At 39.0% G+C, this 72,089-nt stretch overlaps 3 long non-coding RNA genes and 1 pseudogene across 3 annotated transcripts; 1 reads left to right on the plus strand and 3 right to left on the minus strand.

The window, feature by feature from the left end:
• Positions 1–14,037: 14,037 nt before the first annotated feature.
• LOC133737435 (putative glucose-6-phosphate 1-epimerase) lies at positions 14,038–18,566 on the minus strand (annotated as a pseudogene).
• A 7,693-nt stretch (positions 18,567–26,259) lies between these two features.
• On the minus strand, positions 26,260–30,108 carry LOC133739163 (uncharacterized). The gene is made up of 5 exons (XR_009860468.1): positions 28,381–30,108; positions 28,228–28,252; positions 28,107–28,157; positions 27,092–27,174; positions 26,260–26,405 (listed from the first exon to the last, which is right to left on the minus strand). It is a non-coding gene; the product is annotated as an uncharacterized LOC133739163 (long non-coding RNA).
• Positions 30,109–33,176: 3,068 nt separating this feature from the next.
• Positions 33,177–35,971, minus strand: LOC133739164 (uncharacterized). Its single transcript, XR_009860469.1, has 5 exons — positions 35,420–35,971; positions 35,267–35,291; positions 35,146–35,196; positions 34,131–34,213; positions 33,177–33,444 (listed from the first exon to the last, which is right to left on the minus strand). It is a non-coding gene; the product is annotated as an uncharacterized LOC133739164 (long non-coding RNA).
• Positions 35,972–64,869: 28,898 nt separating this feature from the next.
• Positions 64,870–65,476, plus strand: LOC133736744 (uncharacterized). Its single transcript, XR_009859693.1, has 3 exons — positions 64,870–64,961; positions 65,197–65,277; positions 65,387–65,476. It is a non-coding gene; the product is annotated as an uncharacterized LOC133736744 (long non-coding RNA).
• The last annotated feature ends 6,613 nt before the right edge of the window (positions 65,477–72,089 follow it).

Below are 72,089 nucleotides of genomic sequence, written 5' to 3' on the forward strand. Positions count from 1 at the left end.
TTATTAATTATTCAAAACTAGAATGGATCATGCAAATAAGGAAGAAATGGGTCAGGGTGAATGATGACTCATTTAATTTTGGAATTTTTGGGGTAGGTTTATGTGGCAGCCGTGCTAGAAAGCACTTGTGGACTTGCTCTAATGTCACCATATACTCTTCCCATAAACAAAGTATATCTAGAGCTAGACTGTCTAAGGCCCAAATTAGCACAGCTTATGTTGTGTACAAAACTGCTTAACTTATAAGTTAAGTAGCAAAAAATGTTTTGGCAAAATATAATAAAAATATTAATTCAAAAGTTAGCCCAACTTACGTTGTATTAAAGGATGCTTAACAAAAATATATCTAGAGCTAAACTGTCCAAGACCCAGATTAGCACCTAGAGCTAGACTATGTAAGGCCCAAATTAGCACAATTTATGTTGCGTAAAAAGCTGTTTAACTTATAAGTTCAGTAGGAAAAAACATTTTGGTAAAATGTAATAAAGAAGCTTGTGGGTTTAGTGTCCTTTTAGGGAAATTTTTTTTTGGACCCTCAACTTATGGAAAATTTTTTAAGGACTATTGTCCTTATGGAGAACGTCTTCCATGCTCCGAGCTTCCCATGCTCGTCTTGTCTGGGGCCACACACGTGAGCTGCACGTGTCAATTAATTAAGGGGAAATGTATATGGGAAAGGCATAGACGGTGTCCGGTTCCATCAAGAGGTAGAAAGAAAAGGGTGGGTAAAATTTCAAAGTTCATTGGTCAATTCAATCCTAGCAAAATGCAAAAGCAGCACCAGACCCAATCTGAACAAGATTCGAATTATTGAGCAAGGAATTTCCAAAGCAATAACCAGTTTCCCAATCCCCCAAAAGCACAATCGAAGTTTACTCCGGTGAAATAGATCGGCAAGTTTCGGGATTCTGGGTCTGAGTCGACTGCGACGAGTCTGGGTCGTTGTCTTACTCGAGGTCTTTTTCAGTCTGACGGACCTGCCATGGCCTGGGCGAGTTACGCCGACCGAGTCTGGTCTAATCTGAAGCTTAATTAGTGGACGGTCTATGCCAAAGGGATTGAGATCTAGTCTGACTCGAGTTTCGTCGCAATTGCATGCTTCCAATTTATCTCATTGCAATCGAATCCTTGATCGGAAGCAGCAAAAATGACAATTCGCATTCACGGCAACATTTTAACCTGAGATTTAAAGTTTGTGAACTTGTACTGCGAACTCGATGGAAAACTGCATATGAACTTGGCAGCAATTCTCAGAATTTTTTTTTCTTCTGAAGAGCAAAAAAAAAAAAAAAAAAAACTCATGGGCCTAGGCATTTGCTTTGGACTTGGCTTATTTTTTTTTTTTTTTGTTATTTTAGTTATTATTATCTGTTTTTTTTAAGGGTCATTTTAGTTATTAGTGTATGTATTTTTAATTTTAATGAATTATTTTTTGATAATTTATTTAATTAATAGTATTTGTGATCTCAAAGTTATCCGTTATTATTCTAAATAGACTACACTAGTGACATAATAAAAAGAAAAAGAATTGAAAAAATGTGTGAAATTAATTTCTCTAAGAGGTTGAAGTAAAAAATTTCTAGATTTTGTACATGTATAACAAAGCCGAAGCTAGTGCTTATAAGAAATGGTCATAAAAAGCATCCTCATAGTATTTGAGATAGAATTGGAAATTGTGGTTTATTGTTAGTTGTATTAAAATCATTGTGTGGCTGACTGAGTGGAACGGGTTTGAAACGAAGTCGAAAGCCAATACTATTTGTATTATGAGCGTAGAATATTGCCTTAGTCTCATTCAATGGTCAAATTTATCGATTTCTAATTTTGATTTGTTGGATTGCAAAAAATCCTTATATGCCTACTAATTTGGTGTAACTTATTTATTAGTTATATGAAGAAGTATACCTTTCATAACCAACAAGGTGGAGGAAATAGAATTTATCAAAATCAACCGTTGGATGTCATCTTGACGAGAAGAAATGATTGTGGTCAAAATTTCAGCTATTTTCGTCGTTGTTTGGGTATCGATCTACTAGGTCAACCCTAAACCTTAAATATTACAAAAAAATTAATATGCACATAACCGCTCATTCACAAATTCTTTTTCCGAGTTGTCAGTTCTCATACTCTCGTGGGCATAAGCTATATCAACTAATGTAAAAAAAATTTAAAGTTTATTTCCTCGTGATTCAGCTCCCCTTATAGAAGTAGAAGCATATAAAAGGTTGACCGCTTTAGTTAATGTCGAAATGATGGCGGATCGAGTTAATTTTTTTACAACAATACATGATAATACGCTGTAAATAGATTGGTAATGTCAAATTTATCAATTTTCAATTTCAATTATTAGGATCGCACAAAATCCTTATATGTCTACTAATGTGATCTAACTTTGTTTATTAGTTGTATCAAATAATATACATTCCATGACGAATAATGTGGAGGAAATAGACTTTATCAAAATCGACCGTTTGATGTTATCATGATAAGAAGATATGATTATGGTCAAAATTTCATGTATTTTCGTCATCAATTGGGTCTCGATCTACTAGGTCAACCCTGAAACCCTAAATACCACATAAAACTAATATGCTCATAACTGATCACTCACAACTTCTTTTTTCGATCTGTCAGCTCTCACACTCTCATGGCTGTGACCTATATCAATTAATGTAAAAATTTCAGAAAGTTTATCTACTCGTAAGCTCCCCTTAGAGAGTTATAAGTGTATTAAGTGGTTGACCGCTTTATTTGACATCTAAATGATGGTAGATCGGGTTAATTTTTTTACACAGTACCTATTAATACGCTATAAATAGATGGGTAATGTCAAATTTATCGATTTCCAATTTCGATTGTTTAGATCGCACGAAATCCTTATATGCCTACTAATGCGGTTTAACTTGTTTATTAGTTGTATTGAAAAATATACCTTCCATGAGGAACAATGTGGAGGAAATAGACTATATCAAAATCGACCATTGGATGCATCATGATAAGATCATATAATCATGGTCAAAATTTCAGTTATTTTTCGAAGTTGTTTGGGTCTCGATCTACTAGGTCAACCCTAAACCCTAAATACCACATAAAACTAATATGCTCATAACCGCTCACTCGCAACTTCTTTTTTTTATATGTCAGCTCTCACACTCTCGTGGCTATGACCTATATCAACTAATGTAAAAATTTTAGAAAGTTTATCTACTCGTGGTAAATCTCCCCTTAGGGAGTTATAAGTGTCTTAAGTAGTTGACTGCTTTATTTGACATCTAAATGATGGCGGATCAGGTTAATTTTTTTAGACAATACCTATTAATATGCTATAAATAGATGGGTAATGTCATATTTATCGATTTCCAGTTTCGATTGTATAGATCGCACCAAATCCTTATATGCCTACTAATGTGGTTTAACTTGTTTATTAGTTGTATTGAAAAATATATCTTCCATGAGGAACAATGTGGAGGAAATAGACTTTATCAAAATCGGCCGTTAGATGTCATCATGATAAGAAGATATAATTATGGTCAAAATTTCAGCTATTTTCGAAGTTGTTTGGGTCTCGATCTACTAGGTCAACCCTAAATATCACATAGAACTAATATGCTCATAACCGCTCACTCGCAACTTCTTTTTTCGATCTATCAGCTCTCACACTCTCGTGGCTATGACCTATATCAACTAATGTAAAAATTTCAGAAAGTTTATCTGCTCGTGGTTAAGCTCCCCTAGTTGTAATTGTATAAGTGGTTAACCGCTTTATTTGACATCTAAATGACGGCGGATCGGGTTAATTTTTTACACAATACTTACTAATATTGTTTAAATAGATGGGTAATGTCAAATTTATTGATTTTAAATTTCAATTTTTTGTACCGAACAAAATCCTTATATGCCTACTAATGTGGTATAACTTGTTTATTAGTTATAAGAAATAATATGCCTTCCATAACCAACAAGGTGGAGGAAATAAAATTTATCAAAATCAACCGATGTTATCAAGACAAGAAAAAATGGCTATGGTCAAAGACCCGATCTCTTAGGTCAACCGAGAAAGCCTTTATAACTATTCTTATTAACTACACACTTCAAAGGGCAAAACCATCAATGGATAAAAGACTTGGAAAAACGACCATTGGATATGAGAATTACATTATTTTAGGTTTACAGTCCAAAATTGATCCAATTTTGTATATGTTTTGATCTCGATCCCCTAGTTCAACCAAATAAGACTTTATAAACCTATTTTATTAACTACACCCTCCAAAGGCAAGACCGTCAACGGAAACAAGTCTTGGGACATCGACCGTTGGATGTGAAAATTACATTATTTTAGACTTTTGGTCCAAAATTGATCAAATTTAATCTATATTTCAACCCCCATCCCTTAAGTCAACCAAATAAGGTTTTATAACCCTATTTTATTAACTAGACTCTTCAAAGGGTAAGATCATCAACGAAAATAAGTTTTGGGACACCGACCGTTGGATGTGAAAGTTACATTATTTTAAACTTCCAATTTGAAATTGATTCAATTTCATCGAAATTCCCGATCCTCTAAGTCAACGAATCATATTATATAAGAATTACACTTTACCAAATAACAAGCTGAATAAAAAACAGTACTTCTAAAAAAAAAAAAAAAAAATTGAAAAACACTAGTACGTGGCTCGAACCTTGAAAAGCCAGCACACAACTACGTGGCCTCACCACTCTGTCAACCCCTATCACCCTTCATTCATTACTTGAACATAAATTCCTCGTTCTCGTTAACTGATCGGAAAAACGATATCCGATCAAACCAGAAACCTGGGCTTGACTGTCTCTGCCTTACATCCTCCAGACCCTCGAATGGAGTTCTCAAATCTCACCATGGAATCGACAGTGAAGTACGACCTGGTGTTGAAATTCATAGGCTGGACTGGATCTAGAGGTTAGGTAACCCAAGTCCGAGTCAAGTTTCTCGACGACCGGAACTGGTTTATCTTTAGTTGGTAATAGTTGTAGACGCGGAAGCCGGAGTCGGTGGTGGTGGAGAAGCAAGTGTGGTCCTGGCTGAAAGTGAGGTGGAGGAGGGTGGTGGGGGATTGGGTCGGGTTTGGGCCTGTGGTTGCGGTATATTGAACAATGAGGTCGAGTACTCGACTTCCCAGCTGCATTGTATGGGTTTGATTTATAATGAAAGATCAAATTTTGATTTGGAATTTTGATATTTGGTAGATTTGGGGCATGAGCTTGAATGATGGTTTTTGTTATCGATCTTGATGTGATTGAATTGGGGACCCTGGGTTTTTGTTAGTTATGGCGTATGGGTTTTGGGAGTGAATTTGTGGATGATAATCATGTAAAGTCAGAACCAGTGTCCCGTGGTGTTGATGCTGATGATGGGGATGGTGTTGAGATTAGGAACAATGATGGCTCCTGTGCTAATAGGATTGGAAATGGACCTAGAAGATCATTCAAACAGCTCGAGCGATCCCGATAGCAGCTCAGAGAATCACCGGAGCCCATGGCAGGAGATCATTCAAACATATGTTGATAAAAAAAAGCTAGGGAGCATCGATCTTTGTTTTTTTATATTCTCTCTCCCTTTTGTGGTTCTCTCTTTTTACTTATTCCAAATTCGATTTGCTGGTCAAATATTGAAGAGGGAATTGAATTTGGTGTGGAAAGTCAAGATCAGAATGATTCAGTCCGTCAAATCCCAGCTAAATTCTGCAGGGGACGGTGAAAAAGAGTTTTCTGGGTTGAGGAGCATGGTGAATGATGAACACCCGGGGTTCCTCTCCTACACAACTAGATCCACTTCTAAAAAGTGATAAACGATCCAGCCTCTCAGGTAGAACTCCACTCAGTTTGCGTAAAACTTAATTCACCCCAGCTAGCCACCCTCAATCTGGACGATTGTTAACTGAGATTTTACTAAGAGAAAAAGAGTAAAATGATCATGGTGATTTCTTGAACCGAAAACGAGCTAGCAGGTCAGCCGGTTTATATAAGTGAGTGGTCAGAATTGTGAGAACATATCTGATGGTTAGAAAGTGTGGTGATGTGCCCGAGCACTTCATGCTCTGAGCATGGAAGAACTTTCGGTCCTTATGGGTCAAAGGACCCTAATTATCCAAGGAAGACATGGCCCAGAGAAAATGATGGCTCATTAATGTCATGTTAATTTTGGAATTTTTTGGGTAGGTCAATATGTGGCAACCGCGCTAGAAAGCACTTTACTCTAATGTCATTATATATTCTGGGAGCGGCTGGAATACGCCCTACGTACGCTGCGCCCTCGTGGGACCAGACTCTGTGGGCTATTCATGTCCACATGTTTTGAGAATGAAGGTCACAGAAGTAATTCCCCAGATAACGACCGTTATCAGTAAAAAAATACTCCGTTACGGTAAACAATCGCCCACAAGAAGACAGAGCGGAGAAGGAACCACATGTACAAGTGTCCAACCCATTTTCGATTTCTCTGGGTACTGAGAATCAATCCTCTGCTTTCAAGTTTGATTGTTTGAACCTTTATGCAGAATAAATACAGTGGAGAATTGGAGATATAAAGATAGAGAGCTTCAGCCATAGCCAATTCCTCTGTAATCGATCAGCAACTTCTCAAAACCACAAGCCCAGTTTCAAAAGCAATTCTCTCTTTCTGGGTCCAAACAAGGATCGTCATTGAAGCCTTTCAAATGTTTGAGATGCTCCAGTGACTCTGCTTTGAAACAAAACTGTGTTGCAAACAAAGGAGGAGACCAAAAAAGCCAAAAGATTCCATTTTTCTTGAAAACCCAGATACATGGGGCGTCCCTAGCAGGCATTTTTGTTAATGGATGGTGCGGGAGATGTGTCAATTCCAAACTCCAAAGTGGGATTTAAGACTCTCTTTAGGCGGCCAAAATTTGGATGCCATAGCATCGGCTGGAGTTAATGGTCTCATGGACTCTGTTGAAGTTGGTCTGGGTTGTGGAAGTGACGCAGCTCTATTTATCTTCATTGCAAAAAGTAGTAAACAAGGACTCAAAGAAACCCATTGACCAAAACATGTGGGAAGTTCAATCGGATTGGTACTCCTCGACTCGCCTGAACATCAGGACTCAGGAGGAATTTCCGGTAAAATATTCACTGCTGACTTTAGTTAAATGAAGGAATGTTAAACCATCCACAAGCATTGACGTGATGGTGAGGGCACGTTGTTTTTGTGGTGGCTTTCCCAGGTTCGAGCCACGTATCAGTTGTTTTATTTGGGTAATTGGGTTTGGCTTTTCGAGTTTTCGGCACACTTTTTTATCTGCAAAAAGTGCCATTAATTTTGTTTGTTTAACTGATTTGTTTTTCTTTTTTACCAGATTTTGTAAAAATTATAATAAACTAACACTACTTAAACTATACTAAAATGTGTAATTATTATTATAATAAAAAATTATGCATGTTAATTTCAATAGTGGAGATGAACGTTTTAGAGAAGGAAAAAAAAAAAAGACTAAAGAAATAGAGTGTCGCCGGATTACATTCCGTGTGGCGCCATAGTAGGAAAGTTGTGGGAAGGGGCTATCACACTCTCGTGGGTAGGAGCTGTATCAAATAATGTAAAAATTTCAGGAATTTTATCTCCTCAATGGTCGGCTCTCTTAGGGAAGTAGAAGCTTTTAAAGGGTTGACCGGTTTATTTCATGTCAAAATGACAACGGATTGGGTTAATTTTTTTACACAATGCCTACTAATACACTATAAATAGATGGGTAATATCAAATTTATCGATTTTCAATTTCGATTTTTTGGATTGCACAAAATTTTTATATGTCTACTAATGTGGTATAACTAGCTTATTAGTTGTAATGAAAAGTATACCTTCCATGAGCAACAATGTGTACAAAATAGACTTTATCAAAATCGACCGTAGCATGTTATCATAACAAGAAGAAATGGTTATGGTCAAAATTTCAGCTATTTTCGTCGTCGTTTGGGTCTCGATCTAGTAGGTCAACCCAAAACCTTAAATACAACATAAAACTAATATGCTTATAACCGCTCACTCGCAACTTATTTTTTCGATCTGTCAGCTCTCACGCTCTCGTGGGTAGGAGCAATATCAAATAATATAAAAAGTTAGGGAATTTTATCTCATCAAGGGTCGGCTCCCCTTAGGGAAATAGAAGCTTTTAAATGGTTGACCGGTTTATTTCATGTCAAAATGATGGCGGATTGGGTTAATTTTTTTACACAATGCCTACTAATACACTATAAATATATGGGTAATATCAAATTTATCGATTTTCAATTTCGATTTTTTGGATTGCACAAAATTCTTACAAGTCTACTAATGTGGTATAACTAGCTTATTAGTTGTAATGAAAAGTATACATTCCATGAGCAACAATGTGTAGGAAATAGATTTTTATCAAAATCGACCGTAGGATGTCATCACGATAAGAATAAATGGTTATGGTCAAAATTTCAGCTATTTTCATCGTCGTTTGGGTCTTGATCTAGTAGGTCAACCCTAAACCTTAAATACCACATAAAACCACTATACTCATAACCGCTCACTCGTAACTTATTTTTTCGATCTGTCAGCTCTCACGCTTTTGTGAGTAGGAGCTATATCAAATAATGTAAAAATTTAGGGAATTTTATCTCATCAAGGGTCGGCTCCCCTTAGGGAAGTAGACGCTTTTAAAGGGTTGACCGGTTTATTTCATGTCGAAATGACGGCGAATTGGGTTAATTTTTTTACACAATACCTATTAATACGCTATAAATATATGGGTAATATAAAATTTATCAATTTTTAATTTCAAGTTTTTAGATCGCACAAAATTCTTATATGTCTACTAAAGTAGTATAACTAGTTTAGTAGTTGTAATTAAAAGTATACCTTCCATGAGCAACAATGTGTAGGAAATAGATTTTATCAAAATCGACCGTAGGATGTTATCATGATAAGAATAAATGGTTATGGTCAAAATTTCAGCTATTTTTGTCGTTATTTGGTTCTCGATCTACTAGGTCAACCCTAAACCTAAAAGACCACATAAAACTAAAATGCTCATGACCACTTACTCACAACTTATTTTTTCAATCTGTCAGCTCTCACACTCTCGTGGGTATAATTTATATAACTTAATATAAAAGTTTCGGAAAGTTTATCTCTTCATAATTTAGCTCCCCTTCGGGAAGTAGAAGTGTATAGAGGGTTGACCGCTTTATTTAACGGTGAAATGAAGACGGATCGGGTTAATTTTTTTACACAGTACCTAATAATATATTATAAATAGATGGATAATGTCAAACTGATCAATTTTCCATTTCGATTATTTAGATCGCACAAAATGCTTACATGCCCACTAATGTTTACTTATTAGTTACGTGTAGAAGTATACCTTCCATGACAAACAAGGTGGATGAAATATAATTTATCAAATTCGACCGTTAGATATGATCATGACATAAAGAAATGGTTATGGTCAAAATTTCAATTCTTTTCGTCGTAATTTGGGTCTCGATCTACGTGGTCAACCTTAAACCCTAAATACACATAAAACTAAAATGCTCATTACCGCTCACTCGCAACTTATTTTTTCGATCTGTCAGCTCTTACACTCTCGTGGGTATGAGCTATATAACCTAATGTTAAAAGTTTGGAAAATTTATCTCTTCGTGATTAAGCTCCCCTTAGGGAAGTAGAAGCATAAAAAGGGTTGACCACTTTATTTGTTGTCGAAATGACGACAGATTGGGTTAATTTTTTTACACAGTACCTAATAAAATATTATAAATAGATGGATAATGTCAAACTGATCGATTTTCTATTTCGATTATTTAGATCGCACAAAATGCTTACATGCCTACTAATGTAGTTTAACTTTATTTATTAGTTATATGTAGAAGTATACCTTCAATGACAAACAAGGTGGATGAAATATAATTTATCAAATTCGACCGTTAGATATGATCATGGCATAAAGAAATGGTTATGGTCAAAATTTTAATTTTTTTCGTCCTAGTTTGGGTCTCGATCTACGTGATCAACCTTAAACCCTAAATACACAAAAAAACTAAAATGCTCATTACCGCTCACTCGCAACTTATTTTTTCGATCTGTCAGCTCTTATACTCTCGTGGGTATGAGCTATATAACCTAATGGAAAAATTTTGGAAAATTTATCTCTTCGTGATCAAGCTCCCATTAGGGAAATAGAAGCATATAAAGGGTTGACCGCTTTATTTAATGTCGAAATGACGACAGATCGGGTTAATTTTTTTACACAGTACCTAATAATATATTATAAATAGATAGATAATGTCAAACTGATCGATTTCCAATTTCGATTATTTAGATCGCACAAACTGCTTACATGCCCACTAATGTAGTTGACTTATTTATTAGTTACATTCCTCTAAAGGCAACCCCATAAAGATATAAGACTTTGGGGAAACCAACCATTGGATGCAATGGTTAAGATATCTTATGCTCATTTTTCAATATATTATCCGCTTTCGACTTCGTCTCAATAACGATCCACTCGGTCAATTACAATGTCTTCATTATTACTAACACTAAAACACAATTTAGAGAAAAGAAAGGGACTATGGAAACTCATTTTTTCTATAATACTTTCAAAGGACAAATGCAATCACGACGAAAAAAATAGGCATATTTTTCCATATTGTGTGCAATTCAAAGAAAAACTGAAACTAAAATCAATAAATTTGAAATCACCCATGTGTTTATTTTGTAGTAATAGATATTATGTAAAAAAATGACCCAGTCCCCCGTCGTTTTTCACATTGTTTAAAGCGATCAACCCTATAAACAAAATACTTCCCTAAGAGAGCCAAATCACAACGGAATAAATGTGCCAGATTTTTGGATTGCACAAAATCGTTGTAGCTTACTAATGTTGTCTAACATGTTTATTGTAGGGAAAAATATACATTCCAAAATGAACAAGATGGAGGAAATATAATTCGGCAAATTCGACCACTGGATGTGATCAAGACGGGGAAATATGGCTATGGTAAGAAATTTACATGTTTTCGTCATTGTTTCGGTCTCGATCCACGTGGTCAACCCTAAACTCTAAATACTCATCAAACTAAAATACTCGTAACCATTCTCTCACAACTTTTTTTCTCGATCTATCAGCGCTCACACTCTCGTGGAGACAAGGTGTATCAACACATGTAAGAAATTCGGGAAGTTTATCTCCCAGTTTTTCGGCTCCCCTTAGGGAAACATAAGAATATAAGAGGTTGACCCCTTTGACCAGTATGAAAACGACGGCCGACCGAGTTAATTTTTTTACACGGTACCTACTTATACATGTTAAATACATGGATAATGTCAAATTTATCGATTTTTCAATTTTGGGTTGCGGATCACTATAAATACCTATGTGCCTACTAGTGTTGTATAACTTGTATATTGCTTATATAGTGATGTGGATTTTTCAAAAAGAAAAGGAGAAGGAAATTGTGTCAGACTAACCGTTGGATGAGATGATTGAAATATTTTATGTTTAATGTAAAAAAATCAATCAATTTCATCATAATTTCGACTTCGATCCCTATGGTCAACCGATGACACCTTAATAACACTATTTATTAATTACATTCCTCTAAGGGCAACCCCATAAAGACATTAGAGTTTGGGAAAACCGACCGTTGGATGCAATTGTTGAGATATTTTATGCTCATTTTCAAAATATTATTCCGTTTCGACTTCGTTTCAACAATTATCCACTCGATCAACTACAATATCTTCATTAACCCTAAACACTAGAACACAATTTGTCAATTCATCATTAATACTATAAGAGCACTTTTCATGACAATTTCTCATATGGTATACCTCTCACTATGCCAAAAAATGCTTCAGACGACAGATCATATATGTCGTCTGATGAAGTAAAAATCTGTTGTCTAAGTGGCTGCCGTCTCTAAGCCATTCAGACGACAGATATTCTCCGTCGTTTCTAAGCTACTCAGACGACAGATTCAGTTTAAGTTCTGTCGTCTGAAGTACCTAATATTGAAGAATCGGAGTCTATCTGTCGTCTGAAACACCATACCACTACATATTAATGTTGTTGGAAATTCACTTCATCAACGGATTCAAAAAATAACTGTCGATGTAGTTAATGTAAGATGACGGAGTTTTTGTTGTTTCTATCGTTTGAATGGCTTAGAAACAACATATCAACACCTACTTCTGTTGTCTGAGAGCCATTTGAACTCTACTTTTCTGTTGTTTCAACGTGGTAAAAACAACATATCAATCACCTACTTCTGTTGTCTGAGAGCTCTTTGAACTCTACTTTTCTGTTGTTTGAATTTGGTAGAAACAACATATCAATCACCTACTTCTGTTGTCTGAGAGCTATTTGAACTCTGCTTTTATGTTGTTTGAACTTGGTAGAAACAACAGATGATCATTTGTTTATGTTGTTTCTATTTTCTTGATACAACATAAATTGTGAAACCTGCATATATCTGTTGCCTTTCAACCATTTCAACATCATTCATTTACAATCATCAAAACCATAAAATTGGACTAAAATCAGCATTCAAAATGATGCCTACATTTCATTGCATCAACATCATCCAAAATACAATCCATAGTTCCAACTCTAAACCTAGTCAACAATTACATAATGATCGAGAGAACCAAAAAACCATCTTATCTCGATCATTTACCTAATATTGCACCAAGTCAAAAACCTATAAGGTAAAGAAAGAGTAGCTAGGCAGAGCAACTGCATGCATAATTTAGGTTCATCAACACCAGCTGAACTGAATATAAACCTCGGCTATTTTCTCCACCAGCTCAGACTCTTTGGTGACGATCTCTTTCAGAGTTGAACACTTTCCAGCAATTAACTTGATGACCCATCGCCTGCCAATGCATAACCATAATAAGGGACTTGCTTAACACCAAATCTGAACACTCTTAAATACGAAACTATAAGTATCATACTGGTAAACATGTGTGTTGATGTGTATGTGTGAAGTAATGCAGCTAGTTGAGGAGAAAAGGTCTGCGCTACATGTCTTCTTTAAGTCAATAATGTGATTGTACTGGTGGTAGCCATAATGCATAACCAGCCATACTGGTGAATGTTTTGAATGCATATAAAATAGACGTTGTCAAACATGTTACCTGTGAATGTTTTGAATGCATATAAAATAGACGTTGTCAAACAAGCTTTACAAGATAATTAAGCTTTACAAGTTAGTTATTTGCCGGGATCTTCCTCGATCTATTTCACGTACCAATTACTCTAGTGTTGTTGCAAGCCTCCTCTAACGGAAAGTCAGAAATCTTCAGGTCTTTCTTCAACATTAAAGCTAGAGTAGTTGATTTGAAGAATGCTAAATCCATAGTTCCATACTTACCTCGAAATATATGTCTGAATTTCCATTCGTTATCATGAAGATCCCTTGCAATTAGTTCCTGCATAGGGGGCTGCTGCGAGTAATCCTGAAGGAACACAAAAAATGAATGAATGAGACCCAAGTTCATGGGAAGAGCAGTTTAAACACTACAGAGCTGTATGTGTGACGCCCCTGCTTCCTGGCTTGGTTCACCTGAATATGAGATATGAAGAGCACCTTTCACCTAGAGGATGCGTTGCAAAAGCATATATGTAAGTGTACATAGGAGAATTTGTAGTAACTAAATGGAATGCTACTGGAACTATGCTTGCTAGGCCAAAGCCAATGCTTAGAATAAACTGCCATACTTCTGAACTCAATTGAAAACTAGAAGAAAAGAAGAAAAAAGAAATAAGGAATATGTTTTATTTGTTTTGACTTATGCAATACATTCTACATAGAAACAAATATGTAATGAACCTTGACATCCGGATTAATATGATTCAATTCATATGCATAAGTCTAAGTTACATGCACTACAAATAGAATTCCAAGTTACATGCATAGGTCTCAAATGACAAACAGGACATGCTCATAACAGTATATGTGTCTCTAGGTTGATGAAAGAATAGCTAATAGTATAGTTGTCACAACTCCCAATCATATAAATGCATCAATAGAACATAAGTATTTCATGACAGATCTGAATGAACAAACATGTATATTCAAAAAGTAAAAGTGTAAACATTAATTGATCTGTAGAAACGATCATGATAAAGGAGGTATATATTCACCTCTCTTTGATGAGCAACTCCAAATTGGACAGAGAGCAGACATGAACCACAAAGGAAAAAAAGAATAAGTCATATCCTTTAAAGATGTGATCTTTCCATACAAACAAATACCAATTGGAAAAGCCAGCCCCAATTGCGCATTGCTTACAATTAGGTCTCTAGCCTCAATTACAGTCTGAATGAAAATGGTTTGCTGTCTGTATTTTTAATAACAAGTTCGGTGGAAAGACTCTTTGTTTGCAAAGTGATTTGCAATCGGGGAGATACATACGAAGTTAGAAATTTGTTTTCCAATCTACATTGTCCATAACAAAAAAGTAGACAACAAATTACAATTACGAAGTTACTATTTTATGCATGCAGTCTTTACACCAAGAGGGAAATGAATTACCACCTGAACTAGACGAGCATCATTTTCATATAGGAATATGAAAACTGACCTTGTACAAAGCTTGAAAACTGAAATCCCAAACTGCAAGACTGTAAGGACCATCTTTCAGACAGGATCTCCTTGCACATTTTCAGAAGCAACGATCGACCAATCTAGATTTCTTGCAAATCCATGCTATTAATTGAACAAAATCTCCAAAACTTAGAACAATATCAAAAGATAGAATAATTCAGTTACAATATCATGCAGTAAAAGAAAGAACTAGATCTCCATAAGGGTATCCTTGTTGGCAGGACAAGAATCTTTTCTTTTTTTGTTCTTTTTTTTTTTTCATTTAAAATGAAAGGAAAAATAAAAGAATCTAAAAGTTTCTTTTAAGTTGGGCTGCATAGGGATGGGTCCAAACTGTGGGAAACAATGTGGAACTCCTCCACTATCCGAAGAGAGATATAGTTAGTATCTGACGAAACCCAACAGGTACCTTTAATTAGATTCAAGCTCATTGCCACTCAAGACTCAAAATTGAAACCAAAAAGAACCCAAATTATTTCTAAAAATTCAAAACCAAGTAGAAAAGAAAAGGCACACACAAATCTGAAACAACCTGATCAGTTTCTTCCCATCAAACACAGCATCAGGTCTCACAAAAAGGAGGTCTTTCCCATTTGGGACTTTCCACGGTGTAATGCAACCATCGAAAAGATACACATCTGCCTCACTGCAACCCAACAAATTCAATTACTATCAGAATAAAAATCTCAACTTTTCGTTTCCGTATGCAAGTTCAGCTACACATTCAGTAACCCATTAGAACAAAAATCTCAACTTTTCATTTCCATATGCAAATTTAGCTACAAATTCAATGACCCATTAGAATAAAAAAAGTCAAAGTTTCATCAGCCTTATCTAAATTCATCTCAAACCCGCAAATCAGTACAACGTACCTGCCACGAAGACTTGCCACTTCCAGTAGCCATGACAATCAAACAGTCCCTTTCTGCTATAAGTTTCTCAATCACTTTCTTTTGGTATGTTATGAAACAAAAGAATAAATGATAATTGGTGAATCTAATAAATGATAATTCGCCAGTTATGTCATGAAACAAAACTAATAAATGATAATTGGTGAATCTTCACAATCCGAACAACTATCAAGACTAGATATTAAATCTCGTCGGAGACTTACCATTGAATCGAACAATATGCTGGTTGCTGGTTACAGCCTTGCTCGTTGTGTTCCGTGTTCGGGACTCGGGAGTGCTCCAAGTCTCCAACCCCGAGTTCGGCGGTGGCCGGTGGGGCTTGAAAGGCTGGAGGCGGAGCTCGGAGACCGGAGATGGGTTGCTGGTTACAGCCTTGCAGGTTGCTGCATTCTGTGAAATGGACCGGAGATGGGTTAGATCGAAAATAGAGAGAGAGAGAGAGAGAAAGAAGAGAAAATTTCAGAAAACCCAAACATAGATTTCATATACCCAAACATCCAATCAATAAACCCAAACATAGATTTCATATACCCAATGTCCCAATCAATAAGAAGAGAAAATTTCAGAAAACCCAATAGAAAAAACGAGGAACTGAATCTCAGGCATCAAATATAGAGTCATGGAGGCTGAAGATTGAGAGGGAGGAGCACTATTGGAGAGGAGTCAGAGCCTTAGATTCTGAATAACCATAAACCATCCCAAATCAAAATGAACCATAAACCATCCCCAAATCCATAAACCAGAATAAAACCCAATTCTATTTCAATCACCCCATCTCTAAATCGTTACCAATTCGATATCCCAAAGAAACCCTAAAACCCCAAATCAATATCCCAAGGAAGCACTAAAACCCAACACAAATCAAGGTCGAAACCCTAAGACGAAGAATAAGACTTACCGTGAAATCGAAGAACTCCACCAACAGTACTGTCTTCTTGACCTAGATCGGGGAGAGGTTGATGAGACTCTTCTGTGTAGAAAACCTAGATCAGGGAGAGAATAACCATAATTGGGAAAGGGAAAGAATGTCTCTGATTAGGGGAGAAGAACCAAAATGGGGAGCTGAAGTTGCTCGGGGTCTAGCTCAGGGAGAGGGAAAGAAGGTTTCTGTTTTTTTGACTAAGTGTTGAGAAAACTCGGGGTATAGGCATCTAGTTCATATTAAGTTTTAGTTCAACCAAATTTTTTTTTTTGTCCAGATAAGGGTAAATAATTTTTCCATTTACTCAGACAACAAAATCTGTTGTCTGAATTTTCTAAATTATAATAAACTTGAAAAAAGTTGAATTGGTGTTGATTTTGATACCATTTAGACGACATAAATAGTTAAATCTGTTGTCTGAAGACGTTCAAAAAAATCAGACAACAGAAAAAACGTCTTCTATCGTCTGAGGGGTATGGTATGAAGCATTTTTTGACATAGTGTCTACTAGTTATGTACAACAACTCGAGGGATTTAATTTTCGCGGTTAATTTTTTAAAACACTTAACTGTTAAGTTTATCAATAAAATTTAATCAAGTCAACGTTAAATAGAAAATTCAAATTTTTTTTTTTCCATTTTATTTTTATGTCACTAATATCGTCAAAATGAAACCAGAATGGTAACCAACAAATTTGAACGAACTAATTAAATTGAAACAAAAAAAGTTAAAAAACAAAAAATAAAAAGACAACAAGAAATAAAAAAAAAAAAAAAAAAAGGTAAGGGAATGAGAGGTGGTTTGATCCCCGGTTGCCACCATCAATTCCTTGTGCCTTAGCCACCGCACCACGTTTGTGGTTTTATTATTCTTGTCTTCAGTTTTGTAGTAAAGAAATTTAAACTGGTTTCTTCTTACTTTCTTAGGAGTTGATTCTCCTTCGACCTCTTTCTGGAGATTTCACAATATTAATCCTTCACGGTTCACCCATACGATTCGATTCAACATTTAATTCCTAAACCCATAGATTCTTAATCAAACACAAGCTTGACCCTCAACTTCTTGGTTCGAGTGGTTCTTGATTCTGGTGACGAGGCATTAGCCGTACGAGTAGTCGCGCGTGCCTTCGTCGAAGGCCTTGACGATGACACCATTGCAGCCGGAGCAGTAACCTTGGAGGAGGATGGGGAGGACGTTCGACTGGGCTGGCCGGAGCGACGGCGACCGGGAGATGGCGGACCGCGAGGGACATGGATATGTTGCGGATCTGGAATTTCCGATCAACAACCTTCCATTTGCTCCGAGTTCACTCTTTCAACCTCAAATGAGACTTGAGACTTCCTTCAAATGAGTTTTGTCGGTCTGTTTCTGCACCATTTTTGATAGGCATGTGCGAAGGAGGTCGTCGCAGTTAAATTGTTTTACCCACTACACGTTGTCAGTCTTATACGGAAATTTTACCCTTCCGTTAACACCCGTCAAGGGCGCACGCTACCCAGGGCGTATTCCAGAATTTTCCATATATTCTTCCTATAAACAAAGTATATCTAGAGCTAGACTATCTAAGGCCCAAATTGGCACAGCTTAGGTGCGGTGGGCCGGTGGGGCTTAGGCGGGGATTTATATTATTTTAATTGTACTATGCAACATATAGATAAGTGAAATTTAAATAAAAAACTATAGTTAGTAGCAATGTTTTAAAATGCTAAGGCGTGACTCAAGACGTTTTCACAAAGGTGTAAGCCTTAAAAACAAAATACATACATAAAACATTAATAGAATAGGGAAAAAATAAAATTATCATTATCAATTGAATAATCTTAGGTCAATTTATCCCTATCCCTTATTTTGAAGGTCTGATTGATGAGTCCTAATTGATTTATCCACAACTTGATCCCTATCCTTTTTTCTTTTTTTTTGAGAGAAATAGTCAACTGATATTGAAGTTCAGCAAAATTACACATAATGACCCGCTCACTAGAGCTATCAGATAGAGTCATTACCAAAGTTATTCGACCATCCACTGTTTCTCCTACCTTGGGCCTTATGGCCTCCTCATGCACTGCCACTGAGGAAGATGAACTCACCGCCACCTCCATCTCCTTTGGTTCCCCAGTCTTCTTAGGAAACCTCTTCTTTTTGGGCTTTGCATCCCTAGCCCAGGCTTTGCTACATTTCTGCTACCTTTGGGCCGGCCCCGCTTCTTTGGGGATAAATAGATCACCCCATTAGTATTTGGAAGATCGAAGCCCGGTTCAAAGGTCAATGGGCCTGAATAGAGGTGGCAAACAGGCCGCTAAGCACGAGCACGGCACAGACCCGACACGTTAGAATAACGGGTCGGGTTGGGCCTAGGAATATTGGCCCATTGGCCCGGCCCGGTCCGAGCCGGTAATGGGCCCGGCACGGCCCGAGCACGACATATTGTGGGTCGGCCCATTACAAACACAAAATTTCATTTTGTTTTTAAAAATATTAAAAAACCACAATGATGAGATTTGAATATTAGACCTCTTTATTTAAAATCTCATGACAATTCCAAATTTTTCTAAATATTAAATATATGTTTATTAATAAAGACTAATATCATAATAATACAACTGTAAAATGAAGGAAAAATAATATGATACTGTTGTAGAGAAACTGAAATTGAGAGGAATTTGCTGTGTATTCTCATTGATAATAGGGGCCTCTTTATATAGAGGATTACAATACATAGAATCTCAATCATACAAGGAAAGTAATCGTACATTGAATAGGAATCTAGATCCTTCTATTTTAACCCTATTACCACTAGGTCAAGTAACCTAGAGTTTGGGCCAGACACATAATCGGGATTTCCTTGAACACTCCCCCTTGTGTCGTCCAAACGTGGTGCTTCTCTCGTTGCCTCATTAAAAACCTTGCCGAGTAACAAAAACCCAGTGGGACAAAAATAACCTCGGTCGAAGCGGAAAAAGAGCACAACACACCCTTCACGTTTCGAGACCATACATGTAGACATCTCCCCCTGATGTCTGCATCTCCCCCTGATGACTACGGTCATGGGAGTTCGGATAACCTCCGTAAACGATGCTACCAACATGTTTCTCGAAAGTGGAATTTAGGCAATGACTTGGTGAGCAAGCCTGCCACACTGTCCTCAGATTGAACCTAGTTCACTTTGATCTTGAGGAGAGTCTGTTGTTGCTGATTATCCTTGGTGTTGTCGCTTTTGATGTAGCCTTGCTTCATTTGTTCAAAACAAGCAGCATTATCCTAAATGCTCGTAGGCTCATCTGTGGTAGACTTCAAACCACAATTGTTCGAACATGCGTAATTATGGATCCAATCCATATACATTCACGAACCTCTTCGTGAAGAGGCAATGATCTCTGCATTGTTCGAAGATATAGCGACTAGGGTCTATTTCTGTAGACCTCCAAGATATCACGATCTTTACCCATGGTGAACACTTAACCATTTTGGGAATGACCTTTGTGTGGGTCAGAGAGATACCCAGCATCAGCTAAACCTTCCAAAACACATGTCGTTTTGGGATGGGGATAGTGGACGCAGGTGAGTGTTGGCGGCGTTCCTGGTGTGTGATGGGTCCGAATCCATCATCTCTCTGTAGGGATAGAACAAGCCCATATCAATCGTACATCTCAAGTACTGAAAGATATCTTTTACACCAATCTAATGGCGTCGCGTTGGCGCAGAGCTATATCTTAGCTAACAAGTTCATGGTAAATGAGATGTCCGGTCTTGTGCATTGAGCTATGTACAATAATGCGCCTATTGTACTTAACTAGGGCATTTCTGCCCCTAGCGCATCTTCGTCATCATCCTTCGAACGAAGAGGATCCTTTTCAGGATCAAGACTACGGACGATCATGGGGGTGCTTGAAGGTTTGACCTTGTCAAAATGCCTAAGCATCTATCAACACGATGCTCAAGTTCCAAACCGAGACATAATCGTGTTCTCCCATAATCCTTCATCTCAAAATCGGATTTTAAGTGTTCAGCGGTTTCCCTTAACTCTTTAAGGGATTCTAATGAAGATCATGTCCAACATGAACCGCGATAGAATCCGAAACTTGTTATGGAAACGCGTGGGCATATCCCTTCCCAATCAAGTAGTCATCTTAGTGAGCGTTTCAACCTCTTTGTAAAACGCGCTCCGTGGTCTAGAGCCACTTGACTTGGGTAAATGAAGTTCACCATGAACTTTCATTTATATTCCGTATCTAGATCCCCATAAAGATACGTAGTGACCACATTTGTAAGTTGCATGTTCAGTTATTCGGAAACTACCAAACTGATAGGGTAGTGGAGTGCAATGACATCCATTACGAGAGAATATGACTCATCGTAGTCGATTCCAGGGCGTTTTGTGAGAAGCCTTGCGCCATAAGGCGAGATTCCCATCTCTTTTTCTCATCACGCTTTCTAACGAAGACCCAGTAGTCAATAGGTGTTTATGTTAGGAGGTGTTGGCATCACTAGCTCGAAAACCTTCCTCTTCGTTAGAGAATCCATCTTAACCTGGATCGCATCTTTTCCATTTAGGCCAAATTTCTCTGCGTTGGCATTCATTCATCAACGGAGCGTGGTTCGATATCATCAGACTCAACAAACTCATGCGCAACGAAATGCGTGACTACATCATCAATTATGATGGAGTTTTTATCCCACGTCTCATGTATACTAGTGTAAGTTTCATAGAGCTCTATATTCTCAGGAATAGGTTCTGACGTTGAGGCGTCCCCCAACGATAACCATAACCCGGAAGATACTCATGAGACGGATTTTGAGTGTCGATGATCAAAGGATTGGAGTGTGCCAAAGTATCCTTCGAAACCCACGGGCCTCCCATGCATCCTAGCTGGGGCCATGGCCTGTAACGCCAGAGTGCCACATTCTTTGGCGTTGGCGCCATGCCTACCTCCGTGTAGGGTGGCGCTACGTCCTCTCGTAGGGACGTCCTTCCTTGCAGGCATGTTTGCAGCATATTTGTGTGATCTCGTCACTTTAACAGGGATCGAGATGAGACATAGTGGGGACAGACTACGACAATTCCTGTCGTTCCTGTTGAACATTCGTGTTCGTATCTCCCCCTAACGACGGGAAGACTGTCTCATCAAAGTGACATCCGCAAATCTAGCGGTAAGGAGATCGCCTAGCAAGGGCATTAAGTGGCGGACGATAGTTGGAGTCTCAAATCCAACGTAGTTGCCCATTCGTCTATGAGGACCTATCATAGTGAGCTGTGGCAGCGCAATTGGCACATAAATGGCTCACTCAAATGTGCGTAAGTACAAAATACTTGTACCCAGTCACTAGCTGTAACGCAGAGAGACATTGAGTGGCGGTAGGTCGTAGACGAATTAGCATGGCTGCATGCGATATTGCATCATCCCAGGCGGATATAAGAAAATTGGTGCGCATTACCAATGTCCGGACTACCATCGTAGTCGTTTCCGCGAGACCATGTGGGTGTGTTCATGGGAATATAATGTCCAACATTAGTCCCAATGCAATAACCATCGAAAGTCTTCGATGTAAACTCTCTAGCATCGTCAAGTCCAATTGACAGGATAGGATGATCCGGGGAGTGAGCCCGTTGTTGTATAATATGTGCTAGGAGTGCACCATAAGCAGCATTACAGGTGGACAATGGCACAACACGGGACCAGCGTGTTGGCATATCAACCAACATCATGAGATATTTAAACGTCCGCAAGTTGGTGGAATCAGTCCACAGAATCCCTACGGATTCTATGTAAGAACATAATGAGTATTTTCATATCCTTTGCATAGGACGGTCTCAGTCCTAATTTCCCTAAGGAACGGGCTTTGTAAAAAGAGCGAGAGGCTTTAGAAGCAACCAATGAGAATTTTGGTTGGGCATGAGCGTCTGAAACGCTATTTTGAAGCAAGTTGGTGATTGCATCATCAACTGGGGCGCCATCACCATGATGGACGCCATCCATGGCGTCATGGATAGGGACTACGCCAGCCCTAAGCTGGTGGTGGACGGAGGCAGTGCCCTAGGCAGCAGCGTCGGTCACACTTAGTCCAGGAATCAACTTTTGATTCATGCTTCATTTCGCTCGAGAGAAAAGATGTCCATGTGAAGTCTTTCGTAGACGGATCATCATATCATGACTAGGATGACCTATCCTGTCGTGACAAAGCCAATATGTGTCTAAATCTAAGAGATCTTCTCTCATAACTTTTATTGGATTAATAGCTCGAATAGTGACATAGAGTCCACTAGAGGGACACATAAACTTTTCTAAGATGCGCCTTTGTTCGCAATCATTAGAGGTATTGCAAAGGAACTCATTTCCGTTCTCTACATGCGTTTTCGCATGGAATCCGTTGGCTATTTATAGGTGCGATTGTCCCTAGGAGCGTAGAGAGTTTCTGTGACAGTAATTAAGGTGCCATTTGGCAAGTGGAACTTGGGCTATTCCATGTCCTTGAATTAATACTGATGGCCCAGCCATCGTAGTCACAAAAGTCATATGCTCAGAATCAAAATGGAGTCATAATGAAAAGAACTCGAAATTTTATTCATAAGCCAACGGAGTTACATCATTGTCTCTTTGACCAAAGAAAATCTAATCCAAAATGCTAGCTAATGCAAAACAATGGTAGTCGTTTGACTTGTTTCGGTAACTCCAAAATAAATATGACCAGGTGAGTAGAGAGATGTCGGTGGAGCAAAGCTCGCTTAAGTACCACTTATCTCAAAACCTTCCTAGACATCACACTCATTTTGGATGAGCCTCTGTGAAGAAAAGCTAAACCAATAGCATTTACTACATAGTGTGGCAATTGCCTATTACATCTCTTGGAAAATAAAGACTTAAACAGAATTGGTGATCTATTGATCCCAACCAAATTTGTAGTCTTCAACCCTTCACTCTAGATCATCTTCTTGATCTTCTTGTTCTACAGAGTGAGCTTCTCTTGCTTCACAAATATGCTTTGTAGGCGGTGACAAGTTCTTCACGAGCTCTACAAGTGTGTGCCTAATAATCAGACACTCCACATTGAGAACATACATCTCTTTGCTCAAACTACATTGATTGAGGCACTTTGAAAACGTCATTTAGATGGCTCTTAGTGTTGGTGGCGCCACCAACATGGCCAGAGGCATTGCCTCCCTCTCTCTTTCCACATTTACCTCTTCGGTTCCGTGTTCGCCTATTTTGGCGGTTACCTTCCCAAGTAGAGCGATTATATGGACCAGAACGTCCAGAAGTATCCCTAAGATTAGGGTTTCGCTTGGCGCCTTCTCTTAGGGGCGCGACTATAATTGGATTCCGGAATATGCTCTATTTCCACGGATCTCGAATTATAGTTCTTCACAAGGATGTTGTCATGCTTTTCAGCGACATTCATAGCTCCAATGAGCTCATGAAACCTTGTGATCCGTCCTGCAGCAATATCGATTCGATAGTTCTTAGCAACCATCAATGCAGAGACGGGGAAGGTAGAGAGAGTCTTCTCAATCAACATCGCATTTGTGATCTCTTTATCACAGAATTCCATTAAGGATTTAATGCGAAGTGCTTCCGAGTTGTAGTCAAGAACTGACTTGAAATCACAGAAGCGGAGGCTATGCCATCTCACTTCTAGGTCAGGAAGCATGGAGTCACGGACGTTGCCAAATCTTTCTTCGAGTGAGACCCACAGCCTTCTGGGGTCTTATTCATTCATACACTCGTACTGGAGCGAATCATTCATATGACGAGTCATTAGGATGATGGCTTTCGCCTTATTTGCCTCTAAGGCTGCTCTATTTGCTTCCAAAGCTTGAGCTTGCTCAACAGTTAGCACGTCCTGGCTAGGCTCGAGAATCGTATCTAGGATTCCATCGGCCTTGAGATGCTGGCGGACATCACGAACCCACCTGTGATATTCAGAGCCAGTTGTTCCCAATGGAGCAAAGTCCAATTTGTTCAGGTTATTCATCCTGAAAGAGAACAAGAAAAAGGGTTAGTTTCGGAGCGTAAAAGGCTACCACGAAAACATATAAAATTTCTGAGCGTAGTCGCTTCCAAGAAATTAGGAATTTCCGAGCTTAGTTGCTTCCAAGAAATTCGATTCCAAGAGGGGTTGGATTAGATCGAAACAATGATGTGTTTGTGGTCGATCATAACTTCTCAACAAACTCTAAGTTTGGAGGACTCTACAAGCTCTAAGCTTGGAGTGAGCACGAACCCCCACAGTTCGGCTTAATTAAGTCTCCCCTATGATGAAGAAAGGGGGGGTAGAAGAAGGGAGTTTGCAAGTCCCCGAAAAAGAAGAGAAATTGAATTAAAAAACTCTAAAAAAACGGGAATGTTTAGTAAAAAATACCTCGAAATAGGTCGCCGGAAATTTGACCGGAAAAAGTCGACGGAAAAGTGCCCGGAAAAGTCACCGGAAAATGGCTGGAAAAGTCGCCGGCGGTCGTCGGAAAAGTTGACCGGAGGTGGTTGACCAGTGGGCTGGACAGTTGACTTCTTCTGGCCGTTGACTTTCTGGGCTGGTCTCCCTTTTTTTTTTTTTTTCTTTCTGCAGTGGGCCACACAACCTTGGGCCTGCCCTTATCCTTCTCTGGGCTGGGCTGCGTCAGAGTCTGGGGCCCGCCTCTCTCTTCTTCTTTCTGGGCCACGCCTCTCTTTTTTCTTGACTTGGGCCGGACTGATGCTGGGCTGGGAATAAGGCAGTGATCTGGGAGTCACCGCGGTTCAGGTATGTGCAGCGCTTCTGCAGGCCGGTCCGGCTACTTCCCGGCCGGTTCTGGCGGTGGTTTTTTCGGGGAAGGATTATGGCCTCAGGATTCCGCTGCTGGCCAAATATAACGGTGGAAGGTTGATACGCGCAAAAGCATCGCCAATTTAAACCCTGAAAATGTCGAGCGTTAGTATAGAGTAAGCAGGGATCGTTCTAAACCGGGGATTGAGGGTGCTAACATGTGAGAAACAAATTAAAAGAAAGGATATACAAATTTACGAAATCAAAGATACAATATACAAGTTTTTATGAAAATATTACAAGTTTACAAATACAAGCATGCTTAAAATTAGAAACAACAAAGAGTTAGAGAGAACACATACATATATCACACGAAATTAGAGAGAAAAGGATTATGAGAGAACAACAAAAATATACAAGTATATATAGACAATTTGAAAAGAAGAGAGAATACAAGTTAGAAAAGGTTTTGGAATCCTACTCCTATTTATACACAATTTACAAATCCATAACACATAGGGAATCTATATACAACAAGGATACATATTATTGACCAAGTCAAACAAGAAATCCTAAGTCAAAACTAACTCTAACTACTTTCCCTAAAAAACACCAAAGCATCCCTAAAATTTAGGAACACCTAAAAAACACAAAACAAAATCCTAAAAACCACTAAATTAATTCCTAGAAAACACCAACACATATTTACTATTCACGGAGACACTATTTGTAGTGACCCGAGAGGGGGGTCCCACAGCGCCGCGACTCCGAGCCAATGAGGAATCGACATGTCACGAATGGCATCTCGATAGCTCATCAACCCGAAACCGCAAGGCCTTTTGAGTTTAGGCTGTTGGTTTACAAAACACTTTCTTGGACAAATCATTCTAGCAACCTAACAACACATTTTCAAAAGCGGAATTCGAAATGGGCTAAGAGTTTTGGGCTTGGGCTCCGAGCCCAATTTGGAAAATAAAACTGATCTCTAAGTAACGACAAGTAAGGGAGACGCGCCCCAGGGTTACGGGTCTCCCGGAATTTTTGTAAACGAGTAGGAAATAAATAAAAAGTAAATAAACAAGCTACTACAAAATCCGATTAAGGACCAAAACCTTCTTTTGATAAAACTAAAGAGAAATGCGCCAAGCCGTGCCATGTGCCTCCCCTGTACGCTTCCCGACCACATGCTCGAAACCTGCACACTATAGTAGGGGTGAGCTTTCGTCCTCGCATGCCCGGTAGGGGCCGACCCAACCATGCTAGGTTTGAAAAATAATATACTTGAAAATATTTACTACATAATATTGTGCACGTTTATCGAAAAATGCTTTAAGAAAAGTGGCAACCACAAACATTTGTTTCTTTTATAAAGCATATGCAGTATGCTTCACACAATTTGGAGCTCCGAGATACTTACCTGCCGGCTAAAGTAAAATAAATCAGTGACCGATCTGGTTCGTCCTGAGTAAGAGAACCAGCCAACTACTTTGTAGTCCTTGTGACTACAAGTAGCGAAAGTGTCCATTTCCTGGCTCTGAGTCTCCTATGACTGGTTCACTGTCTGTACTTACCTTTCCCCGACAAACATAGGAGCACAGCCCCCTCCGGAGGTTCACGGTTATCGACACCGTGGGATCCCTAGGAATCAACGCGTCTAGGTCCCATTCACTTTCAGGTCACAAGTACACACATACAAGGGTACAGTATCTCAACATGCAAGTCTAGCCTCGGTTTTCACAATTAGCAATTATCAGTTCTGAAAACACATGTATCACGAGGCATCGACTAATGAACAACCAAAAACGTACTTGCAGGCAACATACTATCTTAGTATAGCATTCCACATACACTGAAAAGCCTCTAACAAGGAAGGGACAGCTCACCCTACCTGGAAATGGAGTGCTTGCCCACATTCGGGTTCGTTCCCGACTTTCGATCCTTTATCCAAATCCAAGTGCACCCGCTCGGGTCCTTTATAATAAAATTATATCCGATAAGTAATTAATTCATAACTCACTTTAAAATTCACCAAATAACCAAGATCGATAATTATCAAAAACCATTCCCGAACAACTCACTTAGAATAGTAAGCCCATTTGGGATATGGTGATCATACCCCAACCAATAGTATAGTTCGGGTTAAATATACTGTCTACTGTTCCTTTTTATTTCAATGAGGCCATTAATTATTTATTCCGACTTTTACCAATTTGGGAAACTCACTTCTTTCTTAAAAAGGAAAGCGTCCTTATCGCTCCGCTAAACTATCGTCAATCCGAGCGACCAAAGTCGAGTCGATTCCTCACGTTTTACGAGGTCGGTCAACCATGGTCAACTCTCGGTGTTGACTTTTGACCTTTGACTTTGACTTCTGACTTTTGACCAAATATTCCTTTATTTACCATTATCCTTATTTATTAAAAATAAATAAGTGAATAATTATAAATAAGGTTTTACTTTCACTTTTACCAATTTACTTCTCCTTTTTCACCTTTTCACTTTTACCTTGACTTTTACCTCCACACTTTCACTTTTACCTCCTTTTTACCGAATTTACCTTTACTTTCACCTTCTTCACTTTTTTACCACTTTACCAAGGTAAAAACTCATTTAATCCAATTTTTACCATTTTCTTTATTTTCCCTTTTCTTCCAAGAACAAATCCATTTCTTTTCTTCTTCCTTTTCTTTTTCCTTTGGCCAAAACTACACAACTATAATTACCAAATCTTCAACAACAAAATTCCAACACTAAGAAAATTATGCTAATAAAATCCTACTAATTTATCCATCCTCAAATCTCTAATTTCACAATTTTTCCAACAACAACCATAGCTCAACATAAACCAAATCAATCAAATAAATTCCAAAAATTCTAGGGTTTGTCCAAAACCCATTCCTTACCCTTTCTCCTTCAAAAATCACGTCATATACCTTCTCCTTGGCCTTCTTCACCTACAAATCCGTCCATAATCAACATCTCAACCAAAAACTCGAAAACAAGGTTGCATGGATAGATCCTTACCAAAAATCCTTGCCAAACCCGTAGCCTAGCTTGATGGTTCAAGGAGAAATCGGGTTCATGCAAACAAAATCACAAACCCAAATTAAAATCTCGGATTTAGGAAGAAATAGGTATAGATCGAAGGATTAGAGGCTAGATTAGGATGGAAAATACCTTGATTTGAGCTTGGAAAGAAGAAATCACAAAAGCCCCAATTTTAGCTTCGGGTTCTAGGGTTTTTGGGGGATTAAATGGCTAAATTTCATGATTTTGGTTGGAGAAATGGAAAGAGGGAAGGAAGAGGAGAAAATCTGGAAATTTTGGTTGAAATCCGTATTCCGGCGACGGCGGCGGCCGGCGGCGGTGCGGCAGCGACGGCGGCGGCGGCGATTTCCGGCAACCGGGTAGAGAGAGAGGCTCTCGGTAGAGAGAGAAAGCTGATGGAGAAAATGAGGGAAGTGGCTAGGGTTTGTGAGGGATGTGTTCCTTAAATACCTCTCCCAAATTTAATTGTGAAAAGTCGAATCTGCCCCTCCTTTTGGGCCAAGTGGGCTTGGGCTGCTCCAACTTTCTTTTTCTCTTAATTTCCTCAAGCCCAATCCGAAAATTACATCTCCAAACATCCTTATTTCTCCGACACTTCACCGAATCCTTTCGGGAAAATTTTCCGGGCTTGTCCTAAGCCTCAATACTTTAAAAATACTTTTCTAGACCCAAATTGGATTTTTTTTCTAATTTCTTAATCCTTTTAATGGCCTCATAATTTTAATCTAATCTCGAATACATTCGTACATTACGAATACGTAATTTCATACGTTATGCGACAAATTAAAATAACAAGAAAAAAATACGAAGTTAAAATGTTCTCCTTTCAAATTTGCTTCGGCGATCTTTTTGCTGCAATGAACTTTAGTACCTTCCAGGCCCAAATGAAAGGACTTTGGCCCAAACTTAAATTGTCGGCCCAGTAGGTGGTCTCGACACCAAAACAATTTCCAAAATCGATTTCTTCACTTAAATCACCTTGCGAAAATCTTATTGGCGAAAAATTACATTCTAAAAATTAAACAAAATTTTCGGGGGCTCACACTCTACCCCCCTTAAAATAAATTTCGTCCTCGAAATTTACCCAATGTATGAATGAGAGAGGTTACTTCTTTTCACCTCGGGCTCGAGTTTGCACAAGACATTGTTTTACCTTCCTCTGATACTTTTTGAACCTTTACCATTCACATGGTACATCTTATTCCACTTATGGGGACGACCTCATCAAACTCTATAACCATTTGTTTTTCGCAAATTGCACTTTTCCTCTATCACATTGTGTGTGTATGTGCAAACATTTGATTTCATTGTCTCATCCAACTCCTCTGAGCTCAATGCCATATACAAAGACATTATAATTTTAGCCTTTCCGAATAATTCAAAGAGTCTTATAACAAATCGGGGACTAACACTTAGTCACCCACTAATCTCAATAACCACATACTGCAAAGCAGTGGCAAATCCACTCGTCGACCTCATTTCCACAACTAAATGACCAACATTTTAGTGTAAGAATCCTCAAGCATTACTTGTAAACAATTCGCGTGGAATGCCCCGTCACACATTATCTTACACAACACAATGACATTCGTAAAACTTTCACAATTCGTGCTTCCATTAATTTCATATCCCCATTCCGGAGCTATCTTTATCAATTCAGTAAGTGTTCCTATCATACGTTCCATAGGATACACTTTATTCCGTGAATCATGCTTCTTTTCGATTAGCAACTTGCTAAATAGTAACTTTGTTGCAACCATGCAATAATAGCTTACTTTTCAAAATCACTGAAAACAAATTGATGTCTACGCTCAATTCCCATTTAACGAGAGTATAAAATTACTCGGGAATTTGAGCCTTAAATATAAGTTGCAACCAAGGAGAGAAACCGAGCTTTCTCCATTGGTCAACCTAAATAAGTTTCGTAAAGCGTCACTACGAATGACACGTCAACGATGTCATCACTGTCGTCCGCCTCGTAGTTATCAACGATCTTGGTTGTCATACCTCATGCACACTTATACGTAGCTTAGCGGATACTGTTTACTCCATGAACAAACAATTGTGGCAGCTTGTACATATGACGTCGAAACCAAGCAAACGATTCAGTAAATTCGATGTCACATTGTGAAATCGCAACACCTAAGTACCTACAACACGTCATGAGACACCAATCAATAGGTCGCTTGGCATTGACCAAACAAACCGTCCAATGCTCAAGGCATCAAGTTGCAACAATACTTTTCGCTAAGTTTCAACGAAATTCGAGGATCACCAATCGAAGTTGACTCCTCGAGATTTGTAAAGTTCGTAGCATTTCCATTAACGGTCTCGACCTTGAACTATCATTTTCATCATACGAACTCGTTTGATGTCAATACTCAGAAACCAAGTCATAAGCGCTCCTTCAATTTTTGGTCAAGCCAAAACAGTTGAATCGGTTACAAGCACTTTATTTTCTTGTGTCCTCGTCCGACAACAAGAAAAAGTAATTTCTATATATTTTCCTCTAAAGTAGTCCTTTACTTTCAAAGTGGGTGTCCTGAGTAAATTCGAAGGTGAACTAACATTCTTCCAACCACCAGTTTTACATAGAAAGGATAACCAAGGATAAAAGAAAACCACAACAAGATTAACATTTCAAGTTTCCAAGAAGTTGGAAAATAATTTCGAATGAGTTGACGACTAAAATTTTGGATATGCAATTTCAACCAAATCCCTAGATCCAAATCTAGAAATGTTGACTGAGACCGTCGTCAAAATGTCAGAACTTTAAAAGTAGTAGAGGTCGGATAAAACTACATTTTGAGTAGTTGTAGAGACAAAATAGTAAAATTCTCGGAATTTCAATTTTTTTTTTTTTTGCTTAAAAACAGATTAGGGAAATTTTCAACTTTTGTACTTTTCGAACAAGATTTGTTGACAAGAACCTTTTGGTAGGTAAGGAAATAATTTCAAAGACTTTTCACTGGAACAGGAAAATAGTTTGAGTTTGTTTTCAAATTCTAGGCTACAATTTTTTTTTTTTTTTTTTTTTTTTTTTTTTTTTTTTTGAAGAACCCAAAATGTTCGAGCTTTGTAAAACAAAACATCTTAGTAAGGAAAACTTGATTGTTTAAGGTGTAGTCTCTTGACTTATGAGGAAAACATTTTGAGTAATGCAAGAGACGAAAATCAACTTTTGTACTAAGAGGCAAGAATGTAAAATAGTTAATGTAAACTCCTGGTGTGGAAGAAGTGTTACGAATACTTTGTCTCAAAAGTGAACGCATGGGGTAAATGCATAATTTGTCCCCTCGATTCTCGAGCTCGTACTCGTACTCGTCTTTTACCTTGTCATGATAGCGAAGCCACAACATGTACTTCTACATGGCACACTGATCGCCTTTCTCCACATCCTTGGAGAATGAGGCCTTAATTCAACTTTCGAATTTTCAAATACTCCTTGACGTCACCATTTCAGCTTCATTCTAACCACGTAATCAAAGTTGCCTTTCAGGAGTGTGCCACCAACTTTTCTACTTTCTGAAATTCGTGGCGTTATTGACTTCAAAGCAATCAAAGACTCCTTGAAGTAAAGAAAACTGGCTGCTAAAGTTATAACCTTTAAAGATCCTTTCTTGACCACTCTTAGAAACGTTGCTAGTGATCCTACTAAATACCAGTACAAGGTCGTGACCTTGTGGTCTCAAAGCATACTAACATTTCCAAGTACGTTGCTGGTTCCGCAATCATTTATTTTCCCAACAATTTCTCTGATTAGGAAACACAATTTCTCAACTCCCTGCGGACCAATGGCAACCCAAGAATAGTTTCTACGGCTCTACTAGTCGTTCCTCAATTTCTTCAGTTTCCCAACAAAATAATATTGTCAACACAACAACACAATATTAGATTCTCCCGAAGCAACAAAGCTTCATATCGTTCCACAATTTAGCAACAAGATTGGGGAGATGCCAAGCTCAAGCAATAATCAATTTCATGTTTGTGTTGCCATTACAAGTTTCCCCATCAGTCCACTACTTGGGAAACACTTGAGTGGTGTCTACCTTACTCGAAAATCACACCTTCTTTCGTAGAGCATCGATGGGGAACCGCTGCAGTCGGGCCATCACTCGGAAGAAAGAAGAGGAAATTGAGCGAAAATACGAACACCACTGATCCAAATGACTATATAGGGGTCATTATCTCACTTTTTACTCAAGTTTTCACTTTGCTCCACACAACACTCTATATTTTTCAATACGTGCAACAATATATGTAGTACAACAACTTTAATCCATCAATAAAATTTACTTTATAACACTAGCATGGGGGTACACAAATATTCCCTTCAACTTCATTTCTAACCTACTTTTCCGAGTATCAACTCACCCAATATAACCTCGTTAACTCCTTAATGCTCAATCCCCTAATAATTTACCCAACACTTTATCCAATTTTCATACTTACTACCTTTGGAGCGTTTGTGGTCGAGCGGCATCATGACGGCATTGGCAATTTTAAAATTTATACCAAAATTTAAAGCAACACAAGGAAACAAACAAAATTACACTTTTTTTTTTTTTTTTTTTTTACCAACATACTTTAAAATGTCCAAGAAATTCGAGCGTTTTGCCCAACCAAATTCGACACTTGAAAAAATATGAGAATGGTTGCTAGTTTTGCAAAAACGATTTCGAAAGTATTTCGGAACCTAGAGCTCTGATACCACTTTACTGTAGTGACCCGAGAGGGGGGTCCCACAGCGCCGCGACTCCGAGCCAATGAGGAATCGACATGTCACGAATGGCATCTCGATAGCTCATCAACCCGAAACCGCAAGGCCTTTTGAGTTTAGGCTGTTGGTTTACAAAACACTTTCTTGGACAAATCATTCTAGCAACCTAACAACACATTTTCAAAAGCGGAATTCGAAATGGGCTAAGAGTTTTGGGCTTGGGCTCCGAGCCCAATTTGGAAAATAAAACTGATCTCTAAGTAACGACAAGTAAGGGAGACGCGCCCCAGGGTTACGGGTCTCCCGGAATTTTTGTAAACGAGTAGGAAATAAATAAAAAGTAAATAAACAAGCTACTACAAAATCCGATTAAGGACCAAAACCTTCTTTTGATAAAACTAAAGAGAAATGCGCCAAGCCGTGCCATGTGCCTCCCCTGTACGCTTCCCGACCACATGCTCGAAACCTGCACACTATAGTAGGGGTGAGCTTTCGTCCTCGCATGCCCGGTAGGGGCCGACCCAACCATGCTAGGTTTGAAAAATAATATACTTGAAAATATTTACTACATAATATTGTGCACGTTTATCGAAAAATGCTTTAAGAAAAGTGGCAACCACAAACATTTGTTTCTTTTATAAAGCATATGCAGTATGCTTCACACAATTTGGAGCTCCGAGATACTTACCTGCCGGCTAAAGTAAAATAAATCAGTGACCGATCTGGTTCGTCCTGAGTAAGAGAACCAGCCAACTACTTTGTAGTCCTTGTGACTACAAGTAGCGAAAGTGTCCATTTCCTGGCTCTGAGTCTCCTATGACTGGTTCACTGTCTGTACTTACCTTTCCCCGACAAACATAGGAGCACAGCCCCCTCCGGAGGTTCACGGTTATCGACACCGTGGGATCCCTAGGAATCAACGCGTCTAGGTCCCATTCACTTTCAGGTCACAAGTACACACATACAAGGGTACAGTATCTCAACATGCAAGTCTAGCCTCGGTTTTCACAATTAGCAATTATCAGTTCTGAAAACACATGTATCACGAGGCATCGACTAATGAACAACCAAAAACGTACTTGCAGGCAACATACTATCTTAGTATAGCATTCCACATACACTGAAAAGCCTCTAACAAGGAAGGGACAGCTCACCCTACCTGGAAATGGAGTGCTTGCCCACATTCGGGTTCGTTCCCGACTTTCGATCCTTTATCCAAATCCAAGTGCACCCGCTCGGGTCCTTTATAATAAAATTATATCCGATAAATAATTAATTCATAACTCACTTTAAAATTCACCAAATAACCAAGATCGATAATTATCAAAAACCATTCCCGAACAACTCACTTAGAATAGTAAGCCCATTTGGGATATGGTGATCATACCCCAACCAATAGTATAGTTCGGGTTAAATATACTGTCTACTGTTCCTTTTTATTTCAATGAGGCCATTAATTATTTATTCCGACTTTTACCAATTTGGGAAACTCACTTCTTTCTTAAAAAGGAAAGCGTCCTTATCGCTCCGCTAAACTATCGTCAATCCGAGCGACCAAAGTCGAGTCGATTCCTCACGTTTTACGAGGTCGGTCAACCATGGTCAACTCTCGGTGTTGACTTTTGACCTTTGACTTTGACTTCTGACTTTTGACCAAATATTCCTTTATTTACCATTATCCTTATTTATTAAAAATAAATAAGTGAATAATTATAAATAAGGTTTTACTTTCACTTTTACCAATTTACTTCTCCTTTTTCACCTTTTCACTTTTACCTTGACTTTTACCTCCACACTTTCACTTTTACCTCCTTTTTACCGAATTTACCTTTACTTTCACCTTCTTCACTTTTTTACCACTTTACCAAGGTAAAAACTCATTTAATCCAATTTTTACCATTTTCTTTATTTTCCCTTTTCTTCCAAGAACAAATCCATTTCTTTTCTTCTTCCTTTTCTTTTTCCTTTGGCCAAAACTACACAACTATAATTACCAAATCTTCAACAACAAAATTCCAACACTAAGAAAATTATGCTAATAAAATCCTACTAATTTATCCATCCTCAAATCTCTAATTTCACAATTTTTCCAACAACAACCATAGCTCAACATAAACCAAATCAATCAAATAAATTCCAAAAATTCTAGGGTTTGTCCAAAACCCATTCCTTACCCTTTCTCCTTCAAAAATCACGTCATATACCTTCTCCTTGGCCTTCTTCACCTACAAATCCGTCCATAATCAACATCTCAACCAAAAACTCGAAAACAAGGTTGCATGGATAGATCCTTACCAAAAATCCTTGCCAAACCCGTAGCCTAGCTTGATGGTTCAAGGAGAAATCGGGTTCATGCAAACAAAATCACAAACCCAAATTAAAATCTCGGATTTAGGAAGAAATAGGTATAGATCGAAGGATTAGAGGCTAGATTAGGATGGAAAATACCTTGATTTGAGCTTGGAAAGAAGAAATCACAAAAGCCCCAATTTTAGCTTCGGGTTCTAGGGTTTTTGGGGGATTAAATGGCTAAATTTCATGATTTTGGTTGGAGAAATGGAAAGAGGGAAGGAAGAGGAGAAAATCTGGAAATTTTGGTTGAAATCCGTATTCCGGCGACGGCGGCGGCCGGCGGCGGTGCGGCAGCGACGGCGGCGGCGGCGATTTCCGGCAACCGGGTAGAGAGAGAGGCTCTCGGTAGAGAGAGAAAGCTGATGGAGAAAATGAGGGAAGTGGCTAGGGTTTGTGAGGGATGTGTTCCTTAAATACCTCTCCCAAATTTAATTGTGAAAAGTCGAATCTGCCCCTCCTTTTGGGCCAAGTGGGCTTGGGCTGCTCCAACTTTCTTTTTCTCTTAATTTCCTCAAGCCCAATCCGAAAATTACATCTCCAAACATCCTTATTTCTCCGACACTTCACCGAATCCTTTCGGGAAAATTTTCCGGGCTTGTCCTAAGCCTCAATACTTTAAAAATACTTTTCTAGACCCAAATTGGATTTTTTTTCTAATTTCTTAATCCTTTTAATGGCCTCATAATTTTAATCTAATCTCGAATACATTCGTACATTACGAATACGTAATTTCATACGTTATGCGACAAATTAAAATAACAAGAAAAAATACGAAGTTAAAATGTTCTCCTTTCAAATTTGCTTCGGCGATCTTTTTGCTGCAATGAACTTTAGTACCTTCCAGGCCCAAATGAAAGGACTTTGGCCCAAACTTAAATTGTCGGCCCAGTAGGTGGTCTCGACACCAAAACAATTTCCAAAATCGATTTCTTCACTTAAATCACCTTGCGAAAATCTTATTGGCGAAAAATTACATTCTAAAAATTAAACAAAATTTTCGGGGGCTCACACTATTCACGAATTTAAAAACATTTTTTATTTTATTTATTATTTATATTAACATGCTACCTAAAAACTCTAAGTTAATTTTAATTATTTACAAATATACAAAAACACATAACATAAAAGATAGGGGGGTTTTTGAAGATTGAAGTATAAATTTTCGAAAACAAATAAAAAGATTAAAATCGTTTCTATACAAAGGTGGGAAAAGAAGAATTTTTGGAAAACAATTTATCAAGAACAATTCAAGATCAATCCATTCATGCATCCCTTAATCTTGTTAATTACCATGGAACGATATCAACCAAGAAACAAAGTTACAAGCGCTCAATGTCCCTTATATGACTTCCCTTTACACAGTTGATCAAGCAACGCACTTAATCCAACATATTTCAAATGCAGGTATCACACAATCGAAGCGACTCATAATCTCATGCATTCAAATCATTAAGAGCAAGTGAAAGTTTAGTCAATAAACATGCAAATCCAAGTACTCAACGCAAGTCAATTCATCACATGCATAATCTGATTTCGACCTTTGTCCAAAGCCTTTACTACCATATTGAATTAGGGTCACAACGCATGAACCTAATTACTAGCTCCAATTACATGCAATCACTCTAAGTTTCGAACCAAAGAACAAGAACATGCAAGAGTTTTCCATAAAACAAAATCAGATCATCATTCCATAAAATCGGCATTTAACAAGAATCAAACACACATAAACACATCAAACATTGAAAAGACTATCCAAATCGCATCCAAAAATCAAAGTATCAAATCATTGTTTCGGTTTTACACAAAGAAAATCAAAAACAGAAAATCTAACTACAAGAACACTAAACCGTGAAGAATACATATGGAAGGTGGTATGAACAACCCTTAGAAACGTCCCAAGGTCCAACGCAGATCCAAGGCAGCGGCACAAAGTGAAGATCACGGCAAAAGTGGAGGATGGCACGGCTAGGAACTTGTAGTAGCGAAAACCTGAAACTCAAGAGCACCCAAGTGAGAAATCGAAATTGTGGAGAAAATTGTTAACCTTGAGACGTCTAATACACAAGGTATATATAGGAGAACGTCTCAAAGCACTCCCAATTCGTTTCTACTTGACTTCTCCAAGTTCTTGTTGATCTAGGACTTGTTTGGCACAAAACAGATTTCCGGCAGTCTTGACCTCAGTGTACTAAAACAGCCATAACTTCCTCTAGAAAATAGCTATTGACAAGCTGTAAAAATCTCTGGAAACTAGACATCTGTAGCTTTCCAACCATATAAGGATCATAATTTTCTGAGCTCTGAGTGATTTTCTATGCTCCGTTGAAGTTGACTGTTCTGCACAGGCAGTAATCCGAATCTGTAATGGATTTGACTTTTAAAGCTTAACTTGAGTCCAATTCGATTTTCCTTCACATCACATGCCTCTCACATGTCTTCCACGCCTTATTGAAGAATGAAACGTCAAGAACTCCCTAGAACCTTCAAGAATCTCACGGCAATTCCAATCCATACTCAACTAGAAATCCAAACTCCACATTGCTTTGAAATCCGAATTCCTTGTTGCTTTCTCTTCCATGTGCACGGCATATGATCTTCTTGAGACTTCTAGATACTTCATGAACGTTCCAAGGCTCTCCTAGTATGAGTAGAACTCCTTATGCAAGTAGGTTTCCTAGTTGAATACTGCTTTCTTTTCTGCGATGCTTCTACACTCTTCTGGAACCTTCTTGAGTAATCCTTATCCAACAGGGACTCCTTGTCATACTAGTATTCCTTATCTGAGTAGAATTGGGTTTCCTTGTCCAAGTAGAACTCCTAATCCAAGTCAGCTTCAGACTCCTATTTCAACTGGGATTCCTTTTCCAAGTCAAACTGGGAAAACTTCCATTTCTTCATTTTTCTTCATTTCTGCGCCACTTGTGCCTTCCTTAGCCATTTTTGGACTTTGAGACTCCATTTTACCTGTAAAAACACTAACTAAGTTAAATTGATCAAGATAAAGGAAATAACTTAGCAAAATATAGGGTTTAAACATTATAAACGTCGCATTTTATGCTCCTATCAAATTCCCCCACACTTAGCTTTTGCTAGTCCCTTAGCAAAATCAACATAACAAACCAAAAAGACTAAGAAACAAAAACAAAGAAACCAACGAAAAGACTAAGTATGGAAAACGAAAAACACAAGGACTCAAAAACGTAAAACACAAAGAAGACTCAAACGAAAATCAAAGACAAAAACAAAGACACAAACGTCACAAACACAATGACTCACAATGTTGACTCACAAAATGACTTCTAAGCCCTTTAACATATTGTCTCAGCAATCTCATACTTTCAAGTCACCAAGATTAGCACTTAACCAAGCGTCACATCTTCAAGATATTCAAGAGTTAATTACAAAATATAATCCACATATAAGCATGCAAGACTTGGGAGTAAACAATGGTGATGGTTTAGCTCAACACATTTCAAACAAGTCATGACTCAAAACTCACATGGATATATCACTCTTTCTTCTCTCAGATTCAAGGCTCATGCCTAAAAGCTTATCCTCAATGGTATGTGAAAGATTACTAAGTAGATCACATACATAAGAAACGAAAAGCACATATAGTTTTTTTTTCTTTTAAAGATCTCATGAAAGATATCAACCACATGCACGAATGAACCCAAGCCATAAGTTCAACTGTTATAACTCATCTCCACATCAAAGGCTGTCCCATCTTAAGGATCAAAGAGGTCTTACAATTAAGGGTTGTAAAGGGGCCAAGGCTTAAGGTTTAAAGAAACGAAGGGATAGGAAAATCACAAAGTATCCTAAAAACCTAGCAGAGCACTTGTTGATTGTAGAGAGACTATCTTCTTCTTCGAAATCCACCATGTATAGCAAAACGTCATGTCCTCCATGGGCTTATAAAAGGGCCAAGTGTCATAATGTTGGGCCCAAACTTCATTCTAACCTTCTTTTGAACAAGTGTGAACAGGACAAAGACCAAATTTTTCAACAATGGGCCTTCAATTCAAAACAAACTCCAAATCCACAAAGTATAGGGGACTAAAATCCATAGACTTAAACAATAATACACATTTGTTCTTTAATTGCCGAAAATTCTTTCTCTTTTTTTTTTTACGATTTCTTTTTTTTTTTTTTTTTTTTTTTTCTTTCGGCAACTACATACAATCTTTTCATATGGACAAGTACCCCCACACTTGAACTTCTTCATGTCTTCAAAATTGCATCCTTGACGCCAAAACTCCAAGCAAGTCTCAAAAAATATGCTCCACTAAGTCTTTAGAACAAAGGGTACGGATATAACTATACTAAGGTTAAGGGTTTAGGAATTTTGAGGGTGATGAAAGAAAAGGCTTAATGTAGGCTCAAAGGGGTGAAACTAGGGGGGTCCCGCGACGGGCACAAATAGGGACACAGGCTATATTTGGCAATGGTGGTGAAAATCCTAAGTAAGTACCTTTATCCTTTCCAGAATCAGGGCCATATATTGATCATAAACGTCTCAACAAGCATAACAGTGAATTCTAGCATTCTCTAGTCCATTAAAGAGCTATGGCATGTAGTCAATCAAGATGAAAGAATAATGAGATCAACAAATCATCGCCAAGAAAATAAGAGTATAATTCATTTTTCCCATTAATCACTCACAAAGAAAGGGCACATGGCTCAAATTCTCACTTAGGGTTATTTTGAATCATAACTTATCTTCCACATGTTCATATTCTGTACTAAAGTTACGCATGCACCATATCTACTACACATTCATATGCTTTTCATAAGTCATAATTAACCAAAGAATATCATCAAACATTATCTCAATCTTGTGATCCTCTTTTAGCCTTAATTTCAGAGATATAAGCACATCCTAGACAGTTAAAAGGGCATCCTAAGACTCAATCACACAATAAAACAAAACAAAAAAACAAAAAGATTTTTTATTTATTTTTTTTTTTAATTTTTTGAATAGTGACGAATTTTTTTATTATTATTAAAGTGACGAAAATAATATATATATATATATATATATATATATATATATATATAATATATTTTAAATTTTTTTTTTTAAGACCACAAAACTAGCTATCTAAAAACAAAGTGAAACGTTAAACCCTTCCCCCACACTTAAATCATGCATTGTCCTCAATGTATAAACAATTATAAAGCATGCAAAGCATCAATCAAGCATAGAAGAATAGTTAACGCAAAGAAACCTAAAAACAAAACAAAATAACAAAAATAAAAGTGAAGGAAGAGTTCAAGAAAGCAAATCTGCGTTGATGGCTCCTCCACAGCTACGGATGAAATGGGTTGCCTCCCATGCAGCGCTTAATGTTTAAAGTCTTTCAGCCTAGACTTGGCTCATTCACTCCTTAGTTGGTGGCGCCCCCAAAGCCTCCCTTAGGATTTGGAATTGTGTTGCTAGGAAGCTTCCCTTGCTCATGAAACTTACCCATGAACTCTACAACTTGATTCATTTGCTTCTTCATCTCTGCTACATCCGTGGATAAGGCATTGATTTGATTCTCATGATGAGTTTGACCTGCAATCAAAGCTTGAGTAGATTGAGTTAGAGTTCTGATCAATTCATCATTAGAAGCAGAAGAAGAATTTGAATTAAAGTTTGAATTTAAAGGAGTAGAGTTAGGAGCTTGAGGCTTTTGATAAAAGCCTTGAGGACGCTGTTGGAAGCCTTGATGTGTATTTTGCACGTTTTCATTGTTCCTCCAACGAAAGTTAGGGTGATCCCTCCATCCAGGGTTGTAAGTATTTGAGAATGGATCGTTTCTTGGAGGTTGACCACCTTGTTGGAACCCTATGGCGTTAACACCTTCAAGTCCTCCTTCCTCCATGAGTTGAGGGCATTGGTTAGACACATGCCCTTGCATAGAACATACTCCACACACCATGACTTGTCCATGAGTTCCCTGAGACATAAGAGAAGTAAGTTTGTTAATTTTATCTTCCATTTTAGCCAAAGCACTTACCTCATGGACCCTTTCACGTGTGGTGGTGGTCTTGGACCTAGAGCTCCCATATTGTTGTTGATTCAAGGCCCTATTCTCAATAAGGATCATTCCAGCCGCAGGCTCCTTGTCAACAAAAGATCCACCAGAAGCAGCATCTAACATGTCCCTTTCCAAAGGGGTGAGACCATCATAAAAGCAAGTGAGCAAGGTCTCATCCTTCATGCCATGTTGAGGGCATTGAGTGATAAAGACTTGAACCTCTCATAGTATTCTGCGTAGGACTCATCTTGCCCTTGTTGGATGCCACTTATCTTCTTCCTTAACATGATGATGCGAGATGTAGGAAAGTACTTCTCAAGAAACGCCTTCATCATGTCTCCCCAAGATGTAATTCGTCCACTAGGCAACTCGTAGAGCCACTGTTTTGCCTTGTCAGCCAACGAAAATGGGAAGGCTTTCAACTTCAAAATATGCTCATCAGCTCCTTGAGGCTTCATGCTAGTGCAGATGAACTGAAATTCCATCAAGTGGTTGTTGGGATCTTCCATAGGGAGTCCATGGAACGTAGGAAGACGATGAAGCAACCCAGACTTCAACTCGAAATCAGCTGTTAATCCCTCAGCTGCAGCAGGGTAGGTTATGCAGGTTGGCACTCCCCCAGGTGGGATGACAGATGTAGAGAGTTGCCTTATGGTGAGAGCCATTGGTGGTGGTGGTGGTAAAAGCAAAGGTAGTGGGGCGTTGGGTGGTTCTTGATGTGGTGAATGTGGCGTATGTGGTGGTGATTGATCAGATGAAGTGGTTGAAGCTTCTAATCCTCCCTCTATTCTGTTCCCTTCACTATCCAATTCAAGTTCACGAATTTGAAGTGGAGTAGAGACTTGAACGTCAAAGATGTCCGAGTTCTTCGTTCTTGGATGACGTGAAGGGGCGTTTTGGTGTACTTGGGTGGTTCAGACGATCCAGACATTCATTGATCTGTAGTAAAACGAAAGAACAAAGTTAGTAAGGTATAAACATGACGTGGACCAAGGTATACACATTAAAACGTCACATATATGCAAGTATACACAAGGCCAACGAAAATTTTGATAGTGGTTAGTTACAATCTTTTACAACTTTCGAAATAATCAACTTTAATAAGAGAATTGTAAGTCAAAGTTTAGACGTGCGGCCCAGAGATTCTAATGTTAATACAAGTCTCCCCTCCTTAATCTTTTGGTAACTCTTTTCACACAGAGCCAGGTAGTAGAGGAACGATTTTGGCGGAGCTCAGCTCACTTGATTGACAGGGGACAAGACCCTTTGTCAGCACTTCTCGTATCCAATCAACCTAGACACTCTATGCTACTAAGGTGCGCCTACTTGATAAAGGAGGTTGCTTGACAAGTATTAATAAAAGAACTCTCACCTATTCCGTTATGACTTACTTTCTTCTTACCAAAACCAATTTTCTCGAAAATTGTCTAAGTATATGACTTTAATAAAACATCATGGACTATTGTTTTGGACGTGCGGCCCAAGTCCTTGTCTCCACACATAGTTCTTCGCAAATCCGTTGGGCAACCTTACTGAAATGGCCAGGTGGGGGAGGACGAGCACGAGAGGTAGAAACCATTTTGGCATTGCCTTTCTGATTTCAAAACCCGTCATGAACGTTGTCCCCTTTCTAGACACCATCTCACATAGGCTATGCTTACTAAGATAAGGGAAAAATTAAGTGCAAGACATTTTTCAAGTGTTAACAAAAGCCGCCCACAACCTTAAGAGACCTAAATTAGGCGCTAATAAGGGGTTAAGGCTAATGTCAACAAAAGAGACTTCACCTATTCCATAATCGTTCATAATCCCTTACCAAAATCATACCTTAGTGGCGTTTTCATCACATGAAGACTTTTCAATCCCCGGCAACGGCGCCAAAAATTGATACGCGCAAAAGCATCGCCAATTTAAACCCTGAAAATGTCGAGCGTTAGTATAGAGTAAGCAGGGATCGTTCTAAACCGGGGATTGAGGGTGTTAACATGTGAGAAACAAATTAAAAGAAAGGATATACAAATTTACGAAATCAAAGATACAATATACAAGTTTTTATGAAAATATTACAAGTTTACAAATACAAGCATGCTTAAAATTAGAAACAACAAAGAGTTAGAGAGAACACATACATATATCACACGAAATTAGAGAGAAAAGGATTATGAGAGAACAACAAAAATATACAAGTATATATAGACAATTTGAAAAGAAGAGAGAATACAAGTTAGAAAAGGTTTTGGAATCCTACTCCTATTTATACACAATTTACAAATCCATAACACATAGGGAATCCATATACAACAAGGATACATATTATTGACCAAGTCAAACAAGAAATCCTAAGTCAAAACTAACTCTAACTACTTTCCCTAAAAAACACCAAAGCATCCCTAAAATTTAGGAACACCTAAAAAACACAAAACAAAATCCTAAAAACCACTAAATTAATTCCTAGAAAACACCAACACATATTTACTATTCACGGAGACACTATTCACGAATTTAAAAACATTTTTTATTTTATTTATTATTTATATATATTAACATGCTACCTAAAAACTCTAAGTTAATTTTAATTATTTACAAATATACAAAAACACATAACATAAAAGATAGGGGGGTTTTTGAAGATTGAAGTATAAATTTTCGAAAACAAATAAAAAGATTAAAATCGTTTCTATACAAAGGTGGGAAAAGAAGAATTTTTGGAAAACAATTTATCAAGAACAATTCAAGATCAATCCATTCATGCATCCCTTAATCTTGTTAATTACCATGGAACGATATCAACCAAGAAACAAAGTTACAAGCGCCCAATGTCCCTTATATGACTTCCCTTTACACAGTTGATCAAGCAACGCACTTAATCCAACATATTTCAAATGCAGGTATCACACAATCGAAGCGACTCATAATCTCATGCATTCAAATCATTAAGAGCAAGTGAAAGTTTAGTCAATAAACATGCAAATCCAAGTACTCAACGCAAGTCAATTCATCACATGCATAATCTGATTTCGACCTTTGTCCAAAGCCTTTACTACCATATTGAATTAGGGTCACAACGCATGAACCTAATTACTAGCTCCAATTACATGCAATCACTCTAAGTTTCGAACCAAAGAACAAGAACATGCAAGAGTTTTCCATAAAACAAAATCAGATCATCATTCCATAAAATCGGCATTTAACAAGAATCAAACACACATAAACACATCAAACATTGAAAAGACTATCCAAATCGCATCCAACAATCAAAGTATCAAATCATTGTTTCGGTTTTACACAAAGAAAATCAAAAACAGAAAATCTAACTACAAGAACACTAAACCGTGAAGAATACATATGGAAGGTGGTATGAACAACCCTTAGAAACGTCCCAAGGTCCAACGCAGATCCAAGGCGGCGGCACAAAGTGAAGATCACGGCAAAAGTGGAGGATGGCACGGCTAGGAACTTGTAGTAGCGAAAACCTGAAACTCAAGAGCACCCAAGTGAGAAATCGAAATTGTGGAGAAAATTGTTAACCTTGAGACGTCTAATACACAAGGTATATATAGGAGAACGTCTCAAAGCACTCCCAATTCGTTTCTACTTGACTTCTCCAAGTTCTTGTTGATCTAGGACTTGTTTGGCACAAAACAGATTTCCGGCAGTCTTGACCTCAGTGTACTAAAACAGCCATAACTTCCTCTAGAAAATAGCTATTGACAAGCTGTAAAAAGCTCTGGAAACTAGACATCTGTAGATTTCCAACCATATAAGGATCATAATTTTCTGAGCTCTGAGTGATTTTCTATGCTCCGTTGAAGTTGACTGATCTGCACAGGCAGTAATCCGAATCTGTAATGGATTTGACTTTTAAAGCATAAGTTGAGTCCAATTCGGTTTTCCTTTGTATCACATGCCTCTCACATGTCTTTCACGCCTTATTGAAGAATGAAACGTCAAGAACACCCTAGAACCTTCAAGAATCTCACGGCAATTCAATCCTTACTCAACAAGAAGTCCAAACTCCACATTGCTTTGAAATCCGAATTCCTTGTTGCTTTCTCTTCCATGTGCACGACATATGATCTTCTTGAGACTTCTAGATACTTCATGAACGTTCCAAGGCTCTCCTAGTATGAGTAGAACTCCTTATGCAAGTAGGTTTCCTAGTTGAACACTGCTTCTTTTTCCGAGATGCTTCCACACTCTTCCGGAACCTTCTTGAGTAATCCTTATCCCACAGGGACTCCTTATCACACTAGGTTTCCTTATTTGAGTATAACTGGGTTTCCTTGTCCAAGTAGAACTCCTAGTCCAAGTCAGCTTCAGACTCCTACTTCAACTAGGATTCCTTTTCCTAGTCAAACTGGGAGAACTTCCATTTCTTCATTTCTTTCCATTCCTGCGCCACTTGTGCCTTCCTTAGTCATTTTTGGACTTTGAGACTCCATTTACACCTGTAAAAACACTAACTAAGTTAAATTGATCAAGATAAAGGAAATAACTTAGCAAAATATAGGGTTTAAACATTATAAACGTCGCATTTTATGCTCCTATCAAAGGTGACCTGGAAGGATGCGAACCGGGCAGAGGTTGTTTTTATTTTCTGGAGACCGGTTCTGTGTTTTTCCGGCCAGTTCCGGTGATGCCGCCGGCGGTTCTAGGCTCCTGGGATCGAGAGCTTCAAGTTGTACTGCGGGGGTCGAAAGGTTTCGAGGCTTTTTATTCGGATTTAGGGTTTTGGCTATTTGTTTCAGGGTTAGGGCTTCGTGCTGATAACGTGTTGTAGAGAAACTGAAATTGAGAGGAATTTGCTGTGTATTCTCATTGATAATAGGGGCCTCTTTATATAGAGGATTACAATACATAGAATTTCAATCATACAAGGAAAGTAATCGTACATTGAATAGGAATCTAGATCCTTCTATTTTAACCCTATTACCACTAGGTCAAGTAACCTAGAGTTTGGGCCAGACACATAATCGGGATTTCCTTGAACAGATACTAAATTTTTATTATATTAATAAAGATTAATCTCACAATAATATACTAAAAGCAATATATTTTGAGTTATTTTTTTTTCTTTCTTTCTTGTAGTGGAATATAAAAAATTATTAGAAAACTAATCTTAAAAAGCTAAGATTAAGAAAAACATTGTAGAACTTAATTTATTTTAATTTTCTAAATAGTTAAATAAAAATAATTTTTATTTATTCAAATTAAGATTTTAAAATTGTGCTTTATAGTGGGTAGGCACGAGCACGGCCCGTTTATTGACCCGGCATGATATGGGCTCGGGCCATGGGCCGGACCGGGCTTAATGTTTAAGTAAATGGGCTGGCACGAGCCCGACACGATAATAAATGGGCCGGCCCAAGCACGGCACGAATCACGACTAGGCCCGCTTAAAATGGGCCGGGCCGGCTCGTTTGCCACCTCTAGGCCTGAAACAATTCCATTCCCCAACTTAGCCTTTTTGCCCACCCTAGCCAACTCAGACTGGGCTTCACGGCGACTCCCCGATAGTTTGAGAGGTGAGACCAGTGAGGCCTGTACCACTACTTGTGGGGGTTCCACTGTTCCCTTGGAAGCAACGACAGAGTCGCAACTTGGGATGGCTCAGCGACAAGCCACCCACATCGGAATTGCTTTGCCCTTTCATCTTGTCTCTACTAGGGTTTGAATCCTTTGCTGCAGCCATCTCCAAAACCGGTTTCTCCTTGCCCCGAGATGTCGTCGACCCATTGCCATGCAAAATAGAGGACGATGCCCCCAAGCACAGTCCCACCATCGCCAGAGCCACCTCCGGAGTTTGCTTTCCTCTCTGGATCATCAGAAGCTTATCACAGCCCTCCGCTTCATGAGAAAAAAATCCGCAATCCCTACATAAACCTTTAAACTTCTCATAACGGATCTGCACCTCCGCCGAGATCCTGGCCTTGAAAATGAATCCCCGTGTGGTCCACAGACGCCGCCTGACATCAATTTGACCTCGCAATTCTATTTTGCTGATACGCTCAAAGCAAGCGCATAGTTTAACCCTGAAAATATCATTAGTAGTATAAGTAAATAGGGATCGTTCTATTCCGGGGATTGAGGGTACACCTGTCATTGTCAAACAATTAAACAATTAAAATTAAAACAAAGTATAATATTCACAAAGATATTCACAAGTATAAACATTATTTACGAAATTAGGGGGGTTTTGGTTTTTAGGTTTTCGAAAATTAAAAGCAAGAATTAAAACTAAGTATAAACAAAAACATAACTACACGAATGGAATGAAAGAAACAAAGATCAAAACCGAAATTACAATCAAATTCGATTTAACCCTAATATTGTTCATCTAAGTCATGAGAAAGGAGTTGATCATGTGAAACGTTAGAAAGCAAACAATTTCCCATATTTTACTTTTCAATGCTAATTAATCTAAGTGAAAGCACAAAGACTAATCCTATCAAACATGCATTCAAGCTCTAGAAAGCTAGACAATCATAACATGTTTAACGCATGAAACACATAGAAAGACTATCAACTCAAGTGTGCAACTTAGTATGAAAAAGTCCACCTAATTGCAATCCTCTTTAATTAAATTCGATTTTTGCACAAAACCTTTACTACTTTCGATTCAAGTTACACAAAACCAAAAAGTTGATTCATGTTCTTAAATTCTAGCACCATTCATATAAAAACCCTAAGTGTTTCGAACCACACAAGACTGAAATATGAAAGATATCTATTAAGCAAATTTAATCAAACGATTCTCACAAAAGCAACTAAGAATTACAATATAAGAGTCGAAATTCTCATTTAATCATAAAAATTCCAGAAATAATAACTTTGTTCAATCATGAATGTCAACTAAAACAAAACCAACGAAATACAAAGCAAAGGTTATAAGGTAGAGGTCGAATTACACCGTGGATGGAGGATGATGATGGATGAATAACGATGGAATCCTTGAATCTCGAAAGCAAGCTTCAAAGGTGGATGGTGGAGGAATAGATCACGGCTTCTTCTTCTCTTCCTTGGCCTTGCTTGAATTCCGTGGCTTGCTCTAGAGGATGGAGAGAGGAGATGAGATGCTCACGGCAACAATAGAGATTTTCTGAATTTTTCTAAAGTGTGTAGTGTCTGGAGCGGAACCCTAGACGTCTAGAATGAGGGGATTATATAGGGAACGGCAAACTTGGTCTCCAAGCCGTGTATTTCTTCTTTATTTTCCATGGAATTAATCTGAAAATTCCACATAGTTTCCTCCAATGATAGCTTGCCAAATAAGCCCTATGAGATGGTCCAACCAATCACAAAATTCCAATGTTAATTCCCTAAATAATCTTGCCGAAATTCCCTTGCAAATATTCTGATTTTTCTCTTTTATTTCGGCCAAACTTCCTTTAGGAATTCTAGGGATGAATCTAGACACCTTTTTAGCTTTTCTTGTTGTCCACACTTCTTCTTCCCTTAAAAGTCTCCCAAGAAAATCTCCACCGAAATCTTCTTTTATATTTTCTGATTTTTCACGCCATCTCCTTGTTTCTCTCTTGATAATTCACGGCAACTCTCTCTAGGGTTTACTCCTTGCGTCACAAACCCTAATTCCATGGGCTTTTATGGGCCTTGATCCATTTTGCCGAAAATCCAAGTCAAGTCATAGAGTTCTTGGGCCTTGTTGCGTCAACTTCAAGCCTTGTCACCCTCCAACGTCATGACACTTCATTTTTCCATTTCCTTTTCATGGTTGCGTTGGAAACTTGCTTGGTAAGCTCTCCTCCTTTCCGCAGGGTTTCCTGGTTGGAACAGGAAAGCTTATTTCTTCATTTCTGCTCAATTGTGTGGCCCTTTGTGTCTCATTTTTGCTCCCCTTAACGTTCGCAAGCTTCTTTTTCCTTTCGTGAGTTCATTTCCACTTTTTAGCTCCGAGGTCCTGAAAATAGAAACTGTTAATGAAAAATAGAAACTTTCCTAAAATGAAAAATGGCAACTTTCCTAAACTGAAATGGGAAACTTTCTAAAAATGAAAAATAGAAACTACAAAATGGAAACTTTCTACAAATAGGAACTTTCCCAATCGAAGAATGGAAACTTTCCTAAACTGAAATTTATTAAGGAAATAACGCAGGAAATGTAGGGAAATAACAGTTAAAACGTCGCATTAAAATGCTTCTATCATTTGCCGCACCACGCTGCAAAGGCAGTGTGTCAGCCTTAAAAAACCTTCCCATTGAAGACCCTATGAGAACTAGGTTTTCCTCCGTTCTCAGACGTGGAGGTAGCCCTTTGATCCCCACCCAAGTCTCCACCATATTCACTGGCATCGCCTCCACCGCACTCAGACCATCATACTCCCCAAGCGAAAGCATCCTGCCACCAAAGTGCCACGGCCCACTGTGAAGAATACGGTTGCATTCCTCATGGTTCTTGAACCGGAGAACGAATCTATCTCCTTCCTGAGCCGTAATCACCAACTTGTTCTGCAAACCCCAGAAGGTCGCCATCAATCCCGGTAAGCTCTTCTCGTCATTAGGTTTCTTCGATAACATACAACATACAAGATAGTATCCATCTTCCACCACCGGTGCCGAACCCAGCAATCCAATGACCACCACTGCAGCTTTCGTTAAAGCCAGCGCTGCTGACAAACGTGCCGCCATTTCCTCCGCTATGGATGGTAGAGGTACAGAAGAGATAAGGGAAACCCTAATCCTACTTGAGACTCAGGAGGCTAGTGCTTCCCTTCTCAAACCCTAGCAGACGGCTAGGTCTCCTAAAACATATATTAAACATGTTTTGAAAATATTGTTTCCTCCCTTCTTTTCTTTTCATTTTGCTTTCAAAAAGGGAATTTTTCTTCCATTAATCTATATCCTTTAGGATTCTCTAATCCTATTTATGGGAAGCTCAAACCTTAAAAAGAAGCCTACATAGACGGATTCCATTGCAAAGTAATAATGATGGCGGAAAGAGAGATAGAGGATATAAAAGGTAATGATGGCGCAAGAGCTTTGGAACTTTTGGATCCCTGAATTTCACGAGTTGGATTGCAGCATCTGTTCATCAGGCGTACGCCTTCACCTTATTTTTTCTTATGCGCCTGACCACCAAAACAGAGGCGTTCAGAAGGGAAAATCAAGCTTTTCATGCCTTGAGGCACCCTTTTTAATTTATTAATTAGTAGTATAGTTGATTGAAAAGATTGGAAAAAAGTTAAATATATAATGAGTACTTACAAATGAAAAGTCATTTTCAGTATTTGATAAAAAATAAATAAATATTTTGAACATTTTTTAAAACCGGCCTGCCTAGGTGCTTCTCAGACTAATCGAGGCGGCTGAGCGGCCGCACAGGGGGATTTTTTGGAGACTGGTTACACATATGACCATTTTGTGGATAATCTTCCTTTATTTATTTTTTTTAAATTCAGGGGAGCACAAACAATCCAAACCCCAACATGAAAACAAAAACAAACCCAAGTAATCATGCCTAACAACAGTTGGAAGGCAAAAAAAAAAAATAACAGTACAGATTCAAAGAGAAAACTGGGACATCCAAGTAGACAATAATGCTCTGAGCACCCAAAAAACTAGAAAATAGAGAAGAAGCTACTGTAATTCTGTAATACCCCGGAAATTTATTATTAATTTATGATGATTTTCTGGAATTTATTAAGTTGATTGTTGGGACGATTTCGTGGTTCGAGGGTGGAGCGAAAGTGTTTCGGACGAATAATTACTCGAAACGTTTTATTTTCGAAGGGTCAAAGGGTTGACTTTTTATTCATTGAGTTTCTCTGAAAACTTCCTTCACAAAAGTTGTAGAGCGAGTCGATACGAGTTTGTGGACATGCGGAACGCGAGAATCGGAGTTCGTATGAAGAAGTTATGGCCATCGGAAAAAGTTTCCATTTTGGTTAAATATGAAAAAAATCCGGAAATTTCAGAAAAACCCAAAGTTTCCATTTTCGGAAACTTTTCTCTCTCTTCCCTCTCGAGCCCCTCTCCTCTAGCCGACTTCGCCTACCTCGTTCTCCGTCGTCCGGCCACCATTGGCCACGAGACAACTTACAATAGCTTCGCGTCAATCTCCTCTTGAAGTCTGTGGTGGCAATCAAGCACGAAACGAGCTGTGGACGGAGAAGCAAGGCCGGGAAGCTTGGTGGCGGCGCTGCGTCGAACCCAGATCGGAACTCACGATTCCAGCCACCTCAGGCGGAGTTTCTTAGGGGCTTTTGGAGCCCAGAGGACGTGGAAGCTTTCCCCCAAGGTGGTTTGCAATGATTCAATGTGTGGAGGTCGAATTTTGAAGATTGAGATTCTAGGGTTCATCGAGTTTCATAGCTTTCGAGGTAAATTCCGGCCATATGGCTTCGATTCAGAGTTTTTGCTAGTTATGAATGTTGATGTACATGTTGAGAGGAAGAGTTTGGCACAGGTCTTGCCGCCCAATTCGGAGGTCGGCGGCGGCTCTGCCACTTTCTGTGGCGGCGTTTTCCGGCGGCTTCCGGCCACCTCATGGACAATTTCTGTTTCTAATTTCGATCAACTCATCGATACGAGCATTTCGATATATAGTTTGTAATTTTTGGAAATCGTATGAGCATGTTAGGGTTTTAGCGTTTTCGATTCGTTTCGGTTTTCGATCCGTGAGGATTCGGCTGTCCGATTGATTTGTAGTTTTGATATATTGATCGTAGGACTGTTCCGGAGACTTGGGTGGTCTCCGATGGGGTTTTGTCTCAATTGACTTGTCCATCGGTTTATAGTTCACATGTTTCGAACTTTAAAATGATTGTGTGTTTTGTGTTGTATTGAGTGTGACCTTGATGTGATTAGGTGATTGATGGAATTCTGTGAGCGGAGTTCGGATGATTTTGTGCTTGTCTTGGGTTGTGTGAAGATGCAGCAGGATTTGGAGGTGAGTAAATCTCACATTGTTTTAGGTGATAAATTAGTTGAGTGATGGTTAGTAGAATAAATTGTTAGCTATAAAATCATATCTGATGCAAAATAAATATTTATTTTGAAATATATGAACTTGATTGTCAACGGTTCATGGGTAAGTAAAAACAAAGATTTGTTACAAATGATTTTCGGTTTGAGTAGATTGTGAAATATAGTTGGAATTGTTTGGAGAAGTGAAAAACATTGTTTTGCGTGATTGTATCATTATTGGGTTGCGAGGTGATTTTGAGGAAAATAAATGAATTTGAAAAGAGAAATAAGGATGTGTTAGATTTCTGTTTTGGAAAGGAAATTGTATGATTTAGAAAATGTTTTGTTATGGTTTTGAGGTTGTTGGAGATAAGGAAATGATATTTGAGGCGATCAGTTTTATTGTGATGTTGTATGATTAAATAAATGGAGTGTGGTGTAGTAGGACCTGCGTGGAGGAACCAGTGTGGCGTAGGAGTAATTAAATAGAGTGTGGTGTGGTAGGACCTGTGTGGCGGAACCAGTGTGGCGATTTTTGTGACGATTGTTATGAAAAGGATATGGATTATTGTTAAGTGATTGATATTTGAAATTGTTGATGTGGTGTTGGGGTTATCAGTAGATGGACGTGTATTGATTTTCTTGTTTATTCTTATTAATGAATTGCTTGTTTTTCTTTCGTAATCTCCTGAACTACATTCATATGCAGCGATTACGGTTTTTTGAATTGATTGGTTTTAATTTAATCTCTTGAACTAAACGTTATGTAGGGATTACTATGACTTCTATTGATTGTTTTAATGTAATCTCCTGAACTATATGATATGCAGGGATTACTATGAATTGCTTGATGTGCTTTTGATGTGATCTCCTGAACTAATTCATATCCAGGGATTACTTTTTACTTGATTTTGAATTATAAGTGCTTTACATTTTTGAGAAGTGGTTGTTGAGATTTCAAATGTTTTGAAAGGTCACTGAGGTGACAATTATTCGGTTGAGATAAAGGGAAGATGATTTTGGATTATTGGAGTTTTAAATGTTTTAAAATGCTACTTGAGTTTGATTGTTTAGTTGAACCTTTGTAAAATTAAATGCATCAATTGAGAGTCAGAGCATGTGGGTGGTAGATTTTAGTTAACGTACGAGAGCATGTTATGATATGAACTTGATGTTTGTGTAGTGATAATTATATAGCGATTTTGTTAGGTTGAGATGGTGTAAGTTTGTGTTTCATCCTTGTTGTTTTGAGTTTACTCACACGAGCTTTCATAAGCTTACCGGGTTTGTTATTTCAACCCGGTGCACTATTCAATAGTGTATGGGTCTGTCCTGCAGGTTAGGGTGAACGTGGTGAAGCTGTGGTCCCTTGCCATTGCAGTTGTGAATTCAGGAACTTAATTGTGGTACGCACTTGTTAGTCTTCTGCTGTGTAGTGAGTGGGGTGAGGCTGTTTACTTATTGAATTGTTATTCAGTACTTTAGTTCGTAAACTTGGTGTAATGTAACATAAGACTTTAAAGATTGAGGCTGTATTGACATTGTGGGTTCAGGACATCTTTACTTGCTGTTCTTTAAAGGAAAATTTTCCTAGTGTTTTGTATTGATGTCTGAACCATCAAGCCCGGAGTATTTGTACGTGATTGTTATTTGTTTATTATTTGTGCTTGAACATCGGGGCGTGACAAATTCAGTGGTGCAACCCCTTGTAGATTGTTGCCTAAAACAACACATCTATAATTAGGAAGTAGTAGTGATCAAGACCTCGTCAAATCTTCGTTTAATTCAGCATAAAGGAGGTGGTGTTGAGGTAATTAAATAAGTTGTATTGAGTTATTTTGTTTGGAAAGATCCTAACTCATCAACACAACATAATCTTTTAACCTTGGACATCATCCAATGTGTAGTTTTGTGTTGGTGTAGTACATCACCCATTAAGGTTAACTGTCATAGCGTCTATTTCTTAATGTGATACAAAGTCAGAGTATTAGTTTTTATTTTATATTTTTTAGTCTAAAGTGCAACTTCCACGAACAATTTTTTTTTTTTTTTTGAAATTAAGAGTTGGTGTGGTTGCTCTCAAGCCTCCTCGATTAGTGAAACTGCTGAATACAATTTGGTTGGGAGGCGGGAGACCTGGTATCTAAACCCCAAATTACATTAATCAATGGAAGAGTATCCCTAATGATAATCGGAGCCTCCACTAATCCTACATTAAGCGATTTCTACCAATATTTTTTTGTTTTTTTTTTGTTTTCTTGAAATAGGATCAGTACGGCTGCCATTAAGCCTTGATCATTAGTGAAACCGCAGAATACATGGAGGGGGGACATTCTACCAATATTTTGTTAAAAAGAAATGTCTTGGCACCAAACTAAATGGTAGCACCAAATGCTTTGCCCATTTTATTATTTGATCGACTTATGTGATTTATTTACATTTTTGCCTTTATAGAGTAATTATATGATTTAAAAAATGTTCTTTTTTTTTGAAAGGATGATTAGAAATGTTAGATTATAACAATTTAAACAATGGTGTTCACTTGGTCAGTGACTGACTAAGGAAATTATACTTAATCACTTTTGGATGTAAATTCAATTGTGGTATTATTATTTTTTATACAAATTTTAAAATTGAGGATTAGTGTAACGCCCCAAATTGCACCTCTCTAGCTTGAGCATGTCACGGTGCCGCGTGTCTCTAAGACATAAACCGAAAGTTCGATTTACATCCTAGAAACCCGCAAGGCATTTTGTTTTATAATGATTTTCGTAAAACGCACAACGGAGATTTGAAAATACTTTTGAGGTGAAAACTTCTTAAAATTATTAAATTCACTTTGTTCGTCTAGAACTTGTTATTTTTGAAAAGTCAAGGAATAATGGACTTAACAACCACAACAAACAGCCAACAAGAAGTTCCGAGATAACTAGTGTCAAGAAATAAAAGTCGAAAGAAACATCCGGAACCTGATTTCCATTACGAAGAGTTATCGAATCCCGCACACCCATCTCCGTCCTCCACAATCCTGTTACCAGTGCACAGTACCTGGAACCACACTGTTGTAGGGGTGAGCGTTTGTCCTCGTTGCTCAATAGTGGCTTCATCCTGACTAGAGTTTAAAACTTTTAACTTTAATGGTGCACCAGTATGAAAACATACTCAAACCATTTTATTTAAATAACGACAAACTTCTAAAATATTTTATGACCCAAAATCAATGCATGAAACACAAATAAATACGGCGCCACATATTACCTGATGGCTGGTCCTGTAAACCCACTACACGATCTTACCTCGAATTAATAAACAACCAGGTAAGCGTAGTGAGAGCGTCCACTACCTAGCTACACACACGGAACCGTGTCATCATTGCGATCGTTCACTGTCTGACGGTGTAGCTAACCCTTTGGAGGTTAAAGGGATCGAACCCTAGGAATTCAGTGTCACCCTTCGCTCTCAGGCCATCCAAATTCTCTCACAGTTTGGTTAGTATGAATTGCATTTTAACGTAACCAAGTCATGGAACTCATCATGCATCAACATTAAATTAAATATGAAAAACAACTAACCGAGTGAGTCCTGAATCCCCTACCTGGATTCCGAAGTTTTACCATTTCGGGTTGTCCGAAATTCACGAACCCTCTGTTCCCAGGGTAACTGGAGTCATAATTTCTGACATATCAATCGTTAATAATCTATCGAACAACTATTTGAAGTCTCAATGATTAATAAATCATCCAACCAACTTTTCCTTGTTTGACCAGGAGTTGACCAAGGTTTGACCCATGTTTGACCAATCACGACTAATAACCATTTTTGACCAATTACAAACTATATCAAGACGTTTCTCAAATCGACACAATTTCATTTTCAATTAGGTGCACCTCAAAAGTTACTAAGGGCACCCAATATCAACAATAGTCTTAGCAACCCTTCATTACCGTGAAACTTCTAGTTCACAATTCTGTCAATATTCCTTGTATATCTCAACATCCACATTCATAGACTTCTCACATTCCCTTCAATTTCAAGTTTCATAGTCAAGTAACCATCACATACAATTCACTTCTACATTTCCGATTGATAATCAAGCTTGATCAAACTTAATATTAACTAGAACACAACAACCCAAGTAGTCAAAGGAACTGATTATCATTGCAACATAAACCACAATTCACCAAAACCAACAATAGCTTAGCTCACCTCAGTCGAAACTCTAGAATGCTTAGTGAGCTGCTGCTTTCGCTCTTTCGACCAAGAACACGGCAAATCACCCAATCTGCTCACACTTCAAAGCAAAGCTTTGCAACTTGAAGCTCCCAATTTAAACTAGCACGGCGGTCTAAGCGTAATTGGACACCAGCTCGTACTTTAGGACGTCAGCGACACCTCGACGAAGCCAGAAAAGCCGCAGGCGACGGTGGTTATGATAGAACCCGTAAACACCCAAAAACATCGATTATTAAAACTTGATCGAAACCAAAAACTAGTCATAGCACAATGTAGAGCACAATGAGAGAAGTATTTTTCCTACCTCATGAAGATCATTCCGTCGCCGGAATTTGTCGAAGAATAGCCGGAAAAACACGAAGCTTTCCGGCTTTGATTTTCCCCCAAGAGTTACCGGATCTATGATCTGACCCCAGAAAGACGTCGACAACGAGGAGAGGAAGCTGTTGATGCCAGTGTGCCGCCGTGATGTGGCTGGACGGAGATTTTCCGACCGGGTCGTCTTCTAGGGTCGCCAGGTCGTCAACCGGGTCGAAGAGCCCAGAGTCCTCTAGAACATTCTGGGGCGTACGATCTTATCGAGTTGTATTTTTAGCCTTCCGTAATTGAATTTCAACGGGTGAGATCAAGCGGTGATAAAATTCGGACGATCTAGATCGCACCGTGATAATTTCTGTTATTTAAAATGAATTTCCATAATTTTCAAACTTCGGAAATTCATAATAAATAGCTCGGGTGTCCGAAAAATTCTCCGAAAATATTCACGAACTCGTGACATCACGTACTTTAATATCAGACCGTTAAATTGAAGATGTAACCTTGTGAAAAATTTCGAAAAATAAACCCAAGCATCTTGCTTAGTACCGAGATTATAAATTCAATCTCGAATAATTCCACTCTAGTACCTCAAGTATTTCCGGGGTTCAAAAATAGGCGATATTAGCACCTCATTAGCAGTCTTTGCATGGAGCGCTTACCCTCTCAGTAAAGGGAAAGGGACCACTACACCCAGAAACCCACTGCCCGTCCCTCTATTTTAGTTTATTGAATAAAAAAAGGAAAAGAGTACAAGGTGGGAGAGGGGGACATAAACCGAAAACCCCTCCCAAAAACAAAAAAGAACAACCCGAAACAAAATCCTGGAAACTACTAAGGACATCCAAAAATAAGAACTAACAAACAACAGTCCTTTGGAGGCCAAAAAGCAACAACTAACCAGAAACCAATGACAGAGTCCAGTGCTTCAGCAAAGGTGACTTTAGTTACTCAAATGCATAGCAAGCAAAGTTTCTTCGTCAACTCCATGTCCCACCAAGTCAAGGCACTGATGATACTTAATTAAATAGCCATATAAGAAACTATGTTTTTTTTTTTTTAACCACTGCAAGTGGCCTAGTGGTTCTTGCCTAGTTGGGTGTGCTCCCCAACCTAGGTTCAAACCCCGAAGCTGTCAAAGTGGCCAGACACTGTGCTGCAATGCATAATTGGAGCATTTCACATGCGCCGAAGGGGTTTATCTTGGGCCTAGGAAGCTTTTGGGTTCCCCTTGACAAAGTCAAAAAAGAAACTATGTTTTTTTTTTTTAATGGGTATGAAATCCAGAAAAGTTGGGAGGCTCATCTCCACACCTAAGAAACTATATTTTTTAATTTTGTTATTTGTTTTTCATGGTTAGATTTATATTCAATGATGATTGAGCATAAATTTCTTCGTCAATTACTGACTAGGTGAATATTATTGCAATTTAAATCACAATAAATGTAGATGTTTTTTGAAATGTTAAATGTGGATATTTATGCCTTTGTTATTTATATGGATGCGGCTATTGCCATCCTACAATTTTCTTACAAATATTTGAATTATTGAAAGACTATATTACCCAATTGCAAAATGACTAATAAGTACACTAATTTTCTAAAATCTAAATCTGTAAGGAAAACTAAGTACATAACCAAGTAATTATATACAAAGACTAATTTTTTTTTTAGGGAAGCGGTGTCAAGCTCCATTCAATAAATCAAACAACGTCACTGCATCAAGCTCGAGAGATTCAAAAATCCCTCATAATACAAATAGAAGAACAGATCAAGTTTGCACAAAGCAGAGGTGCCTAAACTAAAAAGTTCAAACACATTACAAACTGCACAAAGTAGCCAAATTATTACTAGCCAACAAAACGAAAAGCCTAAAGGAACTACCGAAAAGAAAAGCAAACAAAATAAACTTCCCTAACCCTACCCAGTCTAAAAAAGGAACCACTGTCCTAAGCATCTTGACGCCTAAGACCTCTAATGGTGTAAGTCGCAACAAATCAACACAGCCACAAGTACCTATCAAAGACCGACATAGGATTAAGAAAGGAACATGCCTCCTCCCAAAGACCCCACCCAACCCAAAACTGAAAGAGAAGAAAAGGAGAGAGACGGGCTAACCCATCCAAGCCACAAAGCTGCAACCTAGACAGATTCAATACCCATCTCCTCCCTCTCTTCCCTTTAGATCGAGCAGACCGGAGCCGCCGGAAGGACGCGCTCCATCAATCCTCTGGCGGGCGGGCGGGCGCGCTCCTCCACAATTGCCTTGGACTACGGGAGAAACTTCGGGACCTCGGCCTAGAAGCAAATCAGACCGCCGTCCCGCAAAACCTAGGGTTGCCGCCCTCCTACCAGAAACTCCACATAGCCTCGCAGGGAGTCGCCGCTTGACTAGGTCGCCGCGTTGCCCTAATCCGGGTACCACCGCCACCCTCGATCACAACAACCGCTGCTGCTGACTCTGTGGATCACCTCTCGCTGTCCAAACGAGACTCTCGGCCTGCGCCGCCGCCTTACCGTCGTCGCACACCACCCTAAGAGCACGCCGCAGCCTTGCCTGGTCCGGGGAGCGAAGCTACACCGCAGCCAGCAACACGAAACCCTCGGTTTCATTTCCGAGGTTGCTCCAAGAAACTCGGAGGCCTCCGTTGGGAGCTCTATTTAGGTTTACCAATATTTTGGATTTGTTTGAACTTCTTGATTTGGTGCATCAATACAAAGACTAATTAATTTCTCATTACGTAACATTAATCTTCATCTTCTCCACCCAAATTTGAATTTATTACTAATTTATTAGTCTCTTGTTGCTTCCTCATCGTTAATTTATTATTTAATTCATAAAATCATTAGTGTTAATTTCATCAAAATATTTGCAATACCGTTTGTGAACACCGAAAGTAAAAATTTAAAACACGAAAAAGAAAAAAACTCAATCTTCAGCATTGCTCAAAATTGTTAACTTACTAATCTTTTGACATCGATTGAAATAGACGAACATTGAAACTGAAAGAAAAAAAATGGAAGTAAATCAGATTATGATTTTATTAGGAAACTTTAATAGATTTTAGTTTTTTTATTGGTACAAATTAAATGAGAGATTTTTTTTTTATATATGATTTGGTTCATGATTAAAAGAGAAATTTTATTAACACATCCCTAATTTCTTAATACACAAACCTTTAATTCTTTTTTGCCATTTTTTCCCAAATTGTTCCTCTTTTGCCCTCCCATACCTCTTCCTCCTTATAGCCCCCTTATAGCCTCTACCCTGCACACTTTTCTTTCTCTGCCTCTCTCTTCTCTCTCCGTCCATCCATCTATTGTCTCTCTACTCCCTCCAAACTTCTCTCTTCTTTTTTGTTGTACCACACCAGTACACAACACCACCTAAATTTGGACTCATATTAGCTAGTGGATTGATACATACAATCATGCATCATGCATATGCCTACAAATTAAAGAGAGATGGTAGCGATGAACCAGATTATGAAGGCCATAGCCATAGCCATTTCAAAGATGCTAGCTCTACAAACACATCCTCAGTTAGTTCACCATGTAGAAAAGCCGATTTCACATCTAGTTGATATATTGCCCAGTCCTTTTGTGCAGCAAGAGCAATAATCAATCGAACTGTGTCCATCCTTGCCATAGGTACAAACACCTCTGTGTAATCGACTCCATGCTGTTGTGTATACCTTTTAGCTACTAGACGAGCTTCGTACTTGTCCACCTTCCCATTTTCGTCAAGCTTCGTCTTGTAAACCCACTTAACACCAATCTTTTTTTGCTCCAGCTGGTAAGTCTGTTAATAGCCAAGTGTCATTCTTCTCGATAGCTTTCATCTCAGAGTCCATAGCTGCTCTCTACTTCTCACTCTTCATTGCTTCTTCAAAATGCACAGGATCAACAGATGCAGACAGTACCATATTAGCCACATCTTCTTCTTCGGAAAGTCCCTTACCACTCTCGTAATCATCCATCCAGACCGGTCTTCTTCTAGGTCTTCTTTCATTAGGGCTAGATCTTCCTTCATTAGAGCTAGGTGAGCTCACATCATTCACATGGCTTAAGGAGCCAGTCTCCACTTCTTCTGCATCATTATCTACTTCACTATCTTCTTCAATGACATCTCTTATGGCAGCTTCTCCTTCGTTGTCACCCCATTCCAAGTCAACCACAATTAAGTCCTTGTAACTCTTGTCCCAATCCCAACACTTATCTTCTTTGAATTTGACATCCCTCCTCACCATAATTCTTTTTGATACTAGATCATAAAGCCTATAGGCTTTGGATTCCTCACTGACCCCCAACAGCACGCAACAAGAACTCTTATATTTCAACTTGGTTCTCTTGGCATCTGGTACATGGACATGTGAGACACATCCAAAAACCTGAAAGTGCTCAACTGAAGGCTTAATTCCACTCCAAGCCTCTTATGGAGTCATGTTCTTCACAGCTAGAGTAGGACTTCAATTTAGGACATGTACAGTCCAATTCACAACTTCTGGCCAAAAACTCTTTGGAATCTTCTTCTCCGAAAGCATACTCCTCACCATATTCATAACTGTCATGTTTAGGGGTGGGCATAAATGACCGAAAGACCGAAATACCCGAAGGAACTGATCCGGACCGACCGGTTCGGGTCGGGTTTTAGACTGAAATAGGTGATTTCGGGCCGGTTCGGTCCCTGTGCTAAGTGATGCCGGTCCGGTCCCGATTCTTGACTAGCGGTGAATGCTTGGACCGGAAAACCCGACCTTGTGTACGTGTCTTCCATTTATAGGTTATTTTTCTTAGTCTATTGTGTTACTATGGACCTGACCACATGCGATTGGTAACTAAACCTAAAAGCCTCAGTTCCCAAATCGATCTCAACCTCTCAGGCTCTCAGCTCTCCTCCTCTATCTCTCTATTCTCACTTCTCACTTTCTCAGCTCTCACTCTCTCTGTTCGAGAGTTCCGGAGAGGCGGAAACCAGAAATCCAGTCTTCCGGCCACATGCCCACATCCTATATCGCAAATCCAGTCTTCTCAATTCTCAGCTTCTCATCAGCTCTGCCTCTCTGCCTCTCAGCTCTTCCGGCCAGATCTCACAGTCTCACCGTACTCTTCCAAGTTCCGGCCACAGTCTCGCTCTCGCATAGGTACTCACCACAGTCTGACTCTCTCTATTTTGAGCTTCAAGCTTGAATGCTTGATTAGATCAGTGTATATTGAGGCTTATTAGATCAATGGATCCTGCTGCCATGGTGAGTTATGAGTGTTTGCTGTGTTGCAGGTAGTGCAGAAGTGTAGATTGCAGCATTGCAGGTAGTGCAGAAGTGCAGATTGCAGAAATGCAGAATTCTTTTACAGGACCGGAAAACGGAAAAAATCGGCCCGTTTTGGACTGGTCCGGGTTTAGCCCGGTCCCTGTTATCTGAAACTGTAAGCCCGGCCCGAATTTATACTGCCGGTCCCAGTCCCGGTCCCTGGAAACTCACTGCCGGTCTGGGACCGTGCCCAGCCCTAGTCATGTTCTTCCTCTCTGCAACTCCATTTTGTTGTGGAGTTTATGCAGCCGTCAGTTGTCTCTTGATGCCATTCTCTTTACAAAGTTGATTAAATTCTTGTGAGGTGTTATCCCCTCCTCGATCAGTATGTAAATACTTAATGTAACAGCCTGTTTCTTTCTCAACAAGACTCTTAAAGTATTTAAAAGTGATGAATGCTTCTAACTTCTCAACTAAAAAGTATATCCATATTTTCCGAGAAAAATCATCAATGAAACATATTGAGTACCTTTTGTTGCTATTTGATATAGGAGTGATCAGACCACACAAGTCTGCATGGATCAGTTGAAGCTTCTGTGATGCTCTCCAATTGCTCTTCTTTAGATTCGTGCTGCTTTCCTACCATGCATGCTATACATACTATTGTGGAGGCAGAGAATTGTGGTAGTCCATGCACCATTTTCTTGAACTGAAGGGTTCTTAGTCCTTTATAATTCAGATGACCAAACCTACAGTGCCACAAATGAGACCAATCCTGAGAGGTTGTATGAAAACAAGCTTCCTTTCGTGGTTGAGACCTAGCCAACATAAAGAACATTCTATTGGCTGACATCTCAGTTTGGATGATCAAACCCTTCACTGGATAGTAAATCTGACACTTCCCATGTTGGATTAGGATTGCTAACCCTCTTTCCTGCAGTTGGCCAATACTCAACAAGTTGTTCCTTAACTCCGGCACATAGAACACCTCGGTAACCACATGCACAAATTCACTCACCTGCAGCCTCACATTCCCTTTTCCCATCACTGACATCTTCTAGTTATTTCCAAGTTTCACCATCTGCCTGAAACTTTCGTTGTGATTACTAAACAAAATTTGTCTCCGCACATGTGATTGCTGCATCTTGAATCCAGAAACCACACGTCTTCTGTTTTTGCTTCATTCAGCTCCACATATGACATTAACATCATTTCTTCCTTCTCATCGAGCTCAGCATAATTGGCTTCCCAGCTAGGATACTCATATTGAAAGTGTCTGAGCTTGTGGCACTTGTAACACTCAACAACGGATTTGTCGAAGATCTGACGCCCTCTACCTCTGCCTCTTCCTCTAAATGATCCTCGACCACGACCTCTTCCTCTTGATCTGTCCTCATGAGTTACTTTCAAGGCTTGTTCTCCCCCATCATGCTTATGAAACTTCTGCTCGTGCACAATTACAGAGCTTTGCAACTCATCGATGGATAGACTGTCAATATCCTTCTACTCCTCAATCAATAGAACAAACAATGTAATTAAATTTGTCTGTTAAGGATCGAAGTATTTTCTCCACAATTGTAACATCTACCATTCGCTCACCATGCACCCTCATCCTGTTAGCCACAGACATTACCCTTGAAAGGTAGTCAGAAATTTTCTCACTCCAAGGTTTCAAACTCTTTGCGAAGAGCTTGAAGAATTGACCTCTTCACTCGTGCATTCCCCTCATACTTCTTCTTCATTGGGTCCCAAATCTGCTTTGAGGTGTCCTTCTGAAGAATGGTTTCCAAAATGGTTCCATCAATGGCCTGGAACAAGTAGTTCTTTACTTTCAGATCCTTCAACTTCAACTCATCGAGCCTTTTTTTGCTGCGCCTCTGTCATAGCTGTTCCAACCTCTAGCTCTGTATAACCAGTCTCCACCAAGCTCCAATACTCTTTGGACCTTAGAAAATTCTCCATCAACATACTCCAATGGTCATAATGATCCTCGAAGCGGGGAATTACAGGTTGCACAAAATTCCATTCACTCGACATACTTCTCTCTCTATTTGGAAGTCACTCAAAGTCTGCTACTTTTTCTCAATTTGGAAGTCACTCAAAGTCTGCTACTTTTTCTCTCAGGCCCAGTGGGGGCACTGATACCAGATTGTTGCGAACTGAGAACTTAAGCAAAGTTGTGAACTAAGAACTCCAGTAAAGCAAAACACACTCAATCTGGAAATGACTTCTTATTGAATGAAACAAGCTTTGGCTATTAAATAGTCTTTACAATCCTAACAGAAAGCAACAATGAAGCCCACGTTTATACTAATTAAAAACGTGGTAATCAACAGAAGAACAAGGCAAACAACAACCTACTTCCCTAGTCAACAGGGATTATTCAAACAGACGATAAAAACTCTAACTGAAACACCTACTAACTCGACACTCCCTGGTTCAATGTTCCTGTACATTTCGAGTTCCAACATTTTCCCATCTAGTAAAATATATGTTTATTAAAGGATATTTACTAATCATTTCCACAGTTCTTGTATGAAATATACCTTTATATTTCTGGAAAAACGAAAAACCAAACCACATGTTTAAGAAGACTGACATTATTAAGATAATAAGATCCAATTCTTTGCTATGTACATTAGAGAAAAGGAATTTTCTACCTACTTTACTATGTTCATCTGTACTTTTTATTGGTATCCTTATAGTCTTCTCCCCCTTAACATTATTATTATTTCAATGTCATTTCTTAAAAAACAAAATGAATAACTGACATTAGATTTAAACTATTACTCTTTTCCGGGGATAATAAACTTGTGGAGTACGGGAAATCACTGAAAGTAAGTTCATGAACGGAACATGACGCTGACCTTGGTCCTATGATTAGCAAGCAAGTAAGTGCATGGAAGTTCCATTTTTTTTCCCTGAAGACCAATTTGACGACAAGATATGATTTTTATTTTTCAAGAGACACAATAGTGATATTGAAAGTTGTCTTTCTATAAATTATCCATTATTTACATAACTGTTGCCCAAAATAGCACATGTTGTTAAAGCGGTGGTATCAGGTCCTTAAAAACAGTTGCCTTTTAGATTTTATTAATGACATGTTACGGGATTCACTCACAGGCCAAGGAGCGCATATGCAATCTAATCCAATCTGGTGTTGAAAGTGGTGCCAGGCTATTGCTGGATGGGCGAGATATAGTGGTACTTTTTTGTAGATTTCATAATTTTCCTCTTAATGTATATATATGCAACTGACTCGGTTTTCAGAGAGATTGATTTGCTCTTATTCTACTTCATGCATGACAAGCAGGTCCCAGGTTATGAGCATGGCAATTTTATTGGCCCTACTATCTTAGCAAATGTTACAGCTGACATGGAGTGCTACAAGGTATTTTTGACATTTTTCTTTTCCTTAAATTTTCCATTTTATTTTCTGCTTGGTGGATCAATCGTAGTTTCTAGAGAGCACTTGGTAGATGATGAATGAAAATATTCTTCTTTTTTTCTTTTTGGCATTTTTATTTTCCTTAAAATTTCCATTTTGTTTTCTGCTTGGTGGATCGATCTTAGTTTCTAGAGAGCACTTGGTATAGATCATGAATGAAAATATCCACCAACATATCTGTTTTTGAAGCCACTGATATGGATATAGGAGTGGAGGATGTCATCAATCCAATATCTGGCCAGAATATAATGAAATAAGGAAAGTACATTACTTAGGTTTTTTTTTTTTTTTGTTAGGAATAATGGATTTTAGCACTAGTGTGAATGGTGAAGATTTTTAAAATTCTTCTTCTGGTGGACATTCTTTCCTTTGTTGAAGGAAATCGACTTATGTGTGCCTAATCAAACTAGGATTAGTTCCATGATTGTAATAAGAGAGAATGTTCTAGAACTCCTAGTCCTATTCGGAATAGTTTTCCTTATACCATTAGAACATGTACTTTGTAATCCCTATATATAGGGCTCCTATTCTCAATAATGAAACACACAATTCTCTCATCAATCTCTCTCGAATCCTTTATTCTTCAACACGTTATCAGCACGAGCCCTAACCACAAAAACCAAAACCCAAAACCGAAATCTTCTTCACTGTTAGCTTCACCATAGCTGCACCTAGCCCGTGCTAGCCCTACCACATGCTGCCCCTGCAGCCCTGCCGCATGCCTGCTGCCCCGCAGCCTTCCCCTGCTCGCCCGTACTCCTGCTGCCACTGCAGCCCTCCTGCGCGCCCGTGCGCCTACTGCCCTTGCAGCACCTCCGCTCCACCTTAAGCTACTCTCGGCTCCCATCTTCGGCAGCAGCTGCCAACTGCAGCCTACACATCTGCCGCACACCACCAAGCCATCCAAGGCCTTACCACCAAAGCTACATCAACTCCAAGTTCAAGATTTCAAGGTTTCAAGCCCCAAACAAACAAGTAAGTTTTAAAATTAAAGTTCCTGCTTTCTGCAATTTAAATTCCTTTTCTTTTTCTCGGGGACTTGCAACCTCCCTTCTTCTACATCCCACCTTTCTTATAACATCGGTTCGATTCTTTAAAAAGGGGAATCGTGGGGATTCACTCTATACGAACTAAGAGCATTCGTAAAACCACGAACTAAGAGTGTTTGTAAGCTTCGGACTAAGAGCGTCCGTAAGCATCGATTTATGACCATATAAACATCATTGTTTCGGTCTAATCCAAAAATTCTTGGAAATCGATTTCTTGGTAGCATAGCTCGGAAATCTCATTATTATTAGTTTTCGTGGAAGCATTGACTCCGAAACTAACTTGTTCTTGTTTCATCTTTCAGGATGTCAAACATGAACAAACTCGATTTTGTTCCATTGGATTATGCAGGCAAAAGGTACTTAATATGGGCTGTTGATGTCGTGAACCACCTTATTGCCCGTGATTTATTGCATACAATCCAAGAGCTTTGTCCTACCGCAACAGCTCCAGACCCTCAAACTGAGACCGATAATTCCAGGGCACTCGCCTTCATGAAACGTCACATGGATAGTGACCTCCAGTTTGAGTTCATAAATGAGGATAGTGCTATAAAGCTTTGGCAAGCGCTTCGTGAACGTTATGGCAATGTTCGTGACTCCATCCTTCCGAATATAAAAGCAGAATGGAATGATCTTTGCTTCTCTGAATTTGACACGGTCATGCAATTTTTATCAGAAGCTCTCTGCATCAGATCAATGATGCGTCTCTGTGGAAAGAAGATCACAGAAGACCAATTGATTGAGAAAACCCTCAATACCTTCCCCCTCCATGCTATGAAGTCCTCTGATTTATTCCGGACTCATGTAAATGCAAGACGGATCACAAGACTCATGTAAATGCAAGACGGATCATAAGTTTTCAACAGCTTATTATTGAAGCTATGGCCACTGCTGAAAGACATGGCAACGAGCTTGTGAAAAGAGAAATTGATAGGCTTCAAGATAGCCATCAAGAGCATCGTCCTATGGCTAGAGGAAGTCGCCATCGACGTCATGATCCATACGATCGAAATGCTCATGAAGGTAATCGCCCAAGGCTACAATCACACGACCGTAGGAGGCGTGACTTTGAGGGAAGAAGGGTTGGAAACCATGGAGCCAACGTTGGCCATGGTCATCACTTTCCAACGCCACCGGTCCTAGGGACCATGCACATTGAGCCAATGCGCCTCAATCAAGGGAGAATCCTCTTTATGGTGTCTATTTCTGATATGGAACGTCTGATCAATGGACCTGAATTTGCAATGTACCTAAGAAGGTAGCCGCATTATGGTGATCAAGACATCGAGTTCAAAAAAGACTTTAAATATGGCGATGAAGACAAAATGCCGCAGATTTTTATTTAGAATAGTCTTTTATTTTTCCAAGAATTATGTAATGGCAATTATGCCTTAATCAATAAAATGACTTATTGTATTAACTCTTTCTCACTAGGCTCATCCAAGAGTAATTGTGATGTCTAGGAAATGTTTGAACTGAGAGAACGGTTTTAAAAGTGAGCAATGCTCCACCAAAATATCGCCTTACCTTACCTGGTCACAACCAAATTGGAGTAACCAAACGGATTGAGTGACTACAATTTGTCTAAAGTTTGATTTTTATTTTGGATTAGATTTTGGTCAAGAAACTTTGATGTAATAATTGGCTATCATTAATAAAGTGTCGACTTATTTTATCTCATGTCTTGGACATATTTTTCGAACTTTATTATTTCAAATATATAAGAGCCAATGGTTTTCATGTGGAAAAACATTGTGAGAATGGACAAGAGTTCCTTTGCATCACCTCTAATGACTACGGAAATAAAAGAGTCTTAGAGAAACTTATGTGTCGTTCTAGTGGGTTGTATGCAACCACTATTCGAGTCATTGAATCCAATCATGTTATGAGAGATGATTTATGGGATTCCGACACATATAGGCTTTGGCGTGACCGTTTAGGACACCCTGGTCGTGATATGATGATTCGTATATTAAAGACTTCACACGAACATCCATTCTTTCGAACGAAAAGAAGTCAAAATCGGATTTTGGACCACGAAGGAGCCCCTGCTCCTCAAGGCGCCGTCCCCCTACAAAACCGGCCATCATAGACCGGCGCTGCCGTCCCCCTACGGCCCAAGGGTGGCTTTGACGCCACCTATGCTCCTTTGATTCCAATTCCTACTTCTAAAGTCCATTGTGACTTCATGACTCAACCAAAATCCTCATTGGTTGTTTCTAAAGCCCATCATTCGTTCTGCAAAGCCTGCTCTTTAGTAAAATTAGGATCGTGACCATCCTAGGCAAAGGACACTAAAGAAAATATACCATTCTTGCAACGAATCCAAGGTGATATTTGTGGACCTATTCAACCTCCTTGCGGACCATTTAAATATTTTATGGTGTTGATTGATGCATCGACACTCTGGTCACATGTCATGCTTTTGTCCACTAGGAACACTGCATTTGCTAAACTCCTAACACAAATTATTAAATTAAGGGCTCACCACCCTGATCATCCTATTAAGTCTATAAGATTAGACAATGCTGGGGAGTTTACATAAAAAACATTTGATGATTATTGCATGTCGATTGGGATTGAAGTTGAACATCCAGTCCTCATGTTCACACCCAAAATGGTCTCGCAGAAGCCGCCATTAAACGACTGCAAATGGTTGCTAGAGCATTGGTTATGCGCACCAATCTCCCTATTTTTGCTTGGGGATATGCAATATTGCATGCAGTTGTGCTTATTCATCTGAGGCCCACTGCCACTCAACCCTTTTTTGTGTCCCAAATGGTGATTGGGTATGAACCTGATGTCTCACACTTACGCATATTTGGGTGTGCAGTTTATGTGCCAATTGCGCCGCCACAGCGCACCAAAATGGGTCCTCAAAGACAATTAGGCATTTATGTTGGATATGACTCTCCAACTATTGTCCGCTACTTAGAACCCTTGACAGGCGATCTCTTTACCGCTAGATTTGCGGATTGTCACTTTGATGAGACAGTCTTCCCGTCATTAGGGGGAGATAAGAACATAAATGTTGAACAGGAACGACAGAAATTATCGTGGTCTGTCCCCACTCTGTCTCATCTTGATCCCCGAACCGCACAGTCTGAAATTGAAGTGCGGAAGAAGATCTTCAGAACGTAGCAGAATCGTCTCCTGATGCGTTTTCTGATATCGCTAAAGTGACGAGATCACACATACCTGCTGCAAACGTGCCTGCAAGGATTGATGTCCCTAAAATTAGAGGACATGACGCCATCTCAAGGGAACCTGAGCATGGCACCAATGTCCCCTATATGGGTGACGCAGTGGCTCAGGCCATGGCTCCTGCCAGGAAGCACAGGAGACCCAAAGGTTCGATGGATTCTCACCCAAGAAAGAAAGCGAGTTTGGCACAAAATAATCCATTAATCATCGACGTAATTAATCCATCTCATGAGAATATTCCAGATTATGGTTATGTCCAAGAGACATCATTGGGGGACGCTCCAATGTCAGAACCAATTCCAGAGAATAGGGAGATCTCCATGAATTACACTAGTGTACATGAGATGATGGATAGAAATTCTATTGCTATTGATGATGCATTTGCATATCATGTTGCAAAAGGAATTATAGAATATGATGATATTGAACCTCGCTCTGTCGAAGAATGTCAACGAAGAGCGGATTGGCCTAAATGGAAAGATGCGATCCAGGCTGAATTGGATTCACTAGCAAAGAGACAGGTATTTGGGCCTATAACACAGACATCCCCAAATGTAAAGCCCGTTGGCCATAAATGGGTCTTTGTTAGAAAGCGTAATGAGAAAAATGAGGTGGTTAGATATAAAGCCCGCCTCGTGGTGCAAGGTTTCTCACAACACCCTGGAATCGACTACGAGGAGATGTATTCTCCCGTAATGGATGTTATAACGTTCCGCTACCTTGTCAGTTTGGTAGTTTCTGAAAAACTTGACATGCAGCTTATGGATGTGGTTACAGCATATCTCTATGGGGATCTAGATTCAGAGATGTATATGAAGGTTCCAGATGAACTTCAATTACCCAAATCAAGTGGCTCTAAACCACGGAGCGCGTTTTCAATAAGATTAAAACGTTCACTATATGGATTAAAACAATCCAGACGGATGTGGTATAACCGTCTAAGTGACTACTTGATTGGGAAGGGATATATTAGCAATGAAATATGCCCATGCGTGTTCATTAAAAGAACAAGTTCCGGATTTGCAATTGTAGCAGTTTATGTCGATGCCATGAACCTAATTGGAACTCTAGATGAGTTAAAGGAAACTGCTAAGTACTTGAAATCTGAATTTGAGATGAAAAATCTTGGGAAAACACGGTTTTGTCTCGGTTTAGAACTTGAGCACCGTAGTGATGGGATTTTGATCCATCAGTCTGCATATACTCAGAAGATTCTAAGGCGCTTTAATGAAGATAAGCAAAGTCTGTGAGTACTCCCATGATTGGCCATATTCTTGAGCCCGGAAAAGATCTGGTTTGTCCAAAGGATGAGGACGAAGAGTTATTAGAGGCCGAAGTGCCCTATTGAAGTGCAATAGGCGCATTATTGTACTTAGCTCAATGCACAAGACCATACATCTCATTCGCAGTGAACTTGTTAGCTCAACATAGCTCTGCGCCAACACGCCGCCATTGGATTGGTGTAAAGACGATCTTTCGATACTTAAGAGGTACGATTGATATAGGCCTATTTTCTCCCTACAGAGAGGAGAAATGACGGAAAATTGGGATCGGACCCCAAGAGGCAAGTTGCCGCCGTCCATAGCATAACCGCCGGCCATGCTACCGCCACCGGCGCCGCTGCCGTCCAAGGAGGCCGACGTCCTCCTCCTTCCCTCCATCAAAATGACAATGATATTTTAATAGGTTTTGCTGATGCAGGGTACCTCTCTGACCCTCACAAAGGTCGCTCCCAAACAAGTTATGTCTTGACCATGGGAAGCACTACGATATCTTGGAGGTCTACAAAACAGACCCTTGTTGCTACTTCCTCAAATCATGCAGAGATTATTGCTCTACATGAAGCCGTGCGTGAATGTATATGGCTAAGGTCTGTAATTAGACATATTCGAGGAAGTTTGTGGTTTGAAGTCTACCACGGATGAATCTACATGCATTTATGAGGATAATGCAGCTTGTATTGAGCAAATGAAGTTAGGTTTCATCAAAGGCGACAACACCAAGCATATATCGCCTGAGTTCTTTTATAATCAGCAACAACAATCGCTTCTAAAGATTGAAGTAAATCAAATCCGATCAGAGGATAATGTAGCGGACTTATTCACTAAGTCGTTACCTAAATCCACATTCGAGAAACATGTGAAAAACATCGGATTGAGAAAGTTATCCGAACTCCCATGATTGTAGTAATCAGGGGGAGATATCGACATCAGGGGAAGATATGATGTCTACATGTTCGATCTCGAATAGTGAAGGACGTGTTGTACTCTTTTTCTCCTCCTCGAGCTTGTTTTTGTCCCACAGGGTTTTTCACT

This window comes from Rosa rugosa, chromosome 3 (genome assembly GCF_958449725.1).
Source record: "Rosa rugosa chromosome 3, drRosRugo1.1, whole genome shotgun sequence".
NCBI lineage: Eukaryota > Viridiplantae > Streptophyta > Magnoliopsida > Rosales > Rosaceae > Rosa > Rosa rugosa.